The 72,089-nt window shown below is 33.9% G+C and overlaps 1 protein-coding gene across 6 annotated transcripts; it reads right to left on the bottom strand.

The window, feature by feature from the left end:
* Positions 1-23,959: 23,959 nt before the first annotated feature.
* On the bottom strand, positions 23,960-60,330 carry LOC148600579 (uncharacterized). 6 transcript variants are annotated; one of them, XM_088558689.1, is made up of 23 exons: positions 60,132-60,329; positions 58,193-58,404; positions 57,487-57,591; positions 56,398-56,512; positions 55,297-55,420; positions 54,014-54,092; positions 53,167-53,244; positions 51,551-51,705; positions 49,372-49,409; positions 48,535-48,640; positions 47,524-47,688; positions 46,182-46,323; positions 45,074-45,199; positions 44,266-44,317; positions 42,926-43,075; positions 41,480-41,596; positions 41,053-41,169; positions 39,845-40,015; positions 36,404-36,516; positions 35,701-35,839; positions 28,238-28,263; positions 25,154-25,227; positions 23,960-24,099 (listed from the first exon to the last, which is right to left on the bottom strand). In XM_088558689.1, exons 1-23 carry the CDS (start codon positions 60,235-60,237, stop codon positions 24,096-24,098), a joined length of 2,514 nt encoding a protein of 837 aa, XP_088414815.1. In that variant the 5' UTR covers positions 60,238-60,329; the 3' UTR covers positions 23,960-24,095. The 6 variants fall into 6 exon arrangements, with proteins under 6 accessions (XP_088414815.1, XP_088414816.1, XP_088414820.1 ...); XM_088558690.1 differs by having other exon boundaries at positions 60,122-60,293; XM_088558694.1 differs by lacking the exon at positions 42,926-43,075 and having other exon boundaries at positions 60,132-60,330.
* Between the last annotated feature and the right edge of the window lie 11,759 nt (positions 60,331-72,089).

The following is a 72,089-nucleotide window of genomic DNA, read 5'->3' as shown; positions in this document are numbered from 1 at the left end:
TTCAAGCGTCCATTTGAAACAAAATGAAATCAGTCCAAGTTACTTTGATGCTTATATGGGATTGATGTAAAATGGTGAATACAAACGTTGCAATGATTTCTTAAATTTGTGTCCCTTACTCTAGGTCTAATACCGTAAAGGTCAAAAGAAATTCGATTAAGACAGATATCACTGTGATATTATTATACAGAAATGTTTCTCACTACATAACTTCCGTGTTACGTAACAAGTACATCAGGCACAAACTAAAGATTTACTGATGAAATTCTGTCAGAATTTGACTGACCATGTCAGGAGTTGTCTGGGATATATTATGTACTTTTTTCGATAATAGTGATTCGTCTAATTGTATCTATTGTAAATCTCTGAAACATGCATGTGTTAGCAACGGCATATAGATTTTGTGCTCTGAGACATAATTTGCTCGAAATCTTTCTGTCGGGAGTGACGCATATCCGACAGAGCGTACATGGTACAATTGTGTATGCAATTCGGAAGTGATTGTGTGTACTTTTAAAGAAGACAATCAGTATATGCAATAGAAAGTCTCGCATATTCCAGATATTCCGAGACATCATAGCGGTAAATATCAACATGTAAAATGTAAATAAGTACAAAAAGCTCCAGCTCTAATAAGCAGAGCATGACTTCATATATCCTTACATAAAGAAAGTCGAATAACAAAATTCCCAACTGTTTCATATTTACGTCATACGTTACAGTGAAACCTGTCAAAATGAACCCGTAATAACTCAAACACCTGTCGAAACCGAATCATGAATAGTCCGAACACCTGTCTTGGCCCAGGATAATCCGAACACATGTTTAAACCAAACTCTGAATAATCCTATGTCGAAACCGAACCCGGAAAACCCAAAAACCATCTAAAACAGACACTTTTTTCAAAGTTCCTTTATACATATTTTAATGTGTCTTAAATTCAGTAAGTTAAGGAGGTAGACCTAGGGTAAGGGATATAACTCTTAAAATCAATTATATGGTTGTATCATATTCAATTTCACAAAAGCCTCTCAAGCTTTCGTTTAAAGCAGAATAAAATCAATTTAAGTTAATTAGATGCTTTTTATGAGCAACTCAGCGTGTGTTTCTAAAAAAGCAGAGGAAGCTTACCCTACCGGTGCACCTGGTCCATGCTCCAAGTTTTTAGTGGAGTCCGAGTTGCTCATTTGTTTTGTTGCTTTGTATGTCTGATTTTAATTACTTTATGTTCTTCGTTGTGTATGTCTGTTTTCCGTGTCTGGTCTTTGTCCCTGGGTTGCAATCTTTTGATTACCGTTATAACTTTGGTTCCCTTTCATTACTCTTACATAAGATTGGTGTAAAATGCCGCATACAAACGTTCCAATGATTTGTAAGAGGTCAATCCCTTACCCTATGTCTACATCCTTAAACACCTGTCTGAATCATTCCAATGTAATAAGGTCCAGAGCAGCTCGGTTTACACAAGTTTACTATGATGCTTGAAGAAAATGCAACTAGCCAGAACTCCTTCCGGAGCACCTAAGTTCACCAACCAGTTTAGCCTGGTTTGTCGTATTCAATTTTCTTTCTGTCCTTTTTTACTTATTTCGAATTTATTCTTCCCGATGATCTCTTGTTCAGGGGATTTCCCCTCGTTTTCTCGACTTAAAAAAATCGTTAAATGTAGACATGAGTTGGGTACAAAATACATTTAAATTGATATCAAGAAAGTGTAATCAAGGGAAAGTAATCATGAGAATGCAAAACGAGGTCTGGTCTAAACAGGTTTTTTAGTTAATCAGGTTTGGTTTCGGCAAGTTACAAAGAAGAATATGATTGTTGGTGTTTAACATCCGAGCAGCAATATTTCAGCCTACTCCTATCGAATACCACAGTAGGGTTCTTTAACGTGCGAGGAACGTGACATCTTTCCAAACACGGTGCGCCACTATTGTTTGCGATCAGGTTTTTCGTATTATAGCCTGACAACCCCAGCATGTAACACGCCAGGGGTACCTCATTCCACCACCTGGGGCTCACATCCCAGTTGCTTTGTGGGCAGAGCGCCTAACCCCCGGCTAGGTTTCTGAACACTATTTAGTCGCCTTTTACGAAAAGCTTAGCTCTGCTGCAGGGATATTCTTTTAACATCCGGGCTTGCACGGGGCCACAGAAGAACAAGTGTTACAAGTGTTAATATAATTGATATCAAAACCTGTATATTTTCTCCATCATAATAATCAATAATGCCTACTGCATCAAAACACATAATATTTAGTTCGTTGGACCTTTTGGTCATGTGAATGGACCGTAAATCACCTTTCTATACATCATATGCAACGTCATTATGACTGTGCATGTCAATAGTCAGAAGATATTAGTCATTAATGTATGTTTGTGTCGTTGTATAACTTTTTAGTCATTATGACTGCGCCTGTCCACAGTCAGGAGATGTTGGTCGTTAATGTATCTTCGTGTCGTTATATAACTTTTCAATCATTATGACTGCGCCTGTCCACAATCATAAGATATTGGTCGTTAATGTATCTTCGTGTCGTTATATAACTTTTTAGTCATAATGACTGCGCCTGTCCACAGTCAACTTTTTAGCTTTATTTTAAAGAACAGTTATCGTTTTGTTACTGTGGATTTTATAAATTTGCTTGTTGGGACCTTTCAAAGCTTTCTGAAAGTATGTTTTCACTTGATGAATGCTTTTTTGGTGACCTCTGAAAGTATTTACTTTTGTGTATTTAGGTTAGAAACTGGTGCCTTTGTTACGTTTTACGATATCCGTTCTTTTTTTCAATCGTAAATTTTGTAACAGCTCATAAATCTTCTTTTTTTTTAAATTAACATCTTAAGTAACAGTCCTTGTAAGAATCATGCAAATTCTATAAAATGTGATACACCCCAAAAAAAAAGGTTACAATTCTACAGTGCATTCAGTTTTTATCTCCAATGAGCATTGGTAATACGAAAAACCACGTGTTATTTCTTCTAACTATAACATTTCAAACAAAATATCAAAAATAAAAAAAGATAGGTTTTCCAATTATGTATCACATGTTGCGTGATTCTTAACTGGAGTGATACTTAAAAGACAAATATGTTAATAAATCTTTTAAGATATTTTTTATCAGTAACAGGGTCTAAAACTAGTACAAACGAATATATCCCTTTTACATTTTGCAAGTGAATACGAACAAACTAAAACCACCTTCTTCTCTGAATATAATTAGAGGCCTTTAATGGGAGACTATGGAAAGGTAATTAAAGGAACCAAGAATCGACCGGAAATCAAAATAACGTATTACAAGAGTAGACTAGACAGGCAAAAGAAACACAGTATACAAAAAAGAACATAAAATAACCGTGTAACACTTTGAAAGAGTAATCAAGGGAACCAAGGTTATAACGGTAATCAAAAGAATGTAATCCAGGGACAAAGACCAGACATGGAAAACAGACATACACAACAAAAAACATAAAGTTACTAAAATCATACATACACAGTAACAAGAGCAAATGAACAACTCGGACTCCACTAAAAACTGTAAGCATGGACCAGGTGCACCGGTAGGGTAAGTGTCCTCTGCTTTTCTAGAAACACCCGCGGAGTGGCTCATGAAAAGTCATGTCCGGGGTAGATGAACGAGGAAAGGAAAACTATGACCCATTGAATAAATCAGTTTTCATGGTGCAGATGGATACACCATAACGATCCACGAGTTCATGATGACGACCATGCAACTTCTGTAGTGATGACTTCAATCTTGTAGCAACAGTATTAAACGAGCAATATCGACTCTATTAATCATTGAGAGCATGGACCAGTGGCCCTTTTCACAAAAATTCGTAAAGTAAAATTAGTCCTAAGTTATGACGTCACAACACTTTTATTTACTATGACGTCATAACTTACGACTAATTTACTCTTATGATTTTTTTAAAGGATCTCTGGTTACTGTTCTCTGTCAATCTATTTTTATTGATATGGCGATTCCTGAAATTCAGATACACCTCGTGTCAATAAAACATTAAGTGGTCTGTTTTCGACTAATTGTAGTAATAATTCTGTTATTCAATGACTGAAAATCAATAAAAAATACTTCATTTTCTATAAGAGCATTTATATTGCTTATATCGATGATTTGCCACTTAATGTGCAAAAAGTGATGTTCAAAGGAAATGCATTCACTTTTGACGCCTAACAAATCATTAAGCACAATCGTTCAAAGAATCAGAAAAAATAGATAAAATTCAAAACTTGCATGTACAAAAAAAAACAGCAATCTGTCAATGTTGTTTCACTCAACTAAGTCTATTCTTCAAATAAACACTGTTAGATCTCTGCTTCACAAAAAAAAGATGTTAGCAAGCCAAAATGTACATACGAGTTATATGATAATAATGTGACTTACACTAGCGAACACATGTTGATAATAATGTGACTTACACTAGTGAACACGTGTTGATAAATTGTGACTTACACTAGCGAACACATGTTGATAATAATGTGACTTACACTAGTGAACACATGTTGATAATAATGTGACTTACACTAGTGAACACATGTTGATAATAATGTGACTTACATTAGTGAACACATGTTGATAATAATGTAACTTACACTAGTGAACACATGTAAATGTCATATGATTTTAGCAACAGATGATTATGATATGCTGTATATTTGGATGTTTATCATTAAAAAATAATCAAACCAAAACTGTCAAATTGTCGTCGAGAACATGTTCTAGGCATGATAAATAAAGGGTATGATAGTGTAGTGTGGTGGAAACCGGTTTCTGGCTGACCGGAAGTTGACGTTACGAATGAGTAAAAACTGAGTGAGAGAGTTCTACCAGATCAGCTGTACCGAACAGACGTCCTGAGCTTGCCCCCGACATACCAGTGTGCAGCTAAGACTACAGAAAGGTGAATATAATTCTATTATTATAGTAGGTCAATGAGTGCTAAGGCTACATCAGTTTTCAAAGACCCCGATGTAGCAAAAACATTGTCTACAATACATGACAGATATGTAGTCGTACTAGCAGACAAAGCCCAAAACAACATTGTGTTTGTCTGCAAAACGTTTTATATCCAATATTTATTATCAGAGGTAGACGTAGAAAATAATAGCAGTGATAAGACCTACACTGCTAAACCTCTCTCCAAAAAAAGAGATTATGGAAAACCATAAATCTGTGCTATCCTCATTTGGTCTCTCTACCAAGGACGATGATTGTGATTTACCGTCTATGTACTGGATTCCTAAACTCCACAAGAATCCATACAAACAACGTTTCATAGCATGATCTGCAAAATGTACCACCAAACCTCTTTCAAAACTTTTAACTTCTATACTCACAACTGTCAAAGAGGGTCTACAGTTTTACCACAATACGTGTTACTCCCGTAGTGGTATTAATTCAATGTGGATCCTGAAAAATTCGAAAGATCTTTTGGAGACAATCAGTTCAAGACTATTATCTGAATATTATAGCATTAAAACCTATGATTTTTCAACACTGTATACTTCTATTCCCCATACTCAGTTAAAATCCCGACTTAAAAACATTATACATCGTTGTTTTTCCAAAAAAGATGGTACACCTAGATACAAATATATAGTTCTTGGTTGAGATTTCTCATACTTTGTAAGAAATTATTCCAAATCATCTTCCAAATATACAGAGGAAGATGTCTACAAAATACTGGAATTTTTAATCGACAACATATTTGTCCAGTGTGGTGGACGTGTCTTTCAACAAACGGTTGGCATTCCAATGGGAACAAATTGTGCTCCTTTACTTTCTGACCTATTCCTTCACTCTTATGAGGCTGACTTTATAGCTGATCTGATCAGAAAGAAAGAATATCGTTTGGCTAGATCCTTCAATCTCAGTTTCCGCTATATAGATGGCGTATTATCTTTAAACAATCCTAATTTCGGGGATTTGATACATCGCATCTACCCAAAAGAACTTGAGATAAAGGATACTACAGACACTGTGAAATCAGCCTCATATCTTGACCTACACTTAGAAATCGATGGTAAAGGAAAACTATTGACCAAACTTTACGATAAACGTGATGACTTTTCATTCAGAATTGTCAACTTTCCTTTCATCTGTGGCAACTTCCCTTCGGCTCCTGCGTATGGAGTGTTCATATCACAACTCATACGTTATGCCAGAGCTTGCCGAAACTACGCAGACTTTTTGTATCGCGCTAGAACTCTAACAAATAGGCTTCTGGAGCAGGGTTATGTTGCTACAAGATTGAAGTCATCACTACAGAAGTTTTATGATCGTTGTCATGAACTCGTGGATCGTTATGGGGTATCCATCAGCACCATGAGAACTGATTTATTCAACGGGTCATAGTTTTCCTTCCCTCGTTTGTCTACCCCGGACTTGACGTTATGAGCAACTCGGCGGGTGTTTCTAGAAAAGCAGAGGACGCTTACCCTACCATTGTACTTTTGTTACTTTGTATGTATGATTTTAGTTACTTTATGTTCTTTGTTGTGTATGTCTGTTTTCCATGTCTGGTCTTTGTCCCTGGATTACATTCTTTTGATTACCGTTATAACCTTGATTCCCTTGATTACTCTCTTATACAGACACCACAATATGGAAGAAAAATAAATCGCATATTGTTTACATTGAAATGGACCAACCCGTTTTCTACTTTAGTTTTCCAGATATGAATCATGTGATCCAAGGTTGGAAAGCCTACATGTGATCCAAGGTAGGAAAAAAGCCTAATCTGATCCAAGGTTGGAAAGCCTACATGTTTGTTTGTTTGTGTGTTGGGGTCCGAGCAGCAATATTTCAGCCATATTCAGACGGCGAACATGAAAAGGATGATTAAATGAAAATGAAATGATGATGAAATGAAAAAAAGGATGGGACACAAGGATAACAAGGTCGACAAGTTTTGATTGCCACTAGAAAATGGGGGGATGGATAAGGATGGGCAATTTAGCTTCCTGTGGCGGAGCGCAGATTCCTACTCCTATCGAATACCACAGCAGGGTTCTTTAACGTGCTAGGAACGTGACATCTTTCCCAACACGGTGCAACACTATGGTTTGCGGTCAGGTTTTCCGTATTATAGCCTGACAACCCCAGCATGTAACATGCCAGGGGTACCCCATTCCACCTACTGGGGCACACATCCCAGTTGCTCTGTGGGCAGAGCGCCTAGCCCCCGGCTAGAGTTCTGAGCACTATTTAGTCGCCTTTTACGACAAGCTTAGCGCTGCTGCAGGCCTATTCTTTTAACACACGGACCTGCACGGGGCGAAAGCCTACATGTGAATCAAGGTTGGAAAAGCCTAATCTGATCCAAGGTTGGAAAGCCTACATGTGATCCAAGATTGGAAAGCCTACATGTTTTTACTTTTGATATGTTGTCTAAAATGTTATAGCTAACTGTAATTTTAATGTATTTTTCTTATAAAATCCCTGTTTATAGGTGATATAAATTACAAAATTATAAGAAGTGTACCAAAGAATTCAAAATTAAAGGACACCACTCTGCAAATGACACTGAAATACAATAGAAACTGTTAGGTTTTCAATGTAGATAGACGTATAAAGTAACTCAATAACAAAAATAGAATTGGGTAGTTTACATTCTTACATGTTTTCACATCAAAAGGTTATTGCAGAACCTCGAGATTAAGGACTTCAAAGCTAAACCACTTGACTGTTCTTGCAAAAACTCTCCATTGAAATGTGGTCCTTCCGGTCACGTTATTACGGGAGATTTAAAACACATCGGAATGGAATTTCTCCGAAAGGTGCTTTCTGTCCCGAGTACCGCGAACCACGCTTTATAAATTTGAATTGTATATTTAAACTTCTTCTGGATGTCGTGAAGAACTACGCAAGACAAATAATAAAACGAAAACAAGAAGACATTGATTCTCTGTCAGAGTGGGTAGTGACTGTGAGGTCTTTAAATTTGAAACGTGTAAACGTTTTACGTAGACCAATGAGTGTCCATGCTACATCAGTTCCCAAATACCACAATGCAGCAAAACCATTTTCTTCTATACATGATAAATGTGTTGTCGTACCAGCAGACAAAGCCCACAACAACATTGTTTTGTCTGCAAAACGTATTATATCCAATTTTTATTGTCAGAGGTAGACATAGAAAATAATAGCAGTAATATGACCTACACTGCTACCAAAGAAGATGTAGAGGAAAACCATAAATCTGTGCTATCCTCTTTTGGTCTCTCTACCAAAGACGTTGGTTGTGATCTACCGTCTATATACTGGATTCCTTAACTACACAATAATTCATAAAAACGCTACATACTAGCAGCTGGATCTGCTAAATGTACCACCAAATCTCTTTCAAAACTTTTAACTTCTATACTCAAAGCTTTCAAAAGAGGGTCTCCAGTCCTACAACGACTCTTGTTACTCCTATAGTTTATTCAATGTGGATTTCGAAAAAATCGAAATTTCTTCTGGAAACACTCATGTCAAGATTATTATCAGAATACAACAGCTTTAAGCATTAAAACCTATGACTTTGCAACTCTTTATTTATATTTCCAATACTCAGTTTAAATCCCGATTTAAAGAAGATTATACACCGTTGTTACTCCAAAACAGTTCTTGAGAGAGATTCCTCATGCTTTGTAAAAACTAATTCCAAATCATCTTCCAAATATACCGAAGAAGATGTTTTCAAAATATTTGAGGTTTTGATCGACAACATATTTGTCCAGTGAGGTGGACGCGTTTTTCAACAAACCGACGGCATTCCAAAAGGATCAAATTGTGCTCCTCTACTTGCCGAACAATTCTTTTAATCCTATGATGCTCACTTAATAACTGATCTGATCCAAAAGAAGAAACATCGTTTAGCTAGATCCATTAATCTCAGTTTCCGCTATATAGACGACATATTATCGTTAATCAATCCTAGTTTCGAGGATTTGATACATCGCTTCTACCCCAAAGAACTTGAAATAATTTAAAAGGATACTACAGACACTGCACAATCAGCATCTGATCTTTACCTACACTCAGAGATCGATGGTAAAAGAAAACCATTGACCAAACTATACAACAAACGAAATGACTTTTCATTACTTATTGTCAACTTTCCTTTCATCTGTTACAACATCCCTGCAGCACCTGAGTTTGCAGTTTTCATATCATAATTTATACGTTATGCCAGATCTTGCTGTTACTACGCAGACTTTTTTTATCGCGTTGGACCTCTTACAGTTGGGCTTCTGGGACAGGGTAATGTTGCTACAAGATTGAAGATATCACTACAGAAGTTTTTGGTCGTCATAGTTAACTCGTGGATCCTTACGGTGTATTCATCTGCACAATAAAAAACTCATTTGTTCAACGTGTCATAGTTTTCCTCTCCTCCTACGTCTACCATGGACTTGACTTAATAATGAGCAATTCGGCGGGTGTTTCTAGAAAAGCAGACTACATCGGTGCAACTAGTCCATTCTCCTAGTTTTTAGTGAAGTCTGAGATGATCATTTAAATTTGTTACTTTGTATGTATTATTTTGGTTATGTTATGCTCTTTGTTGTGTATCTCTGTTTTCCATGTCCAGACATTGTTTCTGGATTACTTTTTTTTTTAATTTCCGCTAGAATTTTGGTTCCTTTGATTACTCTTTCAATCAGAATTCAGTAAAGTTATGCGTGTTCCCATTCAGAAACCTATGACCTCTGCTAGTTTTCTGTTGTGATTTTGAATTCTGTTTTGTTTTGTGTTTTGTTTTTGTTTGTTGTTGATGATGTTGTTGTTACTACTGTTGTTGTTGTTATAAATGCTGTTATTGTTGTTTGTGGTGATGTTGCTGTTGATAATGTTGATATTGATGTTGCTTATTTTGGTGATATCAATGTTGTTGCTATTTGAGTAGTTGTTGGCGTTGTTGATATTGCTGTTGCTGTTGTTTCTTATGTTGTTGCTGTTATTGATGCTGTTATTGTTGTTGGTGTTGATATTGTTTTAAATGATGTTGTTGATGTTGGTGTTGATGTTGTTGATGTTGATGTTGATATTGGTGTTGTAGTTGTTGATGTCGATGATGTTGTAGTTGATGTTGTTGATTTGCTGTTGTTGATGTTGTTGTTGTTGTTGATGTTGTTGATGTTGATGTTGTTGCTTATGTTGGTGATATTAATATTGTTGCTATTTGTGTAGATGTTGCTTTTGAACGTGCTGTTCCGATTATTTGGATTATTTTATTGTAATGCTGCAATGATTGAGACATACTATCAATACATCAATAATAGCATTTCACGTTTAAAATCAATATATATATATAAAAGCGTCTAAATAATAGTCAACAATCACTCATACGGGGTGATGGATCGTTAAAAACCATGCGAAACATAACAATAAATAAAATAAACGTCTAAATATGTTTAACATCACCAGAAGATGGTAAAATTTAAATTGAATATTTCGGATAACAGATATCCTTCCTCAGCATAAAACTCATAAAACTATATGAGCATAAAACTCACAAAACTTAACGAGCATAAAACTCACAAAGTTCAAGATCAAAACAGATTCAGAAGCTGAATCGCGTGCGCTGTCGGTGATTGTACCTTTCTCAAAGGCTCACATAAGCAACTGATGAGGAGCCTGAATGAAAATAACAAAGAGGGTCTTTTTATCAAAGTTGCAATTAACTGTGGAAAACAATTTAAAAAAATAAAGTCCAAATATAGTAGTACGGCGTATTGATGTATAGCAAGTAGTGCTGTACCAGCCTTAGATCCAAGACCTAAAAATGCATTATTTTTTCTCGTTAATTCCATCTGGAGAAGTTGTTTGCAATTTCCTCATCCAAAAGCTTTCCCGAGATACTCTATTACATTTTGACCAGTTTTTATTATGTTCTGTGATCGTCACAACAATGTTGTGGAGATCCTCCTGGGTGTGTCCGGCAGATCTAAGATGGCGACTCAGAGGGATGTCTGGTTTGCATTTGTAGTCACTGCGATGACCATTCATACGCCTGTTGAAAGGTTGTTCTGTTTCGACAATGTACTGCATACCACATCGGCACTGGAGAAGGTATATGGTATTTTCGGTTTTGCAAGTTACGTCGCAAAAAATGGCATCTCTAAGGCTCATCGGTCTACGGAATGCCAGGACCGGGGCCCCCGGAAAGAGCTTGGAGAGCTTGGGATGTTCCAAAATACCATAAAACACCACAATACAGTGTCAATACTGACAATCGATTGCGCAATTTGTAATATACATGCACGCTTTTAGTTGTGTTTAGTTTGTTGTTAAGGGGCATGACTTAAATACTTAGGTGATTCGAAATTGACGCTGCTGCTCCATAACGCTGAACTATCCCGAATTTCACAAAATTAAAATACAATATTGTGTTATAACCTAAGACCGATTTAGCCTTGTTGGTAAACGTTTCAAATGCTCCGGTTACAATCGAATATGTATCAGTAACTTTATTACGTCATCAATATACAATAAATTACAGTGTAACAGAGATACATTGAAACCTTTCTAAACTAAACCCTTGTGGAATATAAAATTCAATTTAGTTCGGTTTAGACAGGTATTCGGAAACATTTAAATTGATATAACAGGACTTACAAAGTGTCTGGTTTAAATAGATTTTCACATTATTCAGGGTTTGGTCTGTTTGATTGTTTTTATTTTCGTTTTTGTTTTGTTTTGTTTTGTATTTTGTTTTTGTTTTTCTTGGTTTTTTGTTTACAAAGTCCATCTAAATCAATTTTATTTAATCAATTTGATTTATTTTTTTCACCTTCATAAACAAACATTTTATAGTAAAAAATGATTTCGTTTTATACAGGTTTTATACAGGTTTCACGGTATACCAGATCTTCCCCTTTTCATCTGTACCTAGATCGTTAGTCTCAAATGACTTCACCAGCAAGACACAATAATAACAAAATATGTTATTGATGTACCATGGAACTTCGGTATGTTAAGACTAGACTTCACAGAAATGCCACTAGTCGTTCTTATTTTGATTTGCATGTAATGATTTCATTTCTTAGGTCGGACTTTGAAGATGTGATGATTTTTCTTTCCCTTCTTAAAGAGAACTTTGTTGTTTTTTTTATGATTTTTTTTTCGAGTAGACCTTACAAACATACTACTGTTTGTTTATATTTTGATTAAGATTTAATGATCTTATTTCTAAGGTTGGACTGTGATGATATTGTTCCTCCGTTTAATGATCTTATTTCTAAGGTTGGACTGTGATGATATTGTTCCTCCGTTTAATGATCTTATTTCTAGGGTTGGACTGTGATGATATTGTTCCTCCGTTTAATGATCTTATTTCTAAGGTTGGACTGTGATGATATTGTTCCTCCGTTTAATGATCTTATTTCTAGGGTTGGACTGTGATGATATTGTTCCTCCGTTTAATGATCTTATTTCTAAGGTTGGACTGTGATGATATTGTTCCTCCGTTTAATGATCTTATTTCTAGGGTTGGACTGTGATGATATTGTTCCTCCGTTTAATGATCTTATTTCTAGGGTTGGACTGTGATGATATTGTTCCTCCGTTTAATGATCTTATTTCTAGGGTTGGACTGTGATGATATTGTTCCTCCGTTTAATGATCTTATTTCTAAGGTTGGACTGTGATGATATTGTTCCTCCGTTTAATGATCTTATTTCTAGGGTTGGACTGTGATGATATTGTTCCTCGTTTAATGATCGTATTTCTAAGGTTGGACTGTGATGATATTCTTCCCCCGTTTAATGATCTTATTTCTAGGGTTGGACTGTGATGATATTCTTCCTTCGTTTAATGATCTTATTTCTAAGGTTGGATTGTGATGATATTCTTCCTTCGTCCTAACAGAAATACTATATACCGTTTATATTTTGATCGGGGTGTAGGATCAAATTTCAAATAAAAAGCAGGATGATGTGGTTTAAGAAATCCAGAACAGGTTGATTAGAAAATATCCTATGTACCGTTTTGAATACTGATTTTACAACTTCATTAAGCTCCGAACAGCGTGTGACGTTCGAAATTCACTCTAGGAGCTGCAGCCAGCCCTCTCAGAAAATGCAAGAAATTTGCAAAGACGGGGTAAAGTGAATGATTTTACACGACGTTATCAAATTGTCAAACGGCGTTTGAATTGAATAAAGCCTGAAAATTTCGAAAGGCCAGTCTGCAACAGTTAATGGGAGACAAAACAAACGTCTGCCGCTGCGTGGAGTTTTCCAATTCATGTACTGCCCGTTAGTGATGAAATATAGCGTAAATGAATTGTAATGAAAGCGGGTAATTTGGCGCTATATATAAAACTTGTTTAACCTATCGAAAATGATTTAGGCTAATCAAGACCATTGCAGTTGATTCCAAGTTTTCGGGTTTTACCCTGGTATCGTCATTTCTTATACGGATTTCTCCTTTGAAAATCTTTTAACTATTCCGTTTGAATATTTTTGTAGAAGATTTGATCAGTTCGATAATTCTGTCATTCCCTTCATCAGGATACATCTTTAAACTAATTCTTTAACTGGGATGCTATTTTCTATTTTTTATATGCTACCTGTGATGTGTACGGTTTTTATTTTTTTCCTTGCCTATACTTTACATAAAGATACTTCCCCGGAAGTTTACTTAACATTGTATTACATTTCTAACTTTCTCGTTGTTGCCTTCGTCAAAACTCCATCGTTTGACTTTTAAGTATCATTTTGTGTAAGAATCAGGCAATGGTTGGCACATCAATTTTGTAAATTAGGTCTTGTTTGCCTCAAATATATTCAATACATATAGAAAACAACTGAAAAACTATTTAAATTTCTTCTGAAGGATTGATGACGTAGATATTTTTTGACTGCTCAGATAAGAAAAAAGTTGAATTGAAAAGTTTCCCGCCATTTTTCTGTAGTGCATTTCAATCAAATGACCTATCAATATCTATACAAGGCAAATTTTACAAACACATTGACGGTTATTTCTGGAGGTTATAGGGTATAAATACTTGGTTAATGCAAAAAATTCTCTGTGTTTTTTTTCCTTCATGTGCCACACCTTGTACATATTTTGCCTGATTCTTACAGGGTGAAGAACTTAATGACATTTTTCCTGATTTCCAGGATAGATTTGGTAGATTTTGTTCAGGTTCGTGTAGAATGATTCAATTTCAGAAGTAACACGATTTCTAATTGGATTAAAAATTTCGTCCTTCATCTTATAGATAAATTTTGTAATGAATGTGATGTCATCAAATCTTTTTAATGACTTACTCGTTGATTTCAAAATGAAATCAATCCATGTTACTTTGATGCTTAAATTAGATTGATGCAAAATGCTAAAGACAAACATTGCAATGATTTGTAAGAGTTGTGTCCCTTACCCTATGTCTATCTCCTAAATATTCTGTAAATATATAGATGTACACGAATACATAAATGAATAGTTTGAAAAAAAAATACATGTATAATGATATTTGTACAGTAAGAAAAATTCCCAGCCAGTATTGGACTTGTATTGTTTGGTTTAGCACTGTAAATGTTAATTTGTTTATTGGACCCAATTTTTGCGGCAAAATAAAATGTCATGTGATTAGTTTTTAAACAAGTCACATTACTTTTTTTTGTTTTTTGTTTTTTTTTGTTTTTTTTTGTTTTTTTTTTTTGTTTTGTTGTTTTTTGTTGTTTTTTTTTGTTGTTTTTTTTTTTTTTTTGGTGGGGGTGTTTTTGTCTTATTGCCTTTTTTCAGGGGGGTGTTTTGTTTGTTTGTATGTGTGCCTTTTTACATGTTATATTTTTTAATTAATGAGCACAAAAATTTTTGATTTCACGGTATACCGGAAACAGATTAAAATGTCAAGCTTAATGACTGGAATTGTGTCTTTCTTGTTGAGTCAGCAATTTTAGGAAACTTTGACGAATTTTACAATGAACTATTATCTTTGAACGAATAGTTTTCTTGGTTGCAAAATATACTTTGTTTTCTTGTGTAGAGGTATGTTAATGATAACAGCAGCGTGTCTTAATCGAGACACGGTTTTGCTATCAGATGCAATCTAGGGAATAAATCCTTTTTCTAGTTTAATATGATCATGTTATTATTTTGTAAAAATGGGTGTTTTTGGAATTTTAATAATTGATTTATTTAGAAAGGAAGAATTTTTCAATCGATTTACTTAAACACGTACAGCAGTAATATTGCTTTGATTTTATTAGAACGTGTATTAGATTTATTGCCTTAGACTTTAGTGGTAACATTGTTAAATTGCATGATGTAACAATAGATTGTCTCAACCAATGCTGATATAGGCATCGAAAGGTAGAGGTCAATATTTGTGATATATTTTAGTGGTATACGGGACTGTATTTACCATGTCTTTCTCAAATTTCAAATTATTGTCATTTTTAGATGATAATGGTATGTGTAATAAAAGTCGTAGTGATATATCAAGTATGGCATTCAAGGCTACGAATAATTTCGAAAACGAAAATAAGCACTGTGTTCCTGCCTGACTTAATATATGCAATTCAAAGTAAATTGGTAGTTTAAAACCGGTTGTTTAATCTTTACCGACGATACGGAATAAATTCTACGTTTAGGTCTTTAAATTAACAGGAGCATGTTTTGCATTTAAGAAATGGGTAAAAAACGAAGCGGCAAAAACGGTTCTGGACACAAACGCTTCTTACATTACTGTGTAATTAACTAGCACTCCAGCTAAGAATCGTTCAATATGTGATTTATGGTTGAAGATCCTACATATTTTTAAATGTTGAGGTAAACAGGACATACCCTTGTTTTGGTAAATGACACCAAAATACAATAGAAACTGTAGAATATTTGATGTGAATTATTCTTCTAAGAACAGTCCGATTGGAATGAAAAATCATACATTTAATTATACAGACCCATAACAAAAACTTTATAACAAAAAATAAAAATGCGTAGCCTTTTTAAGGTGTATCACATATTACATAATTTGCATTATAATTACAAAGTCTTCTTTTGAATACTACAAAGCAATGGGTTCTTACAGTACCTGAACCAATCCCCACAACTGAAATTGCGATCGGTCATTGATCACCGATCAGTTTCCGATCAGTCATCGATCCGTCAAACCGATTCATCAAACCACCACGTGTTCGAACCAAGACATACGACGAAAGACGTTTCGACAAGGTTGCCGCAACGTTATGGAAAAGTCTACCGATCCCCTTGCTTTTAATTTCATATAAAATACCTTTATACAACTAGTATACTGTCTAAAATTTTAATTTTTATTTCAATTTTTATTATTTTAAAATTAGTTCAATGAAACATTTAACTTTCTACTCAATTTAATTTAATGAAACTTTACTTATTCATTTACATATTTTATATTGATATATCTTGTACTCGTATTGATTATTATTATTGTTTATACATAAGCCTATTTTAAAATTATATACAGTGTGTATGTGTGTGTGTTTTTGTGCGTGTTTGTGTGGTGTATGTGTGATAGTGTGTATGTGATTGTCTGTGTGTGTGTGTACGCGTACATGTTGTGTGATAGCGGTGAGTGGGTAAACGCGTGCATGTATGCGTGAGTGTGTAATTCGTAAAGCGGTAATTGTAATATTTAATGGTGTTAAATAATCGTTATATAAAAACTTTGTAATAATAATAATAATAATAATAATAATTCATCAAACCAGTGATCGTATCACGTGAACACAGAACGATCAATGCATTTTAAGGATTCCGTTCTTTCGTTAGTGAATTATTTACAATATTTACATTTTGCAATAGATTATAACATCATTTAATTATTTTCATTTTAAATTCGTATTATTTTTAACAAAATAAAATATATGGATTTAATATCTTAAATTTAAGGCAAATTCAATATAGTTGTTTATTGGATTCGTTCCAATGGAACATCTTAAATTTACATGAACCGATCATCCGTCATTTTACATAACAAAATTGCAATCAGATCGGTCATCGGTTATCGATCAGTCAGCGTTCAATCAGTCATCGGTCATCGATCCGTCAAATAGTTGCACAGATCGGTTCAGGGACTGTAATAACTTGAAAAAAACAATAACAGTGTAATTTCACAATTAAAAAGAGAATGCACCTGTTCACCTCAAATGTTTTCTTTTACACAATAAAACTATAAATTGTCTGTATCGAAATGATTATATAGGATAATTAATGAACTACAGTCCCAACAGACTTTTCTTGTTCCTGTTGGTCCTGAGAAAATGATGAATGATAATTGAAAAATTATATAACATACATGTTGATGTTTGTGATGTTTATAATTTAATGATAAAATGTGGTCAGGGAACTTGTTAAAACCATGTGCGCAATAACCTTTAACGAACATCAGGCACGAGACCGCAATTAATTTTCAAGTGCATTTCAATATACACATTTGAGCAGATTAAAAAAATTCCACCGGTGCAAACTGAATAAAACTTCTCTGGCCTAAAGATATGTACAAACAGGATTTTATATATCAATTGTAGAAAATTTTACCATCATTTTCTGAAATTAATACATATAATTCGGAGATGGGGTAAACATGACAAATGAACTGAGTTAAAAGTCCTAAATTTTAACCTTCTTCCACTGAACCAAATCACAACTTTTAGTCAGAATTGATTAATGAAAAAAAATCCCAAGTAATTTTAACCTATTTTCTACCAATTAGAGGCAAAACTTCAGCAAATAAGTTTCCAGTAAAAATATGAAAAAATGTGGAAGGTACCTACTACCAAAGTTGGAACTATATTCGTATACAACGAAAACCAAGGGGAATTAATTGTGTTCTCGTACCTATTAGATCAACAAATGTGCTCAATTTGAATAAAAACTGCACTCATGTCAAGATAAACCTTTTTTGACTTCAAGTACAAAGTTTCATCATGATTAGTTGAAAAATATATAAGTTATAGCAAATTTAGTATCAGTGGTACATTGCATGACTCGCATGTCCAATGGTCGAAGGAAATAAGGCCCCTCTAAAATGTGCATTTTTTTTTTTAATGCAATATTTTTGTGATTTTTTACATTGGTTGCATCATATTATGTGTATTTGATGCAATGAAGTTCAGTTTACTCAAGTTCCAGCTGTTTTAAGGCCAAAAATTGGGTTTTTATACATGCGGCCATGGTCAATGCACTTTTAGACCATGTATAGGGGTACACATATGAAAACTCATTTTATGATGCTGACAATGACTTAAATTGATCAACTTCAAACATAAAGTGGTCTACACATATCAAATGTACATTGAAAACAATAAGAAGTGGTTTCAAAACTAAAACTGTCACTCCAGATCAATTTAAACCAGACCTCTACAGAGCTTGTTCAAGTGTGATTGTGTCCGATATTAAAAGTTAGCCTTTATTTGGGTTTTGAAGGATGAAAGATCTGAAACAAATGTAAAATAATGTAAGGTTCTAAGCTTATCAGGTACATAAGCAGACAGTCAGCTGTATTTTTCCAGTTTTTCTACAAAAAATTTCATTTTTGAAACCTTATAGTGTATGCGGAAGTCTAAAATTAGGTGTTTTTGAGAATCACAAGGTATATACATGTAGTGACTTACATTAGATGCATGAATATCAATGGAATGAATATATTAGGTTTTTTTTCACATTATTTATATTATTTACTAGCAAATACAAAAGATTCAGACCAATAAAACACATATCTGTGATTTTATAGATCCTAAGACAAGGCTGTGAAAACCCCTGATTTTGCCATATTTCATTGACTGGGTTCATAAAAATTACACTAAATTGTCAGATTTCTGCCTAAACCTTGTTCATAAAGTATGTTTTTTGTTGATTTGATGTTCCTAGTGTATAGTTAGAGGAGAAAAACTCAAAGCTGTACAATATTTTCCCCACAGGTTTATATTTCATACCTAGCACCTTAGCAAAAGTGCAATTTCAATGGAAAATCCCATAGAAACCATATTTTTTATTTTAATTTCAGAAAATAGAGAATAAAGGGCCAAAATCTTATTATTTCATGTAGATTTACTGAATTCTTGAAAATAAACACCAAATTACCCCCAGCAAATACTAGCAAATACAATTTCTGATACCCTGGCAACCCCCTTATTAGGCACGAGACCGCAATTAATTTTCAAGTGCATTTCAATATACACATTTGAGCAGATTAAAAAAATTCCACCGGTGCAAACTGAATAAAACTTCTCTGGCCTAAAGATATGTACAAACAGGATTTTATATATCAATTGTAGAAAATTTTACCATCATTTTCTGAAATTAATACATATAATTCGGAGATGGGGTAAACATGACAAATGAACTGAGTTAAAAGTCCTAAATTTTAACCTTCTTCCACTGAACCAAATCACAACTTTTAGTCAGAATTGATTAATGAAAAAAAATCCCAAGTAATTTTAACCTATTTTCTACCAATTAGAGGCAAAACTTCAGCAAATAAGTTTCCAGTAAAAATATGAAAAAATGTGGAAGGTACCTACTACCAAAGTTGGAACTATATTCGTATACAACGAAAACCAAGGGGAATTAATTGTATTCTCGTACCATCATTAGTATTCATGTTGTTATCCGCTAAGGATGGTACAAGGACAGTTTGAAATCCATCATTTGCATTTACATAAATTCTTAACGTCACTAAAGGTGTGTGCAAAAACTGTTTTGTCATTTTTTTGTTTTTCTCAGTCATTTAACTGGCCATATTGCAAAACATTGAATGCGGAAATTCCCAAATCACTCACCTAATGCAAACTTCACATTGAGACATTGTTTGTTAAAATATTTTTTCTGCGTTTTGTTTTATTTCATTGGAAGATCCTGATTAAAAAATAATGCAAACAGAGGTCACCAATCCCCTTCCACAGCTACTGTCCGGACTCATGAGTAATATCGGTATATCTTAAATTCTCCTACCACCAAATTGATAACTTTAGAAATTTGCATAATTTCATACACAATAAATATAAATGCATTTCAAAATTGCAATAACCAAAACAAAAACAAAAACAAAAACAAAAAAAACATACAAACATACAAACAAACAAACAAACAAAATTAAAAAAAACAACTATGTTTAGGTGGTCTGTATCAATTTTTAAATCATAAAGAAAATTAGTGAGTTCTTGAAATGCATCAATTACTTTATATTTTATGAAAGGGTAAAACTTACGATCGTTTCCTCTTGCTGAAATCAAATAAAAATAACATATTAGAACACAAACGTGTTGCGTGTATTTTTGTTTGTCATTTCGAATTGGTTTTTAAAAAGTTGCATAAAACCTTTAATGAGTGAGGGAGATGGGCTGTTACATTGTACATATACTAGTTCTGATACTTTACAAATAAATCGCATTGTAATGATTTCTTAGTTAGGAATATCTATGAGGTTAAGCAATGTGTCATTTCGGCATTTTTAACGTGTATAACTCAAACTTATTTAAACAGCACATATAGCAATTTCATTAAAGCCTATCAAGCTTTCATTTGAAAAAGAAAAGGTCTTGATAGTGTTTTTTTATTAAAACAAAATTATGAATGGCCAGTATCTCATCCTCTTGTGCATGGGCATGCAATCTATTTGAAATCGTTTACCGAGTCATACGCCATGCGTATTATTTTTTCTTCCGGTTTAACGACCGGGGCTCCTCAGGGAAATTGCATTTTAGAAATTGTATTTTAAAAAACGCACACTAGCAGAAATCTGTTAATATAACAGGATAAAAACAATACAGGTACATTATTAAAAATTATTGAAGATATATGTATCTGGCTTGGAACGGGGAGGAAAAGTATTTAATTTCGTGTTTTAAAAGGAATCGGCGGAATTTCCGTCAATCGTGCTTAGTCGTTGTGAACATGTGTACGTACAGCTAATAAAGCAAAATTATAAATGTTGTCAGTCTCTGTAAGAATCAGGCAGTAGATAAAACATGGTATAAAAACATCATTTTGATAGAGCAATTTGACTATTTGCACCATCAGAATCAAGGAAAACAGACAAGGTTTTCCATATCATGTGACCAACTGAGTTACAATTTCAATGAAATGCACTGAAAATTAACATTGCAAAAACAGATAACGCTGTCAAAAACTTCATTTCTGTAAAAGTTTATTGAGAAATTTCTGAACAAACTCAATGATGAAATAATGGTCTTTTCAATTAGAAAAAGCATCCTTAAGTGGTATTTTATTGTTAGATCAGTGGGGTTTTGACATGCATGTTTCTGATGTTTCCGTTTTGCCTGAATCTTACAAACACTTACATTTAAGGATGTAAGATAAATTGCATTAATTGATATTTTCATGAAATGTCTTTTCTTTCTTCTAAAATGCATTTTATTGGCATGATATCCAAGTAATGTGAATGTCAATTACAAGATTAATTTGATAACAATTATAAATATAACACAAATGGGAAATTACAATTAAAAATTTAATGTTTCTTTTGTTATATTATATTGGTGTGTTAAAGCCTTGACTGTATTTCTTAAATGTGCGACTGGTCAGCACTTCTATCTGCCGATTAAACACGAAAAATTAAATATTCATTTCTTACATTAACACTTGATGCGTTACTCTTATTTCATGTCATTTTATTATAAGAAGTGCATACATGTAGAAAGTAAGGATACAAAGTGATCAGTATCAGTAATCAACTAAGCTGTGGGCGTGGCCTATATAAATTACAATAAGACCCATAAAACATTATCTATCAAGTCAACTATCCACTGGAAGTAGCGTATTTAAATGGTATGCATAGTAACTATAATTATTTGTGGACAATACATATATTAACATACTTACGAACAAATAAAGCGAATGTATATTCACCTGCACATACGTCACAGATAGAAGGGTTGGTCGAAAAGGTTTCTAGAAAACAACAGAAAATTTAACACTGTTAAAATATGGAACTCTCGTGTTGAGATATATATATATATCAGTACATGTATGAGGTTTAAACTTACCACAAAGAGAAAGAGTAAATCAAGGGAACCAAGGTTATAGCGGTAATCAAAAGAATGTAATCCAGGGACAAATATACCAGACATGGAAAACAGACGACACAACAAAGAACATAAAGCAGCTAAAATCATACATACAAAGTAACAAAAGCAAATGAGCAACTCGGACTCCACTAAACACTGGGAACATGGACCAGATGCAACGGTAGGGTAGAAATAAAGGAAAATACAGGAAAACTATTAATTTGTTATAAATTGAAAGCTTGAAATTTTGAATCTTTTTGTTAATCAAGTCAGAGATAAGTTCTTGAAATCAGTAATATGTTTGTATCATATTCAATTTCACCAAACCCTTTCAAGCTTCCATTTGCAACAGAGTGAAATAAATCCAAGTTACTTTGATGCTTACATGAGATTGATATAAGAAGCCTGAATACAAACGTTTCAATGATTTGTAAGAGTTGTGTCCTTTACCGTAGGCCTGCCTCCTTAAACGAACAGTTCGAGTAACAAATTATATTTTAGGGGAATATACATAATGCATCCTTAGTGGAGAAGAAAAAGTAGAAATAAACGTCCAATATTGGTGGATGACATTTTGTTAAATGGGATTCTTTCAAAGACTATAGCAATGTTCTTTTTTTATAATATAGTTTTGAAAATACATTACATTTGATCACTCAAAAGTTTAACAGATTACTGAAAATATTGTTTTATATATATTTTTTGGATACTTATTTTGGCGTTTCATAATCATGGTAATATCAACAACTTTAATTCACTGCAATATTTTCTCAGAATCTGATGAAAATGTATGAAAAGGGAAGGGACATTTCATGGCGTTCCGTTTTACGTGTTATTATCTAATTTGGAAATTAGTAAAATGAAATTGTTCACGAAAATAAGTTAATTCAAAGAAAAGCAGGTGTTGCAACTGAGAAAGGGGAAATTGTATATGGGAATGGGGTCATATATATATATATGACGCTCCTTCCATTTAAATATGGTTCTATGGCGCGATTCATCATATATCAAGGTAATGAATGTATCTGCTATTTTGTTCTGAAGTAGAACTAAACCAAATTTATTTTGCCCTTTTATTGTCAATACAGTTTTTAGGCCTACTGAATGACTTCTAAAAAGAAATCTTTGGATTTGATAAATGCATGAATCACTAATCATAAGTTTCTACCCGGTTTTAAGGTCAGGTGTGTATACTGGTATATATTGGTATCACGTACGTGTTGGTGCAAAATAAATCATTACAACATTGGTGTTTGGATCGACGACTGTATCCTTAAAACATTGGTATCGGCTTCCGACCCTGAAAAATTCGAGGAGACATTATGTAGTAGAACCTGTCTCAATCATACATCTTTCAAGTTTGATTAATTTTAGACTGTTGTAGTGTTTATACATGTTTATAATTTTTTGTCTTTGAAGTTAAGATGATATTAAACTTTAATGCGTCAAAGCTTATTGCCGTAAAGCCGTTACAGACAATGTCACATGTCGCAGTTATCCTATCAGACAATGTCACATTTCGCAGTTATCTTAACGAATTTAAGGACGTGAATAATCGAACAATAAGAAATAACTTCACATGAGTAAGAACTCAAAAATTGAACTTAAATCTTATATGATGTATCTTGTGAAATCTGTCTAAACCAAACCCTGAATAATCTGAAAACCTGTCTGAACCAAACATTTGTAAAATAGCTTTATAGCTTTTTGAACCTTGATAAGGAAAACTCCTGTCTAAGCCAAAAAAAGAATGTTATTTAAAGTCCTAAAAGGGTTTATTTTGACAGCTTTCATTCTGCTAACATAGCATAGGAACAATGGAATCAAAACTAATGTTTATTTGCCAGAATAACAAAAAGTCCAAGCATACCTTAAAACATGTTATGTCCAAATTAATTACCTAAAAACCAGAAACGGTCCTGATCTAGCATAACATTCTCTATCCTCTATGAATCTGTTACCCTCATACACTTGAAGTACTGATGTATTTGTACAACCAAATACAAAGTTTCTAGTTCCATCTGTGAACGTTCCACGATTAACCCTTGAACAAGGGTGACTGCACAAGGAGTTAGCTGTAACATTGTATTGCGGAATTAGTAATTACATCAAAAAGAGAAAAAAACATTGATGTATTTGTTCACACTTGAACTGGAGGATGAAGAAAGAGATTAAATGAAGGCTTGCGAAAATCATGGCATAATATTAATCATTATTTTTTTTATTCAAATTAATATTGTGTATGTTTTCGTTTCATAAATAGGTCCAAGTGCGTATCATTTATGTAAGAGTCGAAACTGAAACATTTTTTGACTGTAGATTTTTTACTTTTGGTTCAGACACAAAGTCGATTTACCCAAGATAAAGAAAAACTAATATCAATGACTTTGTATTGTATGTATTGATTCAACAGGTTTCTGTTATATTCTCGGTTAGATTTCTGGTATATTCTGGGTTAGGTTGCACTCTCATATAACATAAAACTCACAAGATCAAATCAGCGTCATATTATTTTGGCTTAAACACCAACGATTTTGTATACGACCTGTTGTAATATTTAAGGAATAAATATGACAGTGGTAAATTTAATTTCAAACTATTGGGAAAATTGAAGGCCTTGAACATACCTCCTTTACAGTACTTTTGGAACATAACAGAACAGAACCGAATGCAACATTTTTGTTTGAATAAAAGGAAAAGTCATTAGACCGTTTTGTGGTAAGTAGCTCAATATACACTTTCGCGAGGTAGGGTTGGAGTAGATCAAAAGAAATTTCCTGGCGGAAGTGTCTATTGAGCACGATCTACGCATGCTCATCGACTATCTGACAGTAAACACAAATGAGTCTATAGGTACACACCGAATCGTGGGTATATATTGTAAATCAAAGTTTGATTTGCCTTCAAAGATTTATGACTCCCCTGTTTCAAAGTTCAAAGGGATAAAACTCAAAATTATGTGGATCATATATTCCCTTATATGAACAATTATATATACTGTCCCACATTTAACTATATAAAAAATATCATGCAATTTGATGCAGTAATTTTCGAGGTTTTGCGCTTCTCGAATGTTACAGACAGATACACATACAGATTGATGTGGAGGGAGTAGTAAATAATACTTACCAACGTGAAACAACGTAAAGAAGAGAACGGCTATGTATACAATATCTTTCATATTCCTTTTTTGATTGGCTTATCTACAGCACAAATGAGTTATTCATATTAGCAAGATTTCTTGTAAAAATCACTTGAAAATATTTCCGCTGAATAGCTGATGAATTATTGATATTATACTAAATAACCGAAGTAAAACGCCACTTCTTCCAGTTATACAATTTACGCAATTTCATCTATAATAGTATAAAGAAAACCAATACATTATAAACAATTTCAAATTCTTTAAAAGCTTGTTTCGGTAAACCAGACAAGAAAACGACGGTCAAACTTTAAAACTATTCTGAAAAGGATAAAACGAAAATTGAGAATGTTACTTTTCAGATTAGTCATGGCATTCGCCGGGAATAAATAATGGGTTTCATTACTTACACAATCAAACATCTGAAGACGTAAAAAAAGAAACAAAAAGGATATTTTTAGTACCCTAATGAGGGTGAACTGTCAATAGAAATGACGTGCGCTGGCGTCTAGAAGCATTTTCCCGCGGTTAGAATAACAATATCTAAATATCTAAACTAATGACTTCTTTGATGCAAACTTGCTCACCGAATGATGGCCGTCGTCATAACACAATACGCATGCACAGACAAACGCTCAATGAATGTGGAAAATACAAACCGAGGAATAACCTTTCGGCATAACTGAAGTTCCAAATCATTTTTATTTCTTTTTATTATCCGTCCCTATCTGGTCCAAAATCTTATTGAGACGTTCTGTTTTTGTAACTGTATCATGAAGAACGTTCAAAAGTCTTTCATCTGTTTGGAAATATTTGTTCTATATATTGGTCCAGTAACTTGGACAGGGACTGATTTCCTTCTGTTCCAAAGAAACGCTTGATAGGCTTTGGTGAAATTGAATATAATACAAACATTTCACTGATTCCAAGAGTTGTCCCTTAATCTAGGTCTACCTCCTTAAATGTTTTGTTTATTTAACTTTTACATTATGTGTGTTATTATCCAATTTGAGACCAGTCCCTTTTAGATACTTTTTTTTAAATATGAAAATAATAATATGTGGGTTTTACGTTCCAGCTCAATGGACACTTTGCTTCCGGTTAAAACTAACTCTAAGGGTTTTTCTAGAAAACCAACGACGTAAGATAAATGTCATTTCCGTGTAATTATACATAAAATTACACAGTTTAAGAATAGTACATTGAAGTGAAAGATTGCCTAAATAACATTGTTTATGTTTTGGTTTTGTGGCCTACCACATTTATAAAGTACAGGTTATTCTAAAGGTGAACTTATATGTTTTTGTCAGCTTTATTGGAGATGCAAATTAATATATAGACAATTATTTAAGTCCTCGTCAAATAATACTCAAGCCGTCAGATTTAAATTGAAAGTACAAATATCAGATTACTGTCACCTACCAATATTTAAGTTAATGACATTATAGTTCCAATTAATATAAGACTTACAACTACAAAAAATCGTTATTGTAAAATTAGTCGTAAGTTATTACTTTATAATAGGACACAATATGGTAACGTCATTACTAAAGACTTATCTTCCGATTTTTGTGAAAAGAACTGTAGACATGATCGATGGTATCGGTGATTCTTTGGGTTGCACTTGAGATAAGAAAGCTATAAATGATGCATGAATTTGATACTTCTTAAGAGTCATTGTTCTCGTTTTGATTGCTTCAAGTGAGAGAAGAATGTAAGATTTTGTCAAAAAGGAAGTTCTGTGTTCTGACAGGATTTTTGTTATGTAAAATATTCAATGGGATTTTCAACACAAGTCAATGACAAACAAAAAACAGCTGTGTAGTCCAAATCTCGTGTCTACAATTCTTTTGGAAGTCATATTACTACAAATGTTTATTTAGTTTAAATTCGGGAGATTTTGTTTTTCTGTCCACATAATATTTTTCGGTGCTCCAAAATCTACAATAGTGAAATTACAATTGGATTTAACATGATTTAACTGCTTGTTTTTAAGTGTCAAATGGCAAAATGGGAAAAACCAGAAACATGCAATTTTAAAACCAAACTATCTGACATTATAATTTCATCCGAGAATGCTTCCTTTATTTCATAAACATTGTTTTATGTCTGTATCAGAAACTGATCCATAGTATATTAGAAATATGAGTTGTTTACCCTACTGGTGCACCTGGTCCATGCTCCCAGTTTTTAGTGGTGTCCAAGCTTGTTACTTTGTATGTATGATTTAAGTTACTTCATGTTCTTTGTTGTGTATGTCTGTTTTCTACGTCTGGTCTTTGTACCTAGATTACATTCTTTTGATTACCAGTATAACCTTGGTTCCCTTGATTACTCTTTGATTACCGGTAAAACCTTGGTTCCCTTGATTACTCCTTGATTATCGGTATAACCTTGGTTCCCTTGATTACTCCTTGATTACCGGTATAACCTTGGTTCCCTTGATTACTCTTTGATTACCGGTATAACCTTTGTTACTTTGATTACTCTTAACAGAATTGTATGCCTATTGTTTGATTTCTGTATCAGAAACTGATCAATAGTATATTATATTGTATAAATATATTATAAATATGAGTTTTTTTGACAGAGTTGTATGCCCTAGACAATGTAACTCTGTCAAAATAAATTTGAAAAACTTGAATTTTTTCCTTGATTCTGATGGTTTTATTTTGTTGATATAGTTAAAAATACATATGAAAGACAACACCATACATGTCAAAGAGTAACCAAGGGAATCATGATTATAGCGGTAATAAAAAGAATGAAATCCATGTAAGAGAATCTGTAACACATCTTATCATAATACAGAGTAAAAGGAAATAACGAAATTACTAAACTGATAAACTCCAATCAAAAGGAGTGGTAAAAAAGAAGGTACATCAAAAATGCCAACATCTTGGCAAAAACTGAAAGGTTAATAACAACGGCAATGTTCCTGACATAAAACAAAGTATTATTGGGAACATAATAATAATAATAATAATAATAATAATAATAATTTCACGCAAGCACGCATGTGTAAATATATTATGAATTCAAAAATGCATCTAAATAAAAGTATTACTTACGATGCAAAATGATCCAAGAAGTTTTCCTAGAAAGTACACAACGTAAAGTTACAGTGTTTTTCTTGCTTATGACGTGGTCGAACATTGACTTTGATTGTTTTCTACAGTGTAAACGTATGACAGTTTGCATAAATTTAATAGTTGTCATTTTGTTAGTGGTTACCCACACTTAAAAACCAGCGACATTTTTTCTTAATCATTAAAATGGTTAGCTGATCAATAAAGAACGAGAATAGTTGTATGCATAAAAATGAATTGTTTGTTACTTTTGTCAACTTTAATAAATTACATCATGCTCATAACACATTCATAAACTTAAAGTACTTCTCTGTTTAAGAATCGGGCAATTTTTGTGAATAAGGTGTGACACATGAAAAGAAAATTAACAAAGTATATAAACCTCATAACCTTCAGAAATAACCATTAATGTGTTTTTAACGTTTGCCCTTTGAAGATATTGATAGTAAAGAAAAATTGTTTTAAAAAGTTACAGATGTTCAGGATTAATTTAGATAAATTTATGATTTATAGATGTTTTCTATTAAGGAAAAAAGATTAACTTGAGAAAATGATGTCCCATCCATTGCCTGTTTCTTACACACCACGATACTTATTATATAATAAGTAAGAGTAATCAAGGGAACCATATTTCAAGCGGAAATCAAAGAATGTAATTCAGGGACAAAGACCAGACATGGAAAACAGACAAACACAACAAAAGAACATAAAGTAACTACAATAATACATACAAAGAAACAAAAGAATATAAACAACTCAGACTCCACTAAAAACTGTGGGCTTGGACCAGGGGCACCGATGGGGTAAGTGTCCTTTGCTTTTCTATAAACACCCGACGAGTTGCTCATAAAAAGTCCGGGGTAGACGAAAGTGGAGAGGAAAAATATGACAAGTTGAACACCATAACAATCCACGAGTTCATGATGACGACCATAAAACTTCTGTAGTGATGAGTTCAATCTTGTAGCAACATAACTCTGTTCCAGAGGCCTTATTGTAAGAAGTCTAGCGCGATACAAAAGGTCTGAGTATGAGTTGTGATATGAAAACTCCACACGCAGGTGCTGAAGTGATGTTACCACAGACGAAAGGAAAGTTGACAATTCTGAATAAAAAGTCATCACGTTTGTCGATCTCCAATTTAAGGTCAAGATATGAGGCTGACTTCACAGTGTCTGCAGTATCCTTTGTCTCAAGTTCTTGGGGTAGATGCGATGTATCAAATCCCCCAAACTAGGATTGTTTCACGATAACACGTCATCATAATACCCGAAACTGAGATTAAAGGATCTAGCTAAACGATGTCCTTTCTTTCGGGAGAGATTAGCTATAAAGTCAGCCTCATAAGAGTAAAGGACAGGTCAACATGTAGGGGAGCACAATGTGTTCCCATTGGAATGTCGACCGTTGTTTAAAGATAATACGTCATCTATATAACGGAAACTGAGGTTAAATGATCTAGCTAAACGATATTCTTTCTTTCGGATCAGATCAGCTATAAAGTCAGCCTCATAAGGGTGAAGGAGTAGGTCAGCAAGTAGAGCACAATTTGTTCCAATGGAATGCCGACCGTTTGTTGAAAGACCCGTCCACCACACAGGACAAATATGTTATCGATAAAATAAACAAAAAGCATCTGGAAAACATCTTCTTCTGTATATATGGAAGATGATTTGGGCTTACCTTTTACAAAGTATGAAGAATCTTTACCAAGAAATATATATTTGTATCTAGTTGTACCATCTTTTTTGGTGAAACAACAATATATATAGAGAGTCGGGATTTTGACTGAGTATGGGGAATAGAAGTATACAGTGTTGAAAATCGTAGGTTTAATGCTATTATATTGTAATAATGTTCTTGAATCTAAGTACAGGGATGAGGATGTTCAGTCTTTTAAAGTCTACGATTTTCAATATACCGTGGATTGTAGTCAACAAGCAATGACTTCAAACAATGATTGATTGATTGATTGTTAGAGTTTAACGCCCGAGCAGCAATATTTCAGCTATATTCAGGCGATGAACATGACGTGGATGATAAAATGAACATGAAATGATAGTGACATTAAAAATGGGATGGGACACAAGGATAATAGGGTCGACAAATTTAGATTGCTACTGGAAATAGGGAGAGGTGGGTAGGGTCAAGCAATTAAGCCTCCTGTGGCGGAGCCCTATGGTTTCTACTCTAGGAGAATACCACGTGCGAGGAACATGGCATCTTTCTCAACACGGTGCACCACTATGGTTACCGGTCTGGTTTTCCGTATTATAGCCTGACAACCCCAGCATGTAACACGCCAGGGATACCCCATTCCACCACACAATCCAGTTGATCTGTTGGCAGAGCGCCCTACCCCAAGCTAATGTTCTGAACACTATTTAGTTGCCTTTTACGACAAGCTTAGCGCTGCTGTAGGCCTTTTCTTTTGACACCCGGAACTGCACGGGAGCACTACTTCAAACAAGAGTTTACTTAAATTCGGGAAGAAATAAGGAATCGGTTGTTTATATCCTTTTTGTTAGAATTCTAGCGCGAATCAAACAGTCTGCGTAGTTTCGGCAAGCTCTGGCATAACGTATCAAAAATTTATATACTTGATATATCTTTATGTCAATACATTTATATTGTTACGATATATCAATATAAAAACAACATTACATTATGTTGACACAATTATATCCCTGTATTAATAGGATATTTTTGTTTTGATTTATCCAACTGGTATAACTGTATGTCATGTTTTCATCGCAAAATATAATTTCATTTCGATATCTTATATTTCAACAATATTTCGATATCTTATAATTCAACATTATTTCGATATCTTATATTTCAACATTATTTCGCTATCTTATATTTCAACAATATTTCGATATTTTATATTTCAACATTATTTCGATATCTTATATTTCAACATTATTATTTCGACAAAATATAATAATATCGAGATAACTATGTATTTCATTTTTTGACATTCATGCTTGCCGTACTAAAACCTTTAAGCACAAAATTAAAACTAACAATTAAAAAATAATGTTGATTATTTATTACATAAGAATATAAATTGAGAAGCACTCTAGGTATGAATCATGCAAAATGTGATTCATTGGTAAAAAGCCTTCATATTTTTATTTGTGGTATTTTGTTTGAATTGAGATAGTAAACAGAAATTAGCATTCAGTTTTTCATATTACCTGTGTTTTAAGGAGATAAAAAATATGTAGAGCGCACTGTAGATTTCAAAATTAAGAGAGATAACTGTAAGTGTCACTCAAATACAATAGCATTTGTTGGATTGTCCATGTTGAATGTCTCCTAAGAGCAAGCAGATTTGAATGTAAAATTACACATTTCATAATAAAGACATATAAAACAACTTAATTACAAAAATAAAAATATGAAGCCTCATTTGGAGTGTACCACAGCCTCATTTGGAATGTATCACATTTTTTCAGATTTTTGCATGATTCTTACATATACAGCTACTAAACATGGGGACTAAATTTGTTCTTTGATAGTGGAATTATTCATAAACTATAAATCAAGTACATGTAGTCCAATATTTTGATGAATTACCGAGACACTTTTGACAGGAGCATACGAGATAACATGTATAATTTAAAACAGAACTATGATTGTAGATAAGAATACCAAGTGCACAATAAATATCATGAATCAATTTGTAAACATTCTTATATAATATACTGAAGTGTGTCGTAAATACAGACAATCTTCTCTGCGGGATAAATAATTCCGGGTTTATCAATTACAATCTGTCCAGATCACCCCTTGAATATGGAACAAATGGTATAGTGGCTATATGGTATTCAAGTTTTTAAAGGAAAAACAAAAACATAACGTAGCACGCGTTTTCGTGGTAGGCATATCTCAACTCGTTCACAATGTTAATATCGGTAGCAAAAAATATTGCATAACACATATACACCATTTTAATGAAGGCAAGCTAACGATAGGAAATCCAACCATACAGTGGAGGTCGTAACTTTTGATACGAACAGGTTTCCTATTTTTTCGACACACTGAAAAAATGGAAAGTCCAGCAAAACATTTAATTAATATTGTACAACAAAATTTCCCACAATGTATGCCTTATCAATATGAGGCCACACACCAAATTTGAAATCAATTCGTTTATTGGTAGAGTGTAATCAAGGGAACCAAAATTATAGCAGTAATCAAAAGAGTGCAATCCAGGGACAAAGACCAGACATGGAAAACAGACATACACAACAAAGAACATAGAGTAACTAAAATCACACATACAAAGTAACAAAAGCAAATGAGCAACTCGGACTTAATTAAAGACTGGGAGCATGGACCAGCTAAGACAATGCCGACGAAATTCGGACGCATGAACGGAATGACAGAATGAGAAGGAAGTGATTGCATCAATGTAGCTACTCCATGAGTAGTGGTATAACAAGTGCAGATTGATAACGACCATGTTGAGGCGTTTATGCCTGTGGACCGCCTTGAATGGCGTAATTCTGTCCGTGTGTCCGCTTGTCTGTCATTCTGTAGTGTTATGAAGAAAAAAAGGACTACTCGACTATTTACTAAACAACGGTAGGATTCCAGAGGTGCTCCGGGCTATTATTTGCTCAATTTCTTGCCTAAAGTTTGTACGAAAGCGGGGTTTTGACCCTTGGAAACCCTCAACCACCCTGGATTCGCCACTGTTTGATCTTGTAAGAAGGAAATTTCATATTATACTTTTGATTTTGATTTCAAGCTGTAATGTCATAAAAAAGGTAACTATAAAATATACTGCATTACAGGTGTATGATGCTAAACTGAATGTAAATATTAATAGTGCGAAACAAAATTTGTATTCATCAAGAAGTCAAACGGTCATGATTATCTATATCCAAAACACATATATCTTAATGGTTTTGTCATTATTCTCGACTCTTAATAAGAATGATAAACTAACTCCTTTATCAATTTGTACTTGTTTAATGCATGGTCTTCAAAGCCAGGACAATAAAATGCATCAGAGTTTTAAAGATGAATATCCATTGATATACTGTTCGACTTTAGTATCCAGAGTAGCCATTATTTATATAGTATTGTCTGCCTGAAATGTAAACTATTCTTTTATCATCTAGATAGCAGTGAATCACAGAATGTTACAAGTGAACACATTTTCGATAATTCACACTGTAAAATAAATAAATTCGTAAATTTCACTCTTGCACTTTCACCCGCAAAAACGTCGCAGCATGATATAAATACGCCGTTCACAAAATTTTATTTTTTTGTTGAAAATAGCAAAGAATAATGTAGAAAATCTACATAATAAATAAGATAATTATCATGTAATCGTGAATAAACAAAATACGATCACTCGTGCCGAGAATACACTAAGATGTAACTCTTGCGCGGAACAAGTTCCACCCAATCGTTAAATCTAGGCGTTTCTCGGCACTCGTGATTATAATTTTGGTTATTCCCTCTTCAATAAATTATCCAACTATTAAACAAATAGAAGATGGCTGTCATGGTCATCTGTATACACAACTACATCTGATAGTCATATCATGTTTGATGCAAACATATAAGTCAGGCATGCACGTGAAATGTATAATATATATATACAAACGTCTCAGAGTGTGACGACTCTATTCACTACACTGCTTCATCGGATCAAATTGATACAGGGAAGGTATGTAAACGTATAGAAAGGTCTGAAAAATTCCCAACGATGTTAGAACTGTCAAATTTACAATGCAAATTTTTGGTCGTTCCCTCCGCGGGACTCGAACTCGTACCGCTGTGACATCTATGGCAACACCGCCTGCACAAAGTCCAGCGCCCTAGACCACTCGGCCAGCTAGGCTATATAAAAATATAGCTTTCGCTGGCCGGGTAATTCCTCCTCGTAGGATTAATCTAGGGCTGTAACTTAGTACACGATGTATGGTAGTACGGGACAGTTCATTTAGATGTTATTATGTAGGATAGAGGATCAAATTAATGATGCATGTCACAACAAATCAATATTACACAAACGTCTCAGAATGTGACGACTCTATTCACTACACTGCTCCATCGGATCAAATTGATACAGGGAAGTTATGTAAACGTATAGAAAGGTCTGAAAAATTCCCAACGATGTTAGAACTGTCAAATTTGCGATGCAAATTTATGGTCGATCCCTCCATCGTTGGGAATTTTTCAGACCTTTCTATATATACATATATATATATAATCAAGTCTAGAATCGATGCGAGGTTGCAAATTTGGTCGCTCCCTCAACGGGATTCAACCCCTTCTCTTCTTTGACATGTATGGCAACACCGTCTGCACTAAGTCCAACACCCTAGGCCACTCGGCCAACTTGACTGTATAAAAATATAGCTTTCGTTAACCGGGTGATACTTCCTCGTAAGTAAATCTAGAGCGCCAACATTAGCACATGAATAGGACAACCTCTGATGATATCGAGTATGACATAAAAGTACACATGTATCTATAATATGTAAAATTCGGCAAGTTAGTACATATACAGTGTAGATATGATAGTCACATCATGAGAAAAATACGTGAATTTCATCATATGGTAATGATTTCACACTCTATTCACGTAGTAAAGATTTGTGTAGTGACGTTTTTAGTCCTGTATTTTTTGTAACTTTCCTTGTATATTTTTTAGATATACAACTGAAGGATACATATAGTAATAAAATTTCCAAACTAATAAAATCTAAGCAATAGTCTAAATCATAGGAAGAAATAAAAAAGATAATTCGTATAACAAATGTCAACTTCATTGTAAAAAACAGAAACTTTAAAACCTGACTCCGATGGATATTGTAAATTAAACCACCGTTTATAGCAGCCTAAATTTCTCACTGGGGTTAGTTATTTCCGATATATTACTTCATACATAGTAAATCTGATAGAGAAGAAGGAAATGTTTGTTACCCCTATAATAAGATTTTACACTTTTAAAGATGTTCGTTGCTCTGTTTAAGAATATCAAGTATTTCAAAGGGGATTGCACTCCTCTCACTAGAATAATATCAAAAGAAACCAATGATAGGTCAGTTTGCTCGTTTTTCAGCTATGAGCATTTGAAATTAAGGCATGAAATGGATTTCTCTTAATTTTTCATAGGTTTTCTCGTTGTAGGTTTTATTTAGTTAAAACTTTGAATAGAATATAAAGGATTTCATAACAATTTCCCCAATAATACTTTAAGGTGTCTTTACTGAAATTATGAAAGGAAAATTGGTGGTCACTGGGCAAAACAAAACAATGCTATGAAATGGATAAAACCAGAGAAGTAAAACACCTGAACAAAATGACTGAACATGAGCAGCAAACATCTGCAACTCATTTCTGTATAAGCCTCTGACAATGACGCATAATTATTACCAGACTTAACCAGGCTTTTTCTTTACTAAATAATATACCTCCGGATGGTCGCCTGTTAGATTGCTGAGCTGGACGTTGTGATATGACAGTTCTAGACATCTGTATTGTTGGCGGTGCATGTCTGCCAGTCCGATGGGAAACCAGACACCTAGGCTGTTCTACAATGCGTGTGTTTGTCTGTTAAAAAAAGGATAGAATCAGACATGAAAGCTCCCGTGTCAAAGAATGCTAGAATACCTTCTAAAACACCATCATCAATATTACGGTTTCAGTGTCTTAACTTTCCATTTTATGAATATGATAGTGTTTTTCTCACTAACACTAACGATCCTTTAGATTTACCAATTTGATTTGATCGGAACTATGCAAACACTGGTATGGCCCCTTTTTTAAAGGGAAACAAAAAGAATTCCCAGGCAACCATTGCGAAAAAAAAAGTAAAGAAATAAATATAAATTTATACACAAAATGCCAAAAGTGTATAGCAATATATATATTTCAAGGCAGGTTGAAAATAAAGGAAGACAATATCTGTATGGATTTTTGAATATAGTGATCGTACATTGCATCAAGCAACACATTGAACAGGAGCTTTCGACATTTTATGTTGGATAGACAGACAGATAGTTGAACAGACTGATACCAGTACCCTAAAGTTTGTTTGAAGGCACAATAAGAAGATAAGAAGAATGTTTTAGGGACATTCAACTCTACAAAAGAATTTCTATTTTTATTACTCACTGGTCTAGAATTATGATTTCGACGTCTTGATTTTAGTAAACAGCAAATGATGATGATAGCAACAACAATAAGTAACAATCCTCCTGCTCCGGCAGCCACAGGCATTACCCATTCTGAATAAGGTAATTTGACATTGTAAGACGTATTCTAATTGGCTGGAACCATCGCTTTTCATGTACATAACATTTCGTCTGCTTTTATGACGTCATGCGTCTTATTTTTACACAAACGAAAACATTGTTTTGACTTAAGTTATAACGTATAAAGAAACACTTTGTGTACGACCAATTATCAATAAATGTATGCATTGCCTTACATATCGATCGAGTATTACTTAAAAATGTGTTTATAGCTTCTTGAATCGAAATGATTTAAACCGTTATACAAACAGAAACATCTAGGAAAACATGTTATATAAGCAGGTAGACCTAGGGTTAGGGGCATAACTCTTGAAATCAGTTATATGTTTGCATCATATTCAATTTCATCAACGCCGTTCAAGCTTTCCATTGAAAAAAATGAAATCAGCAAGTTACTTTTATGCTTAGATGAGATTGATGTAAAATTGTGAATACGAACGTGCCAATGATTTGTAAAATTTGTGTTCCTTACCCTAGACCTTAAAATAAATCGGTAAATGCCTATATATATTCGAACAAATATCAAAATTAATATTTATTTTTACCTTTTAGACGTGTGCTAATATCTATTTTGTTAATCGTATTTCTATGCATTGAGTATGCTTTCGTTTGTTTGCATATCAGCATATTTTCTGATTTAAACAAAAAAATTAAGTATTCTGTATTTAATATGAATTCATCACTATGAAGATTTTTTGACAGATGTGTAGTTACCAACATTTTTTTAGTTATCCATGCCTTACATGGAGCCTAAAAGGAAGTGATCAAATAAATTTATGAAAAATCAAAATAAAATGTTTATTATAAACACAGATGCGCCAGAAATCCCCTGTATGCGCATAATTTGGGAAAACATTACGAAAGGATAGTCTCAACCCCCTCCCCCCACACACAAACCACTCTTTTTAAAACTCTTCAGGTCCTCTGGAACCAGCCTTTTTCAAAATCTCTGGATCAGCGCGTGGTTAAATAAATAATGCGCCACGTATATTATGCTACTGGTTAAAATATAAACTGCTCATGTACATGTAACGTTCAAATATAAACTGCTCATGTACATGTAACGTTCAAATATAAACTGCTCATGTACATGTAACGTTAAAATATAAACTGCTCATGTACATGTAACGTTAAAACAATGAATAATCAAAATAAATTTGATTTTCCAAAACTAAATAATCAATATATTAACGTAACAAGGAAAGGAAGGAAGTGACCTATGAACTTATACATGGAAGGAGTGACCTATGAACTTATACAAGGAAGGAGTGACCTATGAACTTATACATGCTTGATGAATAATGTATCTAACATAAAACAATTTACGTAATAATATGTGTTGTTTTATTGATTGGTTCAATACAATACATCATCTACATTTAAGTGCAACATCACTACAGTGAAACTTGTCCACACCGAACATTGAATAATCCGAACACCAATACTTAATATTAATGCAGTGAAACTTATCTAAACCGAACACCTTTTCAATGCAGAAACTTTACAATTCTAATGTAACGTCTTTAAATGGTTTTGAGACAACAATTGTGGTTGATTTTTCAATTGTAGTTTAAGCAGCACGCGACTTGTGTGTTTGTGTGTAAATTACTGCCCATCTTCATCATAGAAGCAGACATGCGTAACATTCCAATGTGTATCAGCTGTTTTCATTCATTTCAGTAGGGTGAATAAACATAAAAAATCATATTTAATAAAGATAATTTAAGAGTAATGCTTTAGAAAAGTTATAGTATATTCCGTCAAAATCACTTACACATGTACTCGGTAGCACTCGCCACGTGCCATGTGAGCCATCATGTATGAAAAAAAGCAATAATAATCGTCAATGAATGAAACATTGTACCTGTCCATGTGTGAACACTGTGACCTTATAGTGAAAAGAACTATTGCCATATCTTACATCGTTTTACATATTTCGATCGCCATTTCTTTCATCATAAAAATATAGAATGAAGTTTCACTACCGACCATTTCATACCGTTAAGTGTACAGCCAAATATGGATATATATGGCAGTTCTAAGGTTTATAGGTTATGAAAATGTAAAAAAAGTACTGTAATTGTCCTATTAGAATCAAAATATCGCTTGGGATAAAATAATGCGTCATAAATGGTCAGCCTTTGGTGAAACAGTTATAAAATGGAGTTTCAGTGATTTATTTCTTGATTTGAACTTAGGTGAACCAAACATCCGTCAAAACCGGACCAATTTTAAAGTAATAAAAAGTTCGGTGTAGGCAGTTTTCAATTTAATACGGCTTTAGCAAGATCAGAACAAAGTTAACTCGGACCTGGGACTTGACTTTTTTTATGAGCGGCTGGTGTTTCTAGAAAAGCACAGGACGTTTACCCTATCGGTGAACCTGGTCCATGCTCCCAGTTTTTAATGGAGTCGGCTTATTTACTTATGTTTCTTTGTATGTATTATTTTGGTTATTTCATGTTCTTTGTTGTGCGTGTCTGTTTTCCATATCTAGTCTTTGTCCCTGGATTATATTCTTTAGATTTCCTGCTTGAATTTTGGTTCCTCTGATTACTCTCTCATACTGAACACAAACAGGCTTAGAGTACATTCACTGATCACAATCTTTAACAGTGAGAAACATTTACAAATGTATGTTGGTACCCTTGCTAATATGTGATTAAGGTTTATCTTAGTTTATTTACTGCTATTCTTTGTAAGAATCCGGCAGTGGGTGAACCACACAAGTCTGCCCAAGACATTTTATTTTATTCATTAAGTTATCTATAATAAAGTAATGGTGTTCATTTTGTGTATCTGTCAGTAAATCGATATATACAGTATATAAAAATGCATCTTTAAAGTTCTACTAGAATCTTGATTACTCTTTCATACGTGTTGGGATAGTTTCCACGTTCCTCGCAAGTTAAAGAAAACTGCTATAGTATTCGAAAGGAGTAGGAACCTTTGTCCTCCGACACAGGATGCTTAATTGCCCGTCCCTACCATCCCTACCTTTTTCTAGTGGCAATCAAAATTTGTCGACCCTATCATCATTGTGTCCCATCCCTTTTTCATTTCATCATCATTTCATGTTCATTTTATCATCCATTTCATGTTCATCGCCTGAAAATAGCTGAAATATTGCTGCTCGGGCGTTAAACGCCAACAATCAATCAATCAATCATAAAATGTAGTGGCTGCGTTATCGAAATATGTCACTACCGGTTAGTTTTGATGTTTTGACACTGGTTGTCTGAGGTGCTGTTGTTTTTATTAGTGCAGTGAAATCAGAAAACATCACACTTTTTAACCTTACCTGGTAGTGCTGACAATTTTGCATTGGTTGTTGTCTGAGGTGTTGTCGTAGTTGATGTCGTTGTTGTTGTCACTCCATTGCAAGTTTCACAACACAAATTTCTGTTCTGTTCGCTGTAACTTGTACAGAAATTTCTTATACAATTTCTCCCTCGATCGCCGTACTCACAACCTTTATTGTGTAACAAAAAGAGTATACAACTATGCTTGCAAAACTAAAATATGGCTAAATTTCTCTTCTCGGTAAACTTAGTCAGGTTTTCGAACATTTTCATAAAGATATTGTACAAGTGAGTTCGCAATAATATTTTTTTATCCAGATTTATAACTTTGGTTCCATTGATTACTTAAAAACAACCAAAGAATTAAAACTGTCACACATTTTGGAGATATTGTATTGTTGTTTGTTCCTCAATAGAAACATGTCACTTATTTTAATTTTCATGACCTACTGCAGCCATTGCAAGATTACGACAAGAAAGTCAGTCTTTTTTTAATTGGTCTTTGTTTTTGTTTATTTTATTTGTTTGTTTGTTTGTTTGCTTGTTTTACCGGGGTTTTCCCAAAAATGATACTCCACACTAAAAATGGCGTATTAATCTTAATGAAGGGTAATAACAAGTTACAGAACTGATATAATAGTGTCAATCACCAAACGGAGCAGTCAAATGAGATGAAAAGTCCTTATAACAAAAGGTGAAACCGGAAACCATCACAATTGTCCTGACTTGGTACATGCATTTAAATGGTGGTTTAATAAGATTTTTAATTTTCGGCTGATTATTTCTGGTATATAACAATACATATATAAATGGCAAGCAAAAACATTCCACCGGTAAAAATCAGTAGTCAAAATAGATACAGTGTATATAAGCATTAAACAAGTGAAAGTTCTGAGATCCCAGTCGGACAAAATTTCGGAGTGGAATAATCAGAGCAAAATCAAAACGGTTTCTAAACTTCGTTTTGGGAGCCCTAATAACGTAACAAGCCTGAGAGCAACAATAATCCGTCATATTCCACACCATTATGTTTCAAACTACTTGTAATTGTCAGTATCGAATCATTGGTTACTCCTACAAGTAGTCATTTATGATGACAAAATATAATATAACTAAAAAAAATTAAACTTTTTAAAGATTATGAATGATCGTACTAATACTAAAAGTTTTAAATTCGGCTGTTGGAATCAATCGATATAATATGAACCTGATATCTGAGTCTTATACTGATGACATGTCTGACAGCAAATATCTGCGTTGGTACCATAACACTGTGAGCCATGTGTAAGGGCTGAGCAATCCGATCGGTCACCGTACATACAATCTAGTAAAGACATAGAAATAAGGACTACATATGCGCATCTATATCTGCATTAGTCCCTTAACACAGAAAGTCATGTGTAAGGGCTGAGCAATCCGACTGGTCACCGTACATACAATCTAGGTATAATTATGTATATAATCATGACTGAATTACATGTGAGGGAGTATGAAACATATGAAATCGATCATATGGGCCAAAGTATAAACCTTAAATTAGTTGTGCATTCATTTAATTTACTCAATGTTGTACAAAAGGGAAAAGTTGCCCTCCATAAATATATGTATAAATGAATCTTGTTAACAAAACTTACTCGGAATTGTTGTTTTGTACAGCTGACAAGTTTTACAACAGTCGACTCCATTGTTGTTTGAATAACATCCATAACTTGTTATCTGAGAACAGTCAAGTCGGTCGCCATATTCACAGCCTAGAAATAAAAACCAACAATGAATTACTTAGGAAATCGGTGGGGGTGGGGGGGGTAACAATAAACTAAATTCCGAATGGCGACCCATATTTTACATGACAAAAAAATACGAGTGTCTGGGTTCCATTTTACTTGTTACTCGACATATTCAATGAAATGCAAGAAGTAAGCTTTGGGTGAAACGTTATAATAAACCACCACTTTGAAAGTTTAAGGAGGGAAACCTAGTGTAAGGGACATAACTCTTGAAATCAGTGGTATGTTTGTATTTCATTCAATGTCTCAAAGTCTTTCAAGCTTTCCTTTTAAATCAGTCAAAGTTACTTTGATGCTTACACGAAATTGATGTAAAATGCTGAAGACAAACGTTCCAATGATCAGATTTATTTTAAACGATATTTAGTTGTTATTTTCACAAACATGTTTGACAGTTGCAATAGAATAGCCGTAGTGTTTGAAGAAATACTCGAAATATTCAATGAAATGCGAGAAGTAAGCTTTTTTGGAGGCTTTAATCGTGGATTATACGCCATCCGTCGTTAAACTAGATTATAATATGACGTACATCACAACCATGGTAAAAAAAGTGATAAACACATGACCAACATTTCGTGCAACACAAAGGCTGCGTCTTTTGAAAAATTATAAAGAAACTAGTCCTGTTAGAATCGAAACAATTCACGGAAATTCCATTTTATCATTGTTTTACCACGGGCTGGCAATTTGTGTCGTTATTTTACCTCTCCCTATCGCTAGGGGTGAAACAACGCGACAATAATGGCAAGCCCGTGGTAAAACAATGATAAAATGGAAGTTCCGTGATGTATTTCTTTATTGACGACGACAATCTTCAAATACAATACTGTTATTTCCTGACCTTTATCAATTTCATGTAACTTGAGTAAAACCTAATCCGAAATTTCGTTTTTATAAAGTTCAGATCAGCTTAGTTTCAGCCATGCTATAAAAACAACACGTACGCTTTCTCTTTGTGTACATTTAAGTTGGAAACGTCACAAGTAATACATTTATACATAATATAATTTGTTTTGTAACTTGCTTTTTGATTGGTTGGTTCTCTTTTAGCAAACCATGTTATTTTGTACAGCTTTGCTTAGTACTATGCTGTCATTAACATTGATTTTTCCATACTCTGCGATTCAAATAATCCCAAACAAAACAATATTTGGACTCTTATCCATTATAAATCAAATTGTAAGGAATGTTCAATGAAACCAAATGACAATAGGGCGGAAGTGGTATGATACATTATTCTCCTACAACTACATTTATCGTAATTCATCGACCAATGGCTTAGGTATAAATTACCAGATATGCCGATTTTTGCAGCTTCACATGACACGCAACATCTTTGTCTGACTACATCATTGTAACACTGCATTGATTGCTGGGATATCAAAGTCGAGCAGGTTAACCCATTCACGACATTGCCTGCCTGGTCTCCCAAAACGCAATCATCTAAAATATAAATTTACTAAGAGAATGATGTTTGCATCATGTGGCTGATGTTTTATGCTAAAGAGTATTGAATTTGTATTTCAAAACTTGTTAATTCCAGTATTATTGCAACAGACGATGAAACTGTATGTTAAATACCATGTATCGGCAAAACACTATCGAAGCTTGAAAACAGGGGGGACAAATCCAGCAACACCAGAACCAAAATGTGAAAAAAAGGAAACAGTGACGATTCATATCACAAAGTAGACAACAGAATAAAAGACCATTGTAGTCATATAAAAACTGAAAGTAAGAACAAGACAAATCCAACAAAACCTGAAACAAAATGTTAAAAAAAGGAAACAGTGACGATTAATATCACAATGAAGACAACAGAGTGTAATACCATTATTGTCATATAAAAACTGAAAGCAAGAAAAGTAAGATAACACAATATGAACTTCCACATCAAACAGTAGTGACATGAGGTGCTCTGGAAGGGTAAGTATGTTAGCTCCGCCAGAGGCACCGATTACATACATGTACATTACATGTAAAATTAGTTTAGCTCCAAGTTCTTCTTGTTTGTATTATTATTTTGATTTTCATTGGACAATGTTCATATTTTTATTTATCTGTCCGGAATTTCAAAGTTTTGTACTTCGCCAAATGTTCGTAAATTGCTTGGATACTTGAAACTGCTGAGTTTCCCTAAAACACTAGTTTCGAACCTAAATCTCAGTCTGCTTAGCCGAAATAACTGGTGATTACCTTAGTCCCCTAGTGCTTACCTGAAACAGCTGTTGCACTGGAACCGTTGGTATCTAAAACAACGGGAGCTTATCTGAAATCTGAAACAGCTGTGCTTACCTGAAACAGCTGATGATTACCTGAAGTAGTTGGTTTTAACCTAAAATAGACAGTTCTGGCATAAAACTGTTAGTGCTTACCTGAAACAGTTGATGCTTACCTGAAACAGTTGAGGTTTACATGAAACAGTTATGCTTACCTGAAACCGTTGAGGCTTACATGAAACAGTTGATGCTTGCTTGAAACAGATGTTGCTTTCCTGAAACATTTGGTGCTTACCTGAAAGAGTTGGTGCTAACCCGGGACAGCTGGTGCTTACCAAAAACAGTTGAGGCTTACACAAAACAGCTGAGCTTACCCGAAATAGACTGTGCTAAATTGAAACAGCTGGTGCTTACCTGAAACAGCTGGTGCTTGCAAAGACGTCACACACTGGTATCCTTCACACCACTGAAAACAAAGAAACAAAACACATGAAATACACATTTAATTCAAAGCAAAAAAATAAAATCCAATAAAAAAAACTTACCAAATAATTCAATGAAACTTTATTTATATGTACATGCTCACTTTTTCGAGAGGCGATTATAATGCTTAATATTTGTACACTTAAAGAAAATGTAATATACCTAACAGCTCAGAGCTCGTGTCTCTAAATTCATCAGTTCAGTAGATATATTCCGGGCCAAATGTGTAGTTGGACAATACACGTATATATTAGACCTCAGTATACTATTTTCTTGACAATTTATGTGAATAGTTTTACTACTTATATTTGATAATACAATGCAACACACACATTAAATTCAAGCCGCATATACATTGATAAAACGGTTTTCCAAAAAATCTACATTTAAAGCATTATACAATGTGCATGTACAGCATATAACTAGAATAGGTATGGTGAATATGTTAAAGAAACAACAATCCATTGGTCCATATGCATGTATATATAATTTTTACCAATATCTAAAAGTATGGTAGAAGTGCTTTTTTCTTCAAAAAGCTGTCATTTTGTACAATGTAGCAACACACATGCATCGTATAGTAATATAAGGGGGATAAGCCAACACAGTACAGATGACGGATAAGAAATTGCGATGTTTTTTATAGATTATTTACTTATTCTTTCTTCCTTTTTTTTCTGATTTTTTGTTTAATTCAGTAACCAAACAAGAGGATAGTTATATTGTGTTCTCGTCTTACTTTTTGATTTCCACATGAAGTCCTCTCGGCTGGTAAAATCAGTGAACATTTATCAGTAAGACTTGGATTATTGCACCAAAGTCCGGTACATATAGTTCCAAATGACCCGGCTGTGGCATACACATTCTGAAAAAAAGAAGAGCGATCCGAAATTTGTGTACAATGCAAAATATGTGAATAATATAATATATTGTACAGAGTGTAAGAAGTACTATAAACGTTTTCAGTAGTAGTCTTTGTAAGAGTCATGCAAATTCTGTAAATGTGATATATGTACATGTACATATACCCCTCCAGAAAATAAAAGAGATACAATTGTTAAAGTGGAGTCCGAGTCGCTCATTTACTTTAGTTACTTTACGTTCCTTGTTGTGTTTGTTTTTTTATGTCTGGTCTTTGTCCATAGATTACATTCTTTTGATTTCCACTAGAATCTTGGTTCCATTACTCTATTAAGTTACTGTATGGATCTATATGATGAAATCTCGGATGGAATGTATAATTATTCAATCAAAATATTATTTTAGCAGATAAATCATTTACAATCGGGATTTTATGTATGTAAGTCGGTTTCAATTTTCGCAATGATTATTTAATGTGCAATAGGGTGTGTAAGTTTCGTTTGAGTTTCATTTTCCTCACCAGAACGCATTGAAATCGGAGGACATATCTGCATTTTATTGTTTACTTCCGGGTTTTTGAAACAAATCATAATCTTCTATTTAGTCTTTTCCCAACACTTGTAAAACGTAGAAACATATTTTTGTCATTTGTTATCGATATTTTTTGCACAGAAAGTCGTTTTGGTTTTAGAACTGAACTGCACGATTATCTCCATGCATTTAAATCGAATATTAGAGAGTAATCAAGGCAACCAAGGTTATAGCGGTAATCAAAAGAATGCAATCCAGGGACAAAGACCAGACATGGAAAACAGACATACACAACATAGAACATAAAGTAACTAAAATCATACATACAAAGTAACAAAAGCAAATGAGCAACTCGGACTCCACTAAAAACTGGGAGCATGGACTAAGGGCATATTCTTGTGAAACCACGGTCACGTGACGAGACTTATATACTCTATACCCGTTAACATACCTACCCGACAAGCGAATGAAGCATCTCCAAGAACCATTTTACACTGAGTGTCTGGTGAGTAACTCTGGCCAAGATTTATAGATAGATAGGAATTTAAACTCTGATGGTTAGATGATACTGTTGTTTTTAGGCAGTTGTTGCTTGAACTAAAGAATAGATATATAAATATGAGTATCTTTATTGATTTAGTACATGTACCTATTGATATAAAATTGAGACACTGGGCGAGGAAGATTTGATCAGTTGTGTTGATAAACCAGTTTGTTACCATTGAACAAAATTAAAACTCCTTTTTTTTTTCACTTTTTAACTGTTTTTGACAGCTTAGGCAAAACAGGAACAAACCGAAAAAAAACACACACACAAACATACACTGTTTTTCTTTTTCTGTCAACATACATGTATGTCATATTTTAGGTACCATAGCCTTTTGTGTATTCAAATCTGTCTTTTAGAGAAAACCATACTTCCATCTCCTACTTGAGTACTTCTCCTTCTAAGAATCTGGCAAAATTTATATAAGGTTTGGCACATGAAGGAAAACACACAGAGATTATATTATATTGACCAATTAATTATACGTGATAACCACCAGCAATATCAATCAAAATGTTTGTACCTGATTACCACCAGCAATTTCAATGAAAGTGTCTGCAAAATTTGCTTTTTAAAGATATTGATAGGTCAAATTTAGTTGAAATGCACTACGGAAAATGGCCAGAAAATTTTCCCGCGCACTCTTTCCCATAAAAGCAGTCAAAAACACCTACGTCATAGATGCTTTAAGATATACTTAAATATCTTTTTGGTTGTTTTCTAGATGTACTGAATATATTTTAGGCAAAAATGACTAAATTGGGGAAAATGATGTGCCACCCCTTGCCTGATTCTTACACAGAATGGTACTTAAAACAAATCAGAGAACAATATATAACTCATCCAAAGTACCAATCACTTATATAATCCATGTGATTTACCAAAAACAAATGAATGACTTACATAGACTGGTACCGTTATCTGTAACAGTCTTTAAGTAAGAATAACATGTACAATGAATAAAATGTGAATTCGGTAGGTTTTGTTTTAACATGTATGATTCAACTCCTGTTTGATTTTCATAGTAAACGCTAATTAAATAACTATAAATGTTATCGCACTCTCATTCATTTAACTTTCTGTAGATCCATTTTCTCCAATTCTGTTTTAATTTTCTTTATTTTTTTTTTTTTTTTTTTTTTTTTTTTTTTTGCTTGTCCAACTACTTTTGTATTGATTTGTAAATGAGTTTACTTAATTACAACGTCTTCATGTAAAGCCCATGACTATGTTTTGTAATATTTTTGTACCTTTCTAATGCGTTTAATTTGTTATTTATCTCTTGTGTTGTACACGAAGAGAACTTCCACGGGTTCTGAGCAAGATTTCCTGATATAGCTGAGCTAACTGCAGCCATTATATTCCGTTGGTCTGCGGAGCAAGCGTTATCTATCCCATCGTGAACTGCACTTAGGCTGACAAAAAAAAACAAGAGAAAACTAATTATTTCAAGTGTCTTCAAAATCACAAGTTATGGAATTATTGAACCATCATGAACACTGAATTTGAACGCCATTGTCCATTGCATGCTATCTACTGTATGCTTAATTAGCGGTTATAGAACACACATAATAACTCAAATATGGAAACAAAATAATTTAATGATATGTTTGTGATTAATAAAAAAAAATCCTGGTCCCAAGGGACTGTGAGCACAACTTCCACTCATACACGCAGTTTAGTAGGGCTTATAAGTCGAATTCTCGATTTGTTTTTATCCGGAATTTCCACTGCTGATACAAGATCACAATTAATCCCCCCTGACTTTTAGTTGTATAAATGAATATAATTCCTGTTTTAGCGTGTTTCTTCCTGGTTTATTTTCTTTGCTGACATAAACATTATTCCTTTGTATATGCTGCAGAGCAAGTAGGGCAAGGATAACATTTACAAGCGATTTTTTTTTCATTCTGTCATTGTATTTGGAAGTTGTGATTTGGTCATGTGGATGAAGGTCAAAATATAGGACATTTGGCAGTGATCACTTTTTATGCCTAATTGCTGGGTCTCTGAAGATGATGACATTGCAATGCCATTCATGTAATTGATACCTCGAATTACTGACAGTTAAAAAATCATTTCTGAATTCCTGATAAAATTTGAAATAAGATTTCACCACGATTCATCCACTGCCTGATTCTTACAGAAAAAAACACTTACACATCCACTTTTGTGCAAATTAAAAAAAAATATTGCAATAAATGAGGTGGGGTTCGGAACTTCCACAATTTGATAACCGTATGAAATTACTTCTTGTATACCTATGAGCCAGTTCATGAGCAGCTATTGTCTGTGATATGAAATTAAAGTCTTCCTCCACAAGCGAGAAGCTTTGCACTGAACATATTTTACCAGTGTATGCATACCCTAATATAAAAGAACAAATAATAAATTTTGTTTTCGCTGAAAAAAATCGTATGTCTCCCCAATTCAAAAGTTCAAAGAGGTATTACTCCTACAAATTTCAGTTGACCATTGATTCCTATTAACATCCATTATCATATTTCTAACTTCCTGCAAAGTTTATGAAATTAGGTCCAGTCGTTTTCGATGATTTGCACTAACAATTGAGTGACGGGAAGACAGACAGGCGGATAAGGCAAAACCAGTATGTCTCTCCTACCTACCAAACTTGTGCTTTCCTGTTATCGCAGTTCATACATATATACACGCCGTCAAGCAACAGTACTGTAGATAACCGCTTGAACATGGAATCATACTTCTTCATCAGAGTTCGAAACCGGGTGTACCGATACTAGTTTCTGCGCAAATGTTCTTTATTTAATTGTTTGTTGTTTTTGCTCTATCGAAGCTTTAAAACCTTTGTCACACTCTGAGCGTCATTAATCCTTCATTATATTCTAATTGTTACACATCTCAAAACTTTCGCATGTTAATCAAAATTCAAAACATTGTTTGTTTACTATATGTTTAGTATATATGCGTACTCATTCTGGTTAGAGATTCAGCGGAGTGATACCAAAAAAAATCGGAAAGTGGTTATCAGGATTACGTAGGAGGAACCATGAACACAATTAAATTGACAATGTTTATGTTTCTAAATACATAAAAATGCCAAAAAAAAAAACAGTACTTACCAGTTGGAGCTGTCGCCGAATTAAGGCCAATATCATATCTACAAATGATATTATGGAGGTAGATCTAGGGCAAAGGACACAACTCTTTAAAAATTATTAGAAAATTTGAATTCAGCATTTTCCATCAATCTCCTTTAAGCATCAAAGTTACTTGGACATTCTGTTTCAAATGATAGCCTGAGAGACTTTGAGGAATTGAATATGATACAACATTTCACTGATTTCAAGAGTTATTTCCTTTACTCTAGGTCTACCTCCTTAATATACAACATTTTGATCAAAATCTGCCAAGCCGGAAGTGATTCATATATGAAAAAACCAAGGATAAAAACATTCTGTATTTCTTATTCAAAAACCGGTACATGTACACACCACATTAACTGTCATGCTTTTTTTTTCGTTTAAATGTTGTACATTTTAGTTAAAATTATATAGATTGTGTATGGAATTGGTCCTTTGAAAGAGTAATCATGAATGAAAATTTAAGGTTTTCTAAAAAAAATTCAGTTCTGAATACAGAAAGGTCTATCTTTAAATGAATATAAAGGATATGTAGACCGCAAAAACGATCAATAGGAAACATACATGTTAAAATAAATTGTGAAATTAGGTCGAACTAATTTTATCCCACTTCATTAATATGACTTATCAAATATCTTTTGACACGCTTTCTTGTTTGTTATATTTTGAACAGCCATATATATATATATATATATATATATATACTGTACGTGTATACATGTACATTATGAACAATTGCGCGTACACCTTGTACGGGTATACATTAAAACCATGATCATTTCCGTGTACGCCTTATACGGGTTTACATGTACACCATGAACATTTACGTGTGCGCCTTGTGCGGGTTTACATGCATATCATGAACATTTATGTCTACAACTTGCGCAGGCATGCATGTATATCATGAACATTTACGTGTTCACCTTGTACGTGTATACATGTACATCATGAGCATACATGTGTTCACCTTGTGTGTGTATACATGTACATCACGAATTTTTAAGTGTGCACCTTGTTCAGGTATATATGTACAACATGAAAATTTACGTGTACACCTTGTACGTGTATACATATATATCATGCTTATTTACGTGTGCAACTTGTATGGGTATACATGCACATCATGAACATTTACGTCTACACCTTGCACGTGTATACATGCACACCCTGAACATCTACGTGTGCACCTTGTAAGTGTATACATGTACATCATGAACACTTACGTGTGCACCTTGTACGTGTATACATGTACATCATGAGCATACGTGTTCATCTTGTATGTGTATACATGTACATCACGAATATGTAAGTGTGCACCTTGTTAGGTATATATGTACATCATGAAGTTACGTGTACACCTTGTACGTGTATACATGTATATCATGATTATTTACGTGTCTAACTTGTATGGGTATGCATGCACGTTATCAACATTTACGTATGCGCCCTATACGCGTATACATGCACATACTGAACATTTACTTGTGCACCTTGTACGTGTATACATGTACATCATGAACATTAACGTACACACCTTGAACAGGAATATATGTATTAAACATTTACGTGTACACCTTGTTCAGGGGGTATACATTTATATCATTTTAATCAAAAGTTCTAATCTAAGAGTTCTTTCGAACAAAGCAAGGCCAAATAACAAAAAAAAAATGTGTTTGATTTCTCCTACCAACCCTAAATTTTTATTGACAGTTTGATAGAAGCACCGTTAAATGCTCGTTCCCCCCATTAACTTAAGCAGAAAAAAATTTAAAAAGAAATTTCTACTTACATGCAACAATAACCCTACTTTTTTTTTTTTTTTTTGGGGGGGGGAGGGGAGTATTTTGGTTTTGCTATGACAGCCTTATACATACAAATGTATATTTTAACCGAGTATATGTTTGTATAAGACTTTTAAAATTTTAAATTTTACAATCATCATCAGGTTTTACCTGGTACATTTTCTTGTGAGCAAATTCCTAGCGATACAAATGGGAAACCCTGGCACTGAGAATTTACGGTGTGTAACCCACCCCCTTTTTGCATCTTCGAAATTAGTTAACCATAAATATTGCAGTTGAAACATAACAAAAATAGTACACTACATGTACTAACACACTCGGTTGTTCTACGTGTATATGCATTGTATATACAGTACCTTGTGAACAACATTGCATGGTCGTTTGGAGGTACACCCGCTGTCCCAGTCCATGTCCTGAAAACCGACAAAGTCTGCTGAGCATCTAATTTACACCTGGATCCGGATTGTGTACACGTCTTGATATTCTCTATAAATGAAGCCGAAGCCGCATCCTACGGAGAAAGCTAGTGGTATGAGTACAACTTCTTTGGCATTAATTATGACATAACCAAAATGAATCTTTTTTAGTAGCAGTCTGTATGAAAACCAGTGCTCATTAAACGTTTAGCTTACTTGTTTTAGTTTATCAATGTGTTTTTTATATGGTGCTTTAACATCGCATGTGCTTACCTTTGTCAGTATTTTAAATGATATATGTATTGCATGCGTCTAATTATGTATCTGTAAATTTGTATGTCTGCATGACTTTTGTGTACTTTTATGTGTTGTTTTGTTATGCCAGTCGGTATAAAAGCTCTACAGAGCTCATGTTTTTTGTAATGTGCATCCGACTGTAAATCAAAATTTCTGTTCTGTTTCTGTTCAAAATCAGACAGTAGGAGATTGATGCATGTAAAAAACTTATCGGATTCACTTTATTTTTTTAAGGGTACCTATAAAATGCGAAACGAAATAGAAACGACACGAATTAAAACGAAACAAAACGTCACAGTTCGAAACGAAAGAAATCCTTCGAAACAAAACGAAATCATTCCAAACGAAACGAAACACATTGAAACAAAAATCTATATATTGTGAAACAAAACTGTAAAATGGGAAACGGAACGGAATGGAGAAAATAAATGTACGTGAATTGTAAATATATATATACATAAATATAATTGAGATAAATCTTTAGATGAATACAGCGAAAAATATTCAAGAAGGATTAACCAAGATTAACGTATGTATATGTATGTATGTAAGTATGTACTTCTCTTTTTTATGTCAATAGCAGGGTGAATGTCTTCTTGTTCAACGGGTCATAGCTTTCCTTCCCTCGTTTGTCTACCCCGGACTTGACTTTTTATGAGCAACTCGGCGGGGGTTTCTAGAAAAGCAGAGGACGCTTACCCTGCCGGTGCACCTGGTCCATGCTCCCAGTTTTTAGTGGAGTCCGAGTTGCTCATTTACTTTTGTTACTTTGTATGTATGGTTTTGGTTTCTTTGTGTTCTTTGTTGTGCGTGTCTGTTTTCCATGTCTGGTCTTTGTCCCTGGATTACATTCTTTTGATTACCGATATAACCTTGGTTCTCTTGATTACTCTTTCTTCTTCTTCTTCTTCTTCTTCTCATTAATAATCAAATGACGTCATTGGAGAGAACTTTGGAGTTTTTCAGTATAATAAATCACTTAATAACTGGATGTGAGGTAATAACAGTTTTATTGTCCCCGCTGTACTGACTATTGTCCTCGGCGTTGCCTCAGACAATATAGTTAGTACCTCGAGAACAATAAAACTGATATTACCTTCAAACCTAGTCAATAAGTGTATAATGTTTTGTACAAGTGTATGCATGAATGTATATGAATGTATATGTGTATGAATGATTAACATTTGGGGTACATTCCTCGTACCTACTACCCTAGTTCCGGTACTGTTTACGTACACTTTACACGTGCATATACTTACCTCTAGAATGTAGAGCCCAGCATTAAGGATTGAAATACTATATGTGGCCCCGGGTAAATTCTGGTACCGCAAATTTACCTATCAAATTGTTAAAAATACATATGTAAATATGGCTCTTCTTTGATGTCTGATGGGACCCTTTTCTTTGTGTAACCTGTACATGTAAGGTAGATTATAAATTGGGGACCATATTATTGGCGTAACATATATATTATACATATACTGTACGATATAATTATTATAAACTGAGAACCATTTTGTTGGTGTTACATGTATATTGCACATATACTGTACAATATATAATAAACTGAAGACTAGATAGTGAACATGGTGAATCTGAATGACTTTACTCCTACATGTACTGTTGAGTAATGACACAATGACTTTACTCCTACATGCACATTTACTGCTGAGTAATGACACAATGACTTTACTCCTACATGTACATGTACTGTTGAATAATGACACAATGACTTTACTCCTACATGTACTGTTGAGTAATCATACAATGACTTTACTCCTACATGTACTGTTGAATGCCACAATGACTTTACTCCTACATGTACATGTACTGTTGAGTAATGACACAATGACTACTCCTACATGTACATGTACTGTTGAATAATGACACAATGATTCTTTCAAATACACACATAAACTGATTCACTGCAATATTTAGTCGTTTTTGTCAATGTAGTTCAACCTTGAAAAAGTGAATTGAAATTCTGTCAAAAGTTAAACTTCCATACAACATCTTGACAAAACCATTTCACCCAGAATCGGTGTCGTAATTTCATATTAACATACATTCAAAATTTCATTAAAACCTCGTTAACAGTTCATTCACCCCTTTAATCATAAAGGCATAAAACTGTTTAATCGCTTCAATGGCCTCTAAATAAACATTATTTTTCTCCTTCATCCAACTGAAACATGACATGATATTAAATTATCAAAGGCAATTTACAAGGTTCTCTTTACAATAGACTTTTTGACATTTGCAAACAGTAACATAATTTACAATGTCAATATGTGCATTCACATAGACAGTGTGGAAACGGGAAACGTATAAACTAGATGACATAAACATGAACCTCCAAGGGGGTGATTAAAACAAATCCCTCCAAAAAAAGTAGGGTCAATGCTAACAATAATAACGGGGGAAAAGTGGGTCACAGGTTGTTACAAGTAATAATTTGGGCAAGCTTACACAAATTGCCTATATCATTTTATAAAAGATGCACCGATGGCGACCAAACCAAATTAAAGTTAAGTATAAGTAATGAAAACAGCCGAAAGTACAATATTAACTATGGACGACTAGACACTTCACACACACACACACACACACACACACACACACACGGTTTTTACGCTTGACTGTCACCTAAATATATTTCATGTGATATACCAGTTGATTGAAACGTCTGTAGTTATTTTTACATGCAAGTATACCCCCACCCCCACAAAAAAAAGCAAAACAAAAACACGTTAGGGTCTGATGCAAAAAAATAAAAACGGGGGTCCCAGTCTGTTACATGTAATAATTTGCGCACGTTTACAAAATTACCCAGATACCCAGGTAAGTGAGCAACAGTGCACTTCCATGTACATGTAAAACCCAACATACATGTACATATAAGTTTCCATATAAGTTTCGATAGTCAAAGAAAAAATGAAAACCTCACCAAATATCTATTGCCTACAATGTTTTTGTTAATACAATCAACCATGATGTCCCAACAGTCTATAAGTCCGGTACTACACGATGTACTACAGGTACAGTCGAACCTCGTTAAGTCGAAGTCGAAGGGACCATGCGAAGTCCTATCGAGGGGACTGATTGATTACCTCGAGTTATCCGAGGTTTCGATTCATCCGAGTTCGAGTCATCCGAGGTAAAACTGTATTGAAGTAAGGGGAGTTTTGCTGGGACTTCGAAATTAGTTCGAGTTATCCGAGATTTCGACTAATCCGAGTTCGACACATCGAGGTTCGACTGTATATGTAAGTAAACACATTTTATAATGTGATCTCAGACGTTTTTTTTATTATTATTTTTTGGTTTGTTTTATTTTTGCTCAGGAATTCCCCTTCAAAACAAGAACTACCTTACATCAATAAACTTACAATTGAAAGGCGCTGTAGTCTACCACCATCAGAAGTTCTACTTTGTAAATGCCCGTTGCTCTTTTATGTCGTGATTCTTTCTGAGTGTTTGTTGTCTTTCTCTGTCCATTGTCACACTGCCTAACTAAAATGTAAAAAATGAAGCTTATATTTGGTCATTAAATGGAGTTGATAAGGCCTTATTGAACTTGTTTACTCCCACCATTGTATGCGCCTGTCCACATTCAGGAGATGTTGATCATTAATATACTAATGTTTTAGTATGAAGTTGAAGAATTTTCATCGTTCAGTGGATCTTATTACTTTGTTGTCGGGCCTTTCAAAGCTTACTTAAAGGTGTGCTTACACTTACTGAAAACCTTTTGGTGATCACTGAAAGCATATACTAATTTTTATTTAGGTTATACATTGGCGCATTTGGTACGTTTCATCATATCTGTTCTTACTATTACTTATTATTGAAACAATACAATCCATGAAACTACAATGTGCCATGCCCATTTTAAAAATCTTAACTTAGGCCGTCCAGTTATCACGGATAAGTTTGAAAAGAACCTTCAGGAATATTAAATAAAAGGACATTCAAACGCATGCTAAATGTACCCCTCTCGACGCCCGATTTGCATACTCCCCGAGAAATATGAAATGCCTGTCTGCAGTGGAAATTCAAAGACAGAAATAAAACGTTGCTACTGTTGGAGATTTTAGTTTCAAGATTTTCTGTACTTATCTATTTCTTAGATTGATTTTCTCCCCTTCCTACCTTCTCTCCAAAATTTAAATGAATACCGTTGTTGACAGTATTTTCATTTACAAGTATAAACAACACTAATGTGAAATGCTATGCATTATATACATGTATGCAAGTTATTTCGTATTTAAAAAAAATACGTCGAATACATGAATTATAAAGAAAAAATTATGGAAAAAATACATTTTTTTGCATAAAACTACAAACCCCTAAAAATGTTCTTGCCTCGGTCTCTAATTCTATTTACACGCCCATCAACACCTTCTCCATTTTACACTTTCCACGTGTAAAAAAATATTTAGCTTTTTAATTAGAATTATTTTTCTTTGTATTTTTCTTTAAAACATTACTTTTATGGTTGTCATATTGTACAGAGAGAGGAACATCCGGCACACTGACCACGTGTCTACCGTGTGCGGTAGTTTCTAAAATATGGAGACGTCCATCCTCGTGGAAGGTCCCAAACTGAAAATAATGTACATTAACATATCATAAGCAAAGACATCAATTATTTGTATGAAATGGTTCAAATTCTTAACCAAAACAAACACAACTACGTACACTGTCATTCAATTTACTCAGCAGACTAACCGGGCAGACCGGGTAATATTTTCGTTCCGCTTCTCTAAAATATAACCCCTGGTCACCAGTAACGTCATCTGCCTTTTGATTACCAGGGTGAATCAGGCGTTATTTTGATTTATTTATCATAGACGAAATCCAAACGGTTAAATATTTCTTTCAAATTACATAAATTATCTTTCGATACAAATGCACAATAATTAAGTTAATTTATATTCTTTCATCTTGAATTTTATTTTATTTCATACGCGGCAATTTATCACATATTGAGTATATCCATCGGTGGTGACCTGAGTCTATATGTTTAGAGATCGTAGGATCGCTTTAATATGATATTGACCAGAGAACCAGATTACTCATGTACATTTATACAAATGTATATCAATCCGCCGTGGTATAAATTTTAAATAGTGGATACATGTACATGTAAATATTCTATGCTATTTTACCATTACACTGTACATGTCTTCATATTGCCAATTGCAATTGGAATCCGGGTTCTTCATTTATTGTTTCTATGCACGTGTTATATGTTCTTTGTGTATATGTGTGGTTTGTCTTCTTCTTGTTCCTAAATTGTGTTATTTTCTATTTATGTAAGATCTCCGTTCCCTTGATTTCCTCTGTAATTAAACTTAATAAAGATGTACACACTTTAAAAATTGCACATACACATCACTTCCCTGTCATCGAGAAAACCAAGTGGTTCCTGATCTTTTTTGTTAGTATTATATCCAGAAAAAATACGGTGTCATTCTGCAAATGTAACAATATCTAGCTTGGTTTAACAAATTCAAATAGTACCTTCAAATCAAGGTCGTGTGTGGGTTTGTAATGCCTTCTAACTGTATACTTACCAGTTTGTGATCAGTCGTTAGTGACAACGATTCATTATATGCAATTATTTTCTCTACATGAAATAAGCAGTCATGGTTCACACACCGATAGTAATGGGTTTGAAGCTGAAATGTTTGAATATTGAATTGTTAGGTTGTTATAATCATTCTTGCACAATGGTTAAAGGAAACTATTTCATATTTTGTATAAAAAATGCGTAGAAAGTAGGTGACAAAAACAAGCATTACATTGCACATTTTTGTGCAATATTTTTAATACATGTACAGTGTAAAACGTCATTAAGGACAGCTATGCTTGCAGTCGTGTACACTTTTTAACCTCCCATTTCTTGAAAACCGCTGGAACCACCCTTATTGTGATACAAATACAATGCATAATATACGGCGTTGACTAGAATTCTAGACAAATTAATTGTGTACATTGTATTATATTCATTGTACACATGTTCATATCTTGTACACACGGCACGGTCATTTTTAACAAGGACAACACAAAGCGTATGTCAACTAATCATGGACAGTCTGACCTATAAAATGTAGCCGCTTTAAAGCAATGATTTTCAAGCTTTTACAAAGAAATGTTTGTGTACCAGTCTTTTTGTTTATCTGTTTTTGTTTGCTTGTTTGTATTTTTTTTTAATTTTTATTTATTTATTTATTTTTATTTATTTATGTAATTGATATGTAAGTTTGTACGTTAATATACCCTATTGAAACTCGAATTCGTATGAAGTTTTCCATTCAGATAAACAGGGAAGTATTTGTCTTCTGGTTTAAACATTTCTAATGAAAAGAACTTCCGGAATCTTTTGCCTTCGGCAGTGACGTGTAATTTGTCCGGAATATCAGCATTGCGTTTAGTCCTATGTGAAGTTACGGTCTGTGTGGAAGGATCTGTCACACGGAGACTGACATCAACTAAAAAAAATTCTTACATTTTATAAGTACATAATGTACATGCATGTCATGCACTCAAAATACCTTAAAATATCATTTCAAATTTAATAATTTATATTGAATCAAAATCCAATCGGAACGACCGAACAAGAGTGACGGAACGACCGAACAAGGATGACGGAACGACCGAACAAGGGTGACGATGGAATATTGAATGCAGCAACTTCTACTCGTGTACATGCAAATTGTAACTTGGAGGAGTATATACATGTATGTACAGGGAAACCCGTCTATTCCAAACCCTAACAAATCTGATAAGTTGTTCCACAATATCCATTTAAGCATAAATAAAATAGGTAAACCGCAAACATATTCAAACCTAACTAGTCTTAAGGAGGTAGACATAAAGTAAGGGACACTAGTCTTAAAAATCATTGGAACGTTTGCATTCAGGATCTTCAAATCAATCTCATGTAAGCATCAAAGCAACTTGGATTGATTTCATCATGTTTCAAGTGAAAGCTTGAAAGGCTTCCACATAGTGAAATTGAATATGATACAAACATGTCACTGATTTCAAGAGTTATGACCCTTACCCTAGTTCTACTTCCTTAGACTGCAAGAGAAATTTGGATAAGATGGGTTTCACTGTAGTTAACACAGGGCGAATATCTAACTAACCATTCCACAGCACTTGTGTTTTTGTCAGAGAAAAATAGCTAAAATGCTGCAGAAAATCGAAAAATAAGGGAAAAAACTCCTTCCTTGTTGCAGGTAGATGTGACCATTAAACCTTCGAAAGTAATTTATTTTGTTGGTTATTAAATAAGGGGTTTTTCCCTCGTATTTGACGTTCAAAATGTATTGATGCAACATATACATGTATAACTATATTGATCCACGTACTTCATGTGAGGTGCTTACTGAAACGACCTTCCTGGATACAGGTACATGTATGTGAATCATACTTATTTAATCTTAATCTTTAATTAATTGTGCCAGGGTTGGATCCAGAAATGTATTAATTGCGGAGATACAATTACAAAACTTTATTCTTCAATAAAGAGTAAAATAGGGTTCAAGGCTACAATTTCTTCTTTAGTCCTAAATTCGACGCAAAAATCAACAAATCAAATATCTTTTCAAATTACAACGAAAGATTCATTTACTAAGGAAGAATTTCATAAAAATATAAACAAAATTAATTGCATTCGATATATGAATAACGTTCTAGGTTCGATAAAAAACGATGATTAGAAAAGAAACAAAAAAAGCACTATCTGCTTCACAAATCTACAAAACTCTTCGTAAGGGAACTAATGAATAAACGAGCGATTCGGACTTCACTGAAACTGGGAGAAAGGACCAGTTGCACCGGTAAGGTAAGCATCCTTAGCTTTTTTATAAACACGCCGAATTACACATGTCTGCATGGTCCGGGATTACCTGTTTTCTACATGTTCTATATGCTAACCGGTAACTTGTAAACCAATGTGATATACATGTTACTGGATAAACACACAGACTCTTGTCGTTATAATGTGGGAATAGGTTACATATAAATATATGTATGCATGCACATGTTAATGTAGATGTTGATTGTTTACTTTACGCCTAATTAAAAAAAGGTACTCTTTATTTGTAACTTTATTTGTATTTGTATTTGTATTTGTATTTGTACTATTGACAATTCTCCTTTGTTCAATAACATAAATAATCATGTACAGATTTATCCTACCTTTACTGACCGTTTGCTGGGATGAATGTAGATAATGTGAACACACAATAGATACACCACAAAGGATAACAAGAAACTTGTACCATCCTTTCATTTTCATTTTGTTTGAATGACATAATTATTGAACTCCATGCTTCGTCACTCCGACATTTTTAAATATCGAACAAGCCAGTCTACCGTAGAAAATTAGTACATTTCTACCACAAAGATAGGATTCATAATAGCGAGCCTATTGAAAATTTATTTAAATCTCTCTGTTCCGGGATCCTGACTAGAAAACTTTGTCACGTCTTTTTATATTTTTTTCTCGGTTTTTTTTTTTTACTTATATATATATTTTTAATTTTCGAGTGTATTTGCTTATGAACTCGTCTCGTTACAAATCATCTAAAGGCACAGATTCGTTATTCAGTACATGTAAGGTATATCATTGTATCCTATATTTCGTCATATTTAGCGTTACGACTTTTAAAAAAGAGGATTATGCGTCGTTATTGTTTCTATGCACGTGTTATATGTTCTTTGTGTGTCTGTGTGTTTTGTCTTTTTGTTCCTAAATACCTTATTGTAGTTAAGTTATGTGAACATTTACAACTTTGAGCTCATATTGCAGATCATTTCGAGAACATTTTGTCTATTTAATAATTTGTTATTTATTGCAGAATATTTAGATATACATGATAATATTCTAGGGTGTCTTATTATCTCTTAATCATTGAAAATGTGCTAAAATGCAACCAAGTTTAGGGCATTTGTTTTCAGTAATTAATCAGTCATCTTTTGTCCGAAAAAAGTTCCCTTTTTACACTTTTTTTGAAATTCTATCAAGTGATCTTCACATGTTACACGTACATGTTTCTTTTAAAATAACCAAAATGCACGGTTACACTTATACAACCTATCAAAGTGTATTGGGTCGATTGATGGTTTTACATCTTCTCTTATTAATGCAAAATACAATGTAGCAGAAAACTTCACCGTTTTTCACATTTATGTTTACGATATTCAAAAGCTACATATATACTATAGCCGTATACCCTCTGGGGTCATTAAACTCGAAAACTAAGGAATCTTTGAATACCTGTCCACAGTGCTATCTTTATATACCCGGTTTTTACGAGTTAACATATTTAAACAACGAAACCGCAAAATGAATTTGTTATGATATATATATGCACATGTATATATATGTTTCAGTCAATGATTCAGTCAATATTATTTGGGTCGTAGGCGTGCCTTATTCTATACCTCTCGTTATTTCATCGAAAAACTGGATTAACAGAATAGTAAGACGCGCTGTGTGTGTGGTCGGGCATTACAATGCTAGAAAATCTCTCTGTTAAACAGACGTCGATCGCTGGCAATAAGTGCGGCTGTAGAATTTCGTCGAGGTACCGGACAGCATTCAAGTTTCCAGGAATGTGAACCAACTGTGTTCTGGCGTAAGGTTTCAGGCACGAAATGTGTTACACAATCGAACCCTCGCTTGGCAGTGTTAGCGTCTCAGAGTAGCTTCAAAGTACGGTCTTCTGGCGCGCAACCCGTGCGCGGTGTGTTAAGGAGAAATGAAATAAATTGTCATATTTTCATCAACGAAAACAAGCTACTTTTAAACTCATCTTAATACGTGAAATTTCGTCGATGTTCATATTTTAAGTATACAAGGGCATAAAATGAAACTTCCCAAACACAAAAAGATCAACAAAATGTCAAAATATGCAATGGAAATGAGTCACGTGATCGGTTAATCACGCCTTGGTCGGACAACATAAATGTCAAAAGTGCAGTGGGAAGATGACAAATTTGTAGATCCAAATTTTAATGGCATGTCAATGAATATGCATATTTTTCAAAAAGTGCTGCGGGAAGTCTGAAATATCTACATGGAAGTTAAAAAATGGGTCGTAACTGGCATGAGATGAGATATTTTGGCGTTTCCTTATATTTTAACGAATATTAAAACAAAACGCTACCGATAGATAACTTCCCGTAGAGTTTTCTGGTAAAATGAAATATGCTCTTTGAAATGAAGTATAAATCAGGTAATTAAAATCGAAGTAGCTCATGCCACTGCACTTTTACATTTTCTAAACCAGATACTTTTTCCGCATAGTGGCGACATAGAAACAAACGCACTGGCGACCTCAGATACGTTGACATGTGACGAATTCGTATGAACAACCGATTTAATTGCGATAGCAGACTACGCTTTAAGTTCCTTATTTTTTGAAAAATAAAAAAAATTGTCATTGATTATTGTAGTTATTTATAATATAGCTTGCAGAAAAGTTACTAATTGTGTTAAAGATGACTCCTTTTTCTGCTGAACAAAACATGGTTACCTCCTTTTTTGTATGGTGTCGTAGAATATATTCCATATCAAACAATTTCGTGGCAATATTTCCTTACATTAGAAATTTGTTAGGACTTGTCAATCTCCGAAATCTATATAGATGAATATACAGAAAGTTTTTTTTTAATAACTTAGTATGTAGTGGCTCAGTATTTGGTGTAAATGTGATATGTTTACGACATTGCATGAGTGTACATGTACAATTTGAACTCTCTGAAGTATTTGTTTTATAAGGAATATGAGGTATCATCATAGATACTTAAAGTTGATGAAATAAGAAGAGACAACATTGTGTTTTTTTTTCTTCATACATAGATAAAACTGTTCAATGATAGCCCCCCACCACACACACACATACACAAATACACTTCACCATGGTAACGAATGAAGTATCATCATTCAAGGAATACTTGTATATAACAGTTACTTTAAGGGTGTACATAATTAGCTTTATTTAGCTTTATTTATGTCTGTACATCACTACATGACTTGTAAATTTGTTTAAATATGCTAGGGATAAGTGTTGCTACATGTACATGTATATTCATCCAATAATTCAATGATTTTCTCTTATATAATATGGCTATGAACATACTTAATGGTCTGTTTTATAGTTCATAGTTAACACATACATGTATGATTAACAGGAAGGGTCATGCTTCTTCAAATTTTCTGTGTTTTTTAACATACCCGCATGGTTACGCAGGCAATTTCGTATGGTATGTGCCGAGATTCTGGGTATACCAGAAATGTTATTGGTTGTTGCAGCGACAGTCCCATTCCTCAGGTGGAACAATTGGATATAGCGATCCTGGGCTACAGTTGTGACACGTGGGTGACCTGAACGGTGTCTGTCTTGTGTAGTACCCTGCTGTATCGTTCATATAGACGAGATATCGTAATGCAGTGAACTTTGTAACATCTGGCAACAGCATTCTGGGATTCCCGGCCAGGAGTCGTCCAATTAAGGGTACACGCCTTGAGACGTTCACGTTTCCCATTTTAGCGTTCGTGCATCGTTTATCGCGCGTTTACACATCGTTTTGCGTTCATTTAAACGCACAATAAATGCACGATAGAAGCGTTCGTTTATTTTTTTACTTTGATTATTTCCTTGATTTAACTGTTATTTTTATATTTCTTGCTATTATAAATGTTTAATTTCATTAATTTTATTTTCTATTTTTTTCTGTCTTTATTATATGTCAATATTATAATTTTTCGTTCTTCGTCTATCGAGCGTTTCAACGCACGATATTAGCCTTCGCCTATCGTGCGCTTAAACGCACACTAAGAGCGTTCGTTTATAGTGCAGGCGGTGTTGCCATAGATGTCACAGCGGTACTAGTTCGAGTCCCGCGGAGGGAACGACCAAAAATTTGCTTCTCACATTTGACAGTTCTGACATCGTTGGGAATTTTTTAGACCCTTCTATAAGTTTACGTGATCTTCCCTGTATCAATTTGATCCGATGGAGTAGTGTAGCGAATAGAGTCGTCACATTCTGAGACGGATATTATATTAAAAATTCTTTCTCTAATATCACAAATTCACTTTCTGATATTACACATTCAATTTACAATATTACAATATGTGTGATATTTTAAAATCTTACCAAATCAGGAATTTGTAGTATTAGAACATTGATTTTTAATATTACAGAATTAATTTCTAATTTTAATTATTTTTTTCTAACATCAAAAGAATGATTTAGCAATATTAAAAAATGTATTCTAATATATTACAAAATATTGATTTTTGTCCACTTTGGCTTGACATAGAATAGTAATATTACCAGTTTAAAAGGTAATGAATCAATGTATATAAACATATATATGCCCCTCCCTTAAAGCCAAAATGTGTGTGTGTGTGTTTGTGTGTGTGTGAGTGTGTGTGTGTTTAAATAAAAATGTGATTACTTAATAAAACATAAAACCATGAACCGAGTGGCAAATATTAAGAACTTAAAAAAAACAAGCGTGAACATCTGCTTTTGATAATGAAACAGTGTTCTACATTATAGGAGCTGTAAGAAGAACAGATTGACAGTTACTGCATCAGATATTGACACCGATAAAATTGTTAAGAACTGGTTTTTTATATGCAGCTGCTCGAAAAGGTGGGCGAAAGTGTTGAGAAGAAAAAAAAAGAAAGTGAGGAAAACACAGCAAAAACAGATATTGATTCGATTTACAAATCAACCATTGTGAATTCTAGGAATTTAGATTGAAAAATTGAACATAATTCTTTTGTTTACATGATATATTGTACATTTATGAAAAACCTGTTTTTAAAAATTATATATATTACAACTTTTATTTTTTACTCATTTCTATTGCAAAAAATGTACGATAAAAAATGATTCAATAATTATTATATTTTTTGAACCAAATTCGAATTTGTTGAATGGCTGCCGTCTATCACATGCACTTTAAAAGATATAAATTTCTACTGAGTTTTTGTTGATTAAATTTTTTCACAAATGATGATAAAAGATAAAAAAAAAAAGAATGTCCTTGTTTTAAGTTATTGACTTTTTATTTATCAAAATATATTCTAGGTTATGAAACATATAGGAAAAAAGATGTTTGCAAGTTGTTGGCAATGTGTCGTACATGTTGGTTGACAGACGTTGTGCCAACGTCGCGCCAACCGTTGGGAATGACGTTGGCCCGATGAGCAAAATGTCATTGGGCCAACATCATTTACCATCGTCGGCCCAACGAGTATGCCGACATAATGCCAACGTTGGCCCAACATCTGTATGGTATCTGAGGTAAAACCGTTAATTCTAGCTTCATATGTGATCAAATTGTTCCTCTTAAATATCATACGCGTGTGTTCTAAGTGTGTTTTGCTTGGACGAGAACGGGAAGTTTACCTTAAAAGAAAAAGCAATCGGTTAGCTATACACTTAATGTAATGTTTGTTTGTTTGTTTGTTGGGGTTTAACGTCCGAGCAGCAATATTTCAGCTATATTCAGACAATGAACATGAAATGGATGATAAAATGAACATGAAATGATAAAAAAAGGATGGGTCACAAGGATAATAAGGTCGACAAATTTTGATTACCACTAGAAAAAGGGGGAATGGGTAAGGTCGGGCAATTTAGCCTCCTGAGGCGGAGCGCAAAGGTTCCCACTCCTATCGAATACCACAACAGAGTTCTTTAACGTGCGAGGAACGTGGCATCTTTCCCAACACGGTGCACCGCTATGGTTTGCGGTCAGGTTTTCCGTATTATAGCCTGACAACCCCAGCATGTAACACGCCAGGGGTACCCCATTCCACCACCTGGGGCACACATTCCAGTTGCTCTGTGGGCAGAGCACGTAGCCCCCGGCTAGGTTTCTGAGCACTATTTAGTCGCCTTATACGACAAGCTTAGCGCTGCTGCAGGTCTATTCTTTTAACACCCGGACCTGCACGGGGCCACTTAATGTAATCCAAGACAGTATGCATCCGTTGGGCAAACGTTGGCTGATGGCTGGTTCGTTGGCTTTTTGTTGGCTTTTGCAAGACAGTGTTGGTCCAAACCGGGTTCAACGCATCAAAACGCATAAATGACAAATTTAGTCGTTAAAATAGTACGCAAAAGTTCACGTTGCATTGAAGCAGTGCACAAGTTTGTGTTTTATTAAATTTCGAGAGTGTGTACATGGTCCACTTAAAAGTCAATGAACAGAAAACTCTCCGACGATTTTTTATTTTATTTATTTATTTAATTTTTTTTTTTTTATTTTTTTTTGCATTTCGAAATTCAGTGTCGCACCCCTATGAAAACAAGCAAGCACGAGTACTATATAACTCGTCACTTCGATTTAATTGTGACTTTCAAAGTCCCCCAGACCTCCGGCGGATTAGGTTTATCCCCCCTTAGAAAAATCCTGTGTTGTGGTCTGAATTATCTGTCAATGCAATCAAACTTGAGCAGCATTTTTTTGAATTCAACCCTAGCCTTAGATACATTTACCACATAATATATACCTGTAATTTCTTAGTTGGTAATACATACATACATAGTTCAAATGCTACAAATTGGCACAACAAACCCGAAGTCTTAGAATATGATTTCAACAACAGGGTCAGATGAACGAAACACAAGTTATGCATTTTAACTCCCTTTACACTCGTGTATAGCTCTATTATCACATATAATCCAAGTTACATCTAGTTTTGAAATAACATAACGTTTTTTAAAATGTGGCCAAATAACGAAATAGAATAATAGTTACAAATTACAATAACACAAGATCGAAGACTTACACATTTCGTGGGAAAATTGCATTATTAAAATAACCAAGCCACTCGTTTTATTGTTATTTGTCTCCCGGCTCCCGATGTCATGGATCGATAACTTGCCCTCAAAATTGGTTAAAATTGAGATCCGTTTCAACCTAACTGTCAGCTTTTAGTTTGTTTAAACCGGCGTGTTTTTGTTGTTGCTTTTTTGTTTGTTTTGTTTGTTTTTCTTTCGGAGGGATATAAGGATATGGCAGTGGCAGATCGGGGGCAGGGTGTGCGGACCCCTCCTGTTTTTTTGTGTTCGTTTTTGTTTTTGTTTTTGTTTTGTTTTGTTATGTTTTGTTTTGTTTTGTTTTTGTTTGTTTGTTTTGTTTTTTTCATTTCAATGTATAAAATTGAGAAAAAAATGGTAAGTACTATCTTAGCACCCCCTTTTCTGAGGAACCCCGACTGGCACCCCTCCTTTTAGTCACCATTTCCCCCTTTAGGACTAGTGAAATTGTGAAATCTAATAGGGATTCTTTGCCTAGCCAAACATTAAATGGCTTTGTATTCGTCCAACATTTGTAGACAACTTGAATATCGAAAGTAAACGACTGGTGTAATCATGTAAATACATGTAGATAGAAATGAACAATTGGTACTGATAAGAGGTTAGACATCAAATCTTATTAATTCATACAAAATAATATGCTAATCCAGGGGTGGATCCAGGTTTTTATATTAGGGGGCGCACAGTTAAAATTTCTGAAATATTCTTTTAAAGTGGGTCCAATATAGATATCTTTTGTGGTAAAATTAGTGAGAAATTAAAGTTTCAATCTAAAACGGCCTAAATCTACCCTTGACAATCCATGCGTTGCAAAATTTTTCTTTTTTTTTGGGGGGGGGAGGGAGGTGGTGGGGCACGTCCGCCACGCCCCCGCCCCTGTGCTATTCAGATTAACAGATATTCTGGGATTTTTTATTTTTGTTTATTTGGGTAAAAAATGCCGAAACTAATTTGTTTTTCTTTTTAAATATATGGATCTATTTTCTTGCAGCGGTGTAATAGATAATTTCATGTACTAACATGCTTTACATATCTTCAGGTTCTGGCGACTGCTTTATCAATTCTGATTTTCAATGATAGGGTTGTGTCACCTAAACATGCGTCGAATTATATGACCCATGTAGGAAAATCTAACTGTGAATAGATGATAATCATTAAGCTGGTATAGTGATGATTTTTTTTTCTCTTAAAAAACTTAGACAGTCTGTATGGTTATAGATGTGCTTTGTCGTAAAACGACATATTTTTTTTTTATAATCCAACATTATGATAAAGGTTGGGTACTAGATCTGACAGCTACTAATCACCACTACATGAATTCATGAATTCATAAAAAAAAATAACTCCAAGAGATATGTTTTTTTTTCATGGGTTGGACGTTTTTTTTAAATAGTTGAATTTTAATCTACGAAAATTACATTTGTATTCACATTCATATGTACATATTTCTATTAAGAGTAATCAAGGGAACCAAGGTTATAGCGGTAATCAAAAGAATGTAATCCAGAGACAAAGACCAGACATGGAAAACAGACATACACAACAAAGAACATAAAGTAACTAAAATCATACATACAAAGTAACAAAAGTAAATGAGCAACTCGGACTCCACTAAAAACTGGGAGCATGAACCAGGTGCACCGGTAGGGTAAGCGTCCTCTGCTTTTCTAGAAACACCCACTGTACATGATCATATACTACAAACTAGTTTGCTATGACATGTTCGTGCATCACATACATGTAAAACAAACCTTTTATTTAATCTAAGATGTACAATATATATGAAACAACAAAACAGAGTTCCTATGGAACACTATGTAGTCATCAACATAGAACATGACTCACGCTGAAGTCCCAACGACTGGTGTAGTCATGTAAATACATGTAGATAGAAATGAACAATTGGTACTGATAAGAGGTTAGACATCAAGTGCTTTTAATTGAAATCGTATTAATTCAAACAAAATAATATGCTAATCCAGGGGTGGATCCAGGTATTTATATTAGGGGGGAGGGGTGTGGGGCGCACAGTTATAATTTCTGAAATATTCTTTTAAAGTGGGTCCAATATAGATATCTTTCGTAGTAAAATTAGTGAGATATATGCACTTGTGTGTGTCAGTTTACATTTAAAATGGACTTTGAAGTATGGAATTTATTAAACCACCTGGTTGTACTGGCAAATGTCTTTCATATTTGGTCATCTTCTACATCACTTGGATAGTAAGAAGAGAGGGTCCTAAAATTATAAATGCAAATTGAGTCCCATGTGTTTCTTTAAAATTTATATTTGTGAACTGATTGTACAATTTGCTGATAAATAACAAACATGTATAAAATAGGTTGTCATAGTATTATCTTGTCTTCACAACAGTTATATTTTAGTGAAAATCATGCAAACATATTGCTCTTTCACAATTTTTAATGCCTTTGTAATTATAAGAAATCAGTTAAAAAGAAAATACACTCCTGATGCTAAAAAATTGTTATGAAATCTCAACGTGCATTTATTCCTGAATCCATACACATACATGTACTGCTAAATTTTCCATTTAATCTAAACTGCTGTTCCGTGCAGAATGAAATTATATTCATTTTAAATGCAAAATATTGTAAGAATTTTCCAAAAGTTTCAAAACCATTGGTACAGAAATTTCAATTTCACAGGCAATATCCTCTAATTATGATTAAGGTTTTTCATACTAAAGAGTTTTTAATCTGCATGTTTCCATGTAAGTATCAGATCATTAGCAGATCAAACAGTACACCAAAGTCAAAGACTACTATTATAGACTAGTGCTGAATTGTACACAAGTAATGGTCACAGAGAACAGATCAGAATCACAGTATACAAACCTGTGCACCTGAAATGTCTTTTTGACGTTTATTCTGTACACTTTTTAACGTTTTTGCGTTCCTTCGAATCACGCCGTCAAACGCAGAAACGTCAAAAAGTGTACAGAATAAACGTCAAAAAGACATTTCAGGCGCACAGATTTGTATACTGTGATAATATCTCAAGCTTCTCAGTAACGTCGTTTTCCATATAAGGTAAAAAGCTCCGCCCACGACTAATGATATGCACATTCACAACATGGCATATTTCCTCTTTTAGACATTGTGTTCTGTCGTCTTGCAATAAAATTTTGAGAGAAAACATTTATTTCTTCCATATACAAGCATAATCTGAGTAACAAAGACCGGGAAATATTGAAAAAAACACCTCGCTATGATCGAAGCGAAGGCAATGGCGTCGACGTTTCTATAGCTACGAAATGACGTCACGACAGAGTTATCTCCCCTTGTAGAAACCTCAACGAAAGTACCTTAACTACCTTAAGTCTGTAATGACAAAGATTAGTGAATGTCCGGGCAAAAATGAATTACACAAGCGTCTTATCAACTTGCAACATATATCAAACTATTAGAAGTTAAACATTTGCCTTTTAACTGAGAGATGATGCAGCCCAAAATTCATACTGTTCATATTTAATCGAACATAACAGTTAACTCCCCTTAGATATATTTTCAACTTGTTTGTCAATCGTATTTGCGATAAGCACCGTTTTGGAAGCAGCGGGTTAACCCGGGTGGTAATTTCTTGAAATTGCTCAAATATTTGTCGCATGGAATCATACTTGATTTGTAACTGGTCATTATAACAACGTTTGACATCTCTCTGTTATTTATTTTAATTTTGTGTAATTCAATGAAATTTTAACTCACCAAAATGTTTGTCATATCTTCCGAAATATACTGAACGAATAAAATGATCGAGTTTTTATCCACACTCTTTTGGTGAAAACTATATAGGTAGACAGACTATTTAAACGAACTATGTATCTCGTACAGAATTACTTCTGCTATTCGTGCTTGTTTGTTCAGTCCATTGTTTTAATCAATGTGTTTATGCTGTGGTTGCCTCGCGTATAAAAAACGTAAAAGTATTTTTCTTTTGTTTGAATTACATGTATATTAAATTTAATTGTTGACGAACTTCTGCGAATAAGGGACTTGATCATTATTTACCTGGGAAAGGGGGGGGGTGGTCATTTTGAAATAAAACAGTAAATGACCCAAAGGAATCTCACAAGTTATTCACATTGAAATTTTGTTGCTTTCCTTCCATACTTTTAAATAGAAGAGAAAAAAGGAAAACAAGAGAAAGGTTAAGAAACAGGATGAAAACAGACTTCACAGCTTATGAGAAATTATTAAAAAGATTAGTGTCATAGGAAGCATATATCAAGTGTTGCCCTCTTTTTTCTTTTTTCTTTCAATTCTGAATGAAGAATTAACAAATGGTCTAGATTCAATTCGACCCAGACAGGAATTGGCTGCTATTAAAAAACTATCTACTTAGCAGAAGCAGTTGAAATGTTAAAGAATTCTTACAATAAAAATTTCAAGTCTTCAATTCCAAAACTTCATACTTTGGAAAAGTCGGGTCAAAATCAAGCAGAATTAGACACAGCTCTTGAATTCAAGATATATATATATATATATATATATAGGTCTGAAAAATTCCCAACGATGTTAGAACTGTCAAATTTGCGATGCAAATTTGTGGTCGTTCCCTCCGCGGGACTCGAACTCGTACCGCTGTGACATCTATGGCCACACCGCCTGCACAAAGTCCAGCGCCCTAGACCACTCGGCCAGCTAGGCTAAATAAAAATATAGCTTTCGCTGGCCGGGTCATTCCTCCTCGTAGGATTAATCTAGGGCTGTAACTTAGTACACGACATACGGTAGTACGGGAGAGTTCATTTAGATGTTATTATGTAGGATAGAGGATCAAATTAATGATGCATGTCACAACAAATCAATATTATACAAACGTCTCAGAATGTGACGACTCTATTCACTACCATACATCGTGTACTAAGTTACAGCCCTAGATTAAACCTACGAGGAGGAATGACCCGGCCAGCGAAAGCTATATTTTTGTATAGCCTAGCTGGCCAAGTTGTCTAGGGCGCTGGACTTTGTGCAGGCGGTGTTGCCATAGATGTCATAGCGGTACGAGTTCGAGTCCCGCGGAGGGAGCGATCAAAAATTTGCATTTCTAACATCGTTGGGAATTTTTCAGACCTTTCTATATATATATAGTGTAATTAAATCGTCAGGAGTCGGACCCATTTAATTTAATAACTGTAAAGGTTTAAGGTCCTGATGGTTATGTTGATGTGTGAACTTGATTTTACCAGTGACATATAAAATACATACATGTATATACATTACTGTACATGTATGTGACAATGAAATAAAATGTTTAATGGTGGTAAAATATGTTTTCATTTGACTGTTGTAAT

This window comes from Perna viridis, chromosome 13, assembly GCF_037379345.1.
Source record: "Perna viridis isolate PV_CMFRI_1.1 ecotype Kerala chromosome 13, ASM3737934v1, whole genome shotgun sequence".
Lineage (NCBI taxonomy): Eukaryota > Metazoa > Mollusca > Bivalvia > Mytilida > Mytilidae > Perna > Perna viridis.
This window is presented reverse-complemented; position numbering and strand designations above follow the sequence as displayed.

Coding starts and splice junctions, on each gene's coding strand:
- LOC148600579 (XM_088558689.1), bottom strand. CDS start 60,237: ATGTCATTCAAACAAAATGAAAATGAAAGGATGGTACAAGTTTCTTGT. Junction 55,421..56,397: donor ACAATATGACAACCATAAAA/GTAATGTTTTAA, acceptor TTTACATTTTAG/TTAGGCAGTGTGACAATGGA. Junction 41,170..41,479: donor GTACAAAACAACAATTCCGA/GTAAGTTTTGTT, acceptor TGTCTTTACTAG/ATTGTATGTACGGTGACCGA.